At 39.6% G+C, this 72,089-nt stretch overlaps 1 protein-coding gene across 2 annotated transcripts; it reads right to left on the bottom strand.

Annotated features, from left to right (window-relative positions):
* Positions 1–2,854: 2,854 nt before the first annotated feature.
* On the bottom strand, positions 2,855–58,250 carry RAD50 (RAD50 double strand break repair protein). 2 transcript variants are annotated; one of them, XM_081316747.1, is made up of 26 exons: positions 58,126–58,250; positions 55,152–55,331; positions 53,419–53,502; positions 45,949–46,100; positions 45,139–45,324; positions 44,792–44,996; positions 44,111–44,239; positions 43,391–43,556; positions 37,834–38,027; positions 35,555–35,761; positions 33,474–33,656; positions 33,008–33,165; positions 30,972–31,147; positions 29,258–29,495; positions 28,607–28,796; positions 26,583–26,709; positions 24,814–25,007; positions 24,522–24,632; positions 22,876–22,968; positions 22,654–22,767; positions 20,057–20,184; positions 18,117–18,341; positions 9,072–9,157; positions 8,314–8,456; positions 4,399–4,532; positions 2,855–3,269 (listed from the first exon to the last, which is right to left on the bottom strand). In XM_081316747.1, exons 2-26 carry the CDS (start codon positions 55,278–55,280, stop codon positions 3,083–3,085), a joined length of 3,939 nt encoding a protein of 1,312 aa, XP_081172873.1. In that variant the 5' UTR covers positions 55,281–55,331; positions 58,126–58,250; the 3' UTR covers positions 2,855–3,082. The 2 variants fall into 2 exon arrangements, with proteins under 2 accessions (XP_081172873.1, XP_081172874.1); XM_081316748.1 differs by lacking the exon at positions 58,126–58,250 and adding an exon at positions 56,071–56,325.
* Positions 58,251–72,089: the final 13,839 nt, after the last annotated feature.

Consider the following 72,089-nt stretch of genomic DNA (forward strand, 5'->3'; position numbering starts at 1 on the left):
GTTTGAAGCATTTATTCTTATTTCTGGATGTCCTGAAAATTTCCAGCAACCAGGTTTTACATTGGTTGTTCTGGAGCATCACAACAAAATGCTGATTTTCCTGCCTTCCATGCTGTTGAAATAATTCATTTGACTAATAGCTCAGGATTTCAGAGAGCTATTAATTCAGAGAGAATTAATGGCAAAATCAAGCATGTTCTACTCAAGCCTTTTCACTAGGGCTACTGAGGAGGAATTATAGTATATCTTATATATTTTAAAGACACCTAAATTATCAATAGTTGTGTTACGATTGTCAAATTAAAATATGAAAAATTGCACCCAACTACAAAAGTAGCAACTTGGTATGCACAGTATCATTTTAATCAGTGACTGAAAAAAAAACTATCAGTGTGAATTCTTACTTTGAATATGAACCACAGGAGGTTTTGAAGCATAAGCAGTGTGTGTGGGCATTCAGTAAACTCATCATATCTCAAAATGCTTAGTAAGTAGAACCGCAAATTAATAAAACCCCCAATATTTAAATTAGGTTTTTTTTCCTGGTTGCTCAGTTTGATTTAAAACGGAATGCAATGCAATGCCACATAATATAATACAACTTCATCTCCTCCCTCAGATGTGAAGTGAAGCTCAACCACATTTTGGTCAGCATGTGGTTAGAAATCCTAACTTGGAAGTATCGTTTTCATGCATTTATCTAACTCATAGTAAAATACATGCTTTTAAATAGACGTGCACTGGAACTAAAGTATTCATATGATTTGGGGGGGGGAGATTATATGGAAATACTTTCTAATGATTTGAGGAGAATTAAAGTTAATTCCAACATGTGTGGGATTTATTTATTTTTATGGAGCCTTCAAGTCAATGTTGATTCTTGATGACTACCTGGACCTGTGCACACAGATTTCTTGGCAAGATTTCTAGAAAAGTGGTTTGCGATTGTATCCTTCCTAGAGCTAAGAGAGAGGGACTGGCCCCAGGTCACCCATCCCAGGCTTTATGATTCAGGTGGGAGTAGAATTCCTGGTCTCCCATTTCTAGCCTGGTGCCTTAATCTCTCCATCAAACCAGCTCTAATATAGTTCATAAAGAACATTACTTAATATTATATGCAAGTTGGTAAATTAATCTACTAGCAACACAGAAAAAGTGCATCACAATCAGTAATCACAGAACTAAAAGTGGCCTCCATAGTTTCTTAAGATTTAATTTCAACAGTTACTAAATAAACCTGGGTAGGATCATCAACTGACTATGGCAATGAAAGCTGGTTTGACCCATAAACCAAGGCTTATTTCAGTAATAAAAGAGAAGAAACTCCTGCTTTGACAACATGGCCTGTTTGGGGTTGATCCAATGGGGAGAGGTTAGGAAAACTGAAGTTTTCTCCTGCCTCAGTCCATAAGACCAATCAGCCTTGCCTGGGCCTTATGCAAAGTTTAACTCAATGGAAAGGAGGAGGCAGAAGAGTTAGATTGTAATCGTGATTTAACCAAGTGGAAGTCTACTGGTTAAAAGATCTATGCAAAGTGGAATCTGGTCAAGATGCAACTGCTACACCTTTAAAAAGAAAGCAGGTGGAGCTGTGACTGTTGCCACTACACTATGCCCCTGGAAGCTGTTTATCTCGCTGCCTGCTTGGTACTGAGGAAGCAGAGGGCAAGGAAATCTGTTCGGACTAGGGGAGGCACACTGAAACCCGTTGGCAATTGTGTCCTGAGGCTTCATAGAAAAGGGCTGCAGTTGCCATCCAACATAAGACCAAGCTGCCAACTTGAAACTTGTATGGATATACTGTAAGGTACTTTTCCTGCATATATGGAATTTACAGAATTTGTTGCTTTTATCTGTAAATGTTTTCCCAGGAAACTGTGTTATAGCAGTGGCCCCAAATGGTAATAATACCAGCATGAACACAGTCAGGCAAAGCAGATTATGGAGCTGGGTGTCAACATTTAGAGTGAGACTCTGAAGAGAGAGGGAAGATGGTGATGTAATCCCATAGCTCTAGTAGCAGCCTGCTTGGTGAAGTGCCTACATGTGTTTTCAATTTCCAAGATGTAAGGATTAGTTTCCAGACTGATAAGGTGTCAACATCGAATGCTATTGCTTGACAAGAGATGAAGAAGTAGCCGTTTCATATGTTAAACTTGTGTATTGCTTTAAGATGTGTATTGTTTTAGTTTAAGGTTAGGAGGGGGAATGAGTAGGATTGCACTTTTCAAGGCCATTTTTCTCCCTAAAGAAGATAAGGCTTTGGCTGGTCAATGACAAAATTAGAAAGGTGGAGAATTGTGTTTTAATATATTGTCCAAGGGCCAGAGATTTCAGATTCCAGCTTCTTTCGAGCAAGCATTTGCCGGTGTATTAGGCTAATAAAGGACTTTTAAGGTAAATAATGCCTCAGTCACTTGAAAAACCCATAGTCGATTCAGAAAACACACACACACACACACACACACACACACACAGAATGTGTTCCTACATTATCAGTGAAGACACCTGCCAGTTAACAGAAAATCAGGAGCATTTCACCCTTAATGGGGCATGTTAGTTGTAAAAGGGAAAAGAGTTCTCCATTCCTTTCCTCGGAATAAACCTTGCTAGAGAGTCTCTGAGAATCAAGGTTGAAAAAGGAATTAATTTTAATTTTAACTAGAGGTCAAGCAGCCTGACACAAAATGGCTTGTCCTTGTAGTGATGACTGCTACATCTTGAGCTTCTTATGTCTATCTCTTTCAATCCTTCAGGATATAGAATTGTGGTAACTTCCTTTAATTTCTGAATGGCGACCAGATGTTTTGTTCTGATGAACCTTTTCCCTCAAAACTATACAATGACAAGTCTTACCAACCACTATATTTCCGTGCACACTTTTATTCTTAATTACTTTCCTCTCCCCCAATATTTTAATACTGCAGCTGTTTGGTACTTCTCAATATTTATTTATCCCTACGTACACACAATACATAACATTTGTTTAGTTGGGGGGGAAACCTCTTTCAGCAGAATTTTTTTTTTATCCAAAGAAGAATCTTTATTTGGAAGAATCTTACAATACAATCATTTGGAAGCTCTAATGAACATAGGATCCTAATGTTGAGACACTGCATTTCACAATCTCAGAACACTGGTCAAGGTTCTTCTTAATTCTATAGAATTTCTCCACATATTCAGATCGACTCAACAGTTCCACAAAATCTTCATCGTGAGTTATCACAAGGAGTTGAAAGTTACGCTGCTGAGATCTACTTTTGATTATCCTTCAAAGGAAAAACAAATATTGTATATGTAACACAAAAGCTGATATAATCCAAATGCACACTTAACCCAATTCTTCTAATTAGGTGAGAGAAGCTCTGAGAAAATTGCACTTCAGATTGTTATGAGACCATCAGAGTAGGTCAAGGAAAACAAAGAGTGTTACTTGGAGGATGTCAGAGGTTGGCTTTTCCAGATCCCATGAGAAATTATGTCAGGCAAGTAAGAATGCAGAACAGGACCTGCCCAGTTCTGAGGAACAGTATTTACCAAAACACTATATGTGCTTTGTGTTAGCTAAAATATTTCTATTTATTAAAAGCTTTATACATAGCCCTTTATTTCTTTAGCCATAACATTATTTCTCTTGTTTTTATGTTACTAATTTTTAGGGCTGAATTCCAATTGTAAATATAAGAACCTGCTGGTTTTAAGAAACAAGAATATTAAATTCTACATCATGTTGATGTCTTTGGACCAATAAACGCCCTTTTTACGATCCTGTAATCCCTTAATTCAGGGTAGAGCTGATTTTCTACTAAATAAGCAGTGGGTGGCACGTAACCCATGAAGACTCCGTTTGCTGGGCAGAGGCTTACTTCAACATCATATTAGCCAAGATCAATTTTCCCAGTTGATCATCACCAGAAGCACTGTAGCTTTTGCCGCATCCTGAGTAGTTGTTCAGTTACGTGGAATGTGAATACTAGCTGAACATAGAAGAAACACATATTGGGGTAGAGGATAGCATCATAGCCTCCAATTTCAAACAAAAAAGTGGTAGATAAACATAGAACAGATTTGCCTGAAACTGAATCTATTGCTGCTAAAATTTCCATACAATTATCTGAATTACTAGTTGTTTATTATGCATGGAAAGTTTCCACAGGTTTTATCTTATGTCTGAGGAAGCATAAGATTGATGAAGACTGTTTATTATATGTATAGAGGCTGTCCTTGAGTTATGACTGTAACTGAGCCCAGACGTCATAACTTTGAAACTGGATTGTAAGTCCCATTTTCGGGGTTCAACATAACTAAGTGACTGGTTGAGTCAAGGACTCCCTGTAATTTTTAGTTCCAAGTAAGTAAATCTTCTTAAACCTCTTAATAAAATCTGAGGATACTTACTCCACCAAAGCATGTGCAAGAGATTCAATATTTTCTCGGTCAAGATTGGTGGTAGGCTCATCCAATGCAAGAATACCACAATTAAGACAGAAGGATTCAGCCAGAGCAAGACGAATAATGAGAGAGGCAAGAACCTACAATTAAAATAAATATCACCATTTGATAAATGGACTGGAATACAAATGTATTTAAAATGCATTACTATGATTAAGCACTCATTCAGTATGTGAGCAAAAATGGTATGGGGGCTTTTGCCCAGGTTCGCCTGGTGTGCCAGTTGTGACCCTACCTGGACCGAGATGCCCTACGCACAATCACTCATGCACTCGTGACCTCCCATTGAGACTACTGCAACGCTCTCTACATGGGGCTGCCCTTGAGGACCACCCGGAGGCTTCAGCTGGTGCAGAATGCGGCCGCGCGAGTTGTGATGGGGGCTTCCCGACACTCCCATGTAACACCTTTACTCCGCGAGCTGCATTGGCTCCCGGTTGCCCTCCGGGTGAGATTCAAGGTGCTGGTGATGACCTATAAAGCCCTAAATGGCTTGGGTCCGGGATATCTGAGGGAACACCTGCTGCCGTCATCAAGTTGCCTTCGTCCAGTGCGCTCCCACAGGGAGGGCCTTCTCAGGGTGCCGCCGGTAAAAGATTGCCGGCGGATAACACCCAGGGGGAGGGCCTTCTCTGTGGGTGCGCCTGCCCTTTGGAACCAGCTGCCCGTGGAGCTTAGGACTGCCGCCGACCTTTGTTCATTTTGCCGCGACCTGAAGACCTGGCTCTTTGAGCTTTCCGGCCCAGGCTGAGAGTTTTAATCGGGGGGGTTTATATTTTTTTCAGGGATTAAATTTAATCTTTTTAATCGTTTTTAATTTTTGTATCAATGTTTTAAGTACCCTGTAAACCGCCCTGAGTCCTTCGGGAAAGGGCGGTATATAAATTCAATAAAATAAAAAAATAAATAAATAAGATGCTACAGGTGCTGTTAAAGACCCCCCGTTTTCTTAAATAAATATCATTTCCAAGCTTTGAAAAAGTATTAGCATATTTGTAGCATACATTAATTTGATGCAAGTCATTAGCCATGATTAAACTTCTTAGCCCTCTGATAAAGGAAACCTCAGTTAATCTTGTCTTTCTAAGGCTGAAAGCATCCCTAATAACTTGTGTACCTTTACAGCACTGAGACAACAAAAAACATATCTTGACTGATCACTCTAGTTTTTCCACAGGCTGAACCTCCAATCTCTTGGGAGGAAATTATGGATTTACTAACTAGACCATTTGCCACGTGGAAAAAAGACGTAGTCTGTATATGAAAAGACCCTTTAGAGATAACTACCACTTGGGGTAATCTGGCAATAGTCACCAGCAATTCCTATGCAAGCACTTTATGTTTTAAATTTATAATGCTAAAACATCTACACACTTGAATTGGCTGAGTCACTTTCTCCTTCCAAGAACAGAAAAAGAGAGTTGGGTATTTTGTAATTATTATCCTTCCAATTTTCTTAGTAAATTCCCTTCTGTTTCAGTATTACTATGAAAATATTCATATAGTTCTGGAAGGTGTGATTATCAGCGTTTAAGCTTAAATGAGAGCAACAGCGTCTTCTACTTCAAATGGTTAAACTAGAGAAATCCGAGTAATATATTTGATTACAAATTAAAGAGAATCCAGCAATCATTACTATGGTTACTTTCCGAATTCAAGACTGAGTGAAAGTATATAAGAAGTTTCTAAAATTTTAACTTGTATTACAATAGGTAGCATCTAACTACAGTGGGTATATTATATCTTATTTTATGAACCAAAAAATAATTGAAAATGACTAGGTAAAATGCACCCAGAACAGCATCAAGTGCTTGCTGGGTCTTAAACAAGCCACATAAATCTACAATCATATCCTATGGTACACAAACATCACATCTTTTCCCCCCAGTAAAAAACCTGAGATCTTCCCATCTAACAGTCTTCCTCCCCTGCACTTTTTCTTAGCACAACCAACGCAACATACCCTTCACTATGGTTTGTCATTGAAAGCTTCAGTGATGACAGATCGTGGGTCACTGAGCTAATGAGGAGCTCTCACCCTCAAGAAAACATTTCCTCCCCCAAATTAAAATACAAAATAATTTTGCTTAAGTGCAATTGACAGGTTCCACGTATATTTAGATATGCAAAGAGGAAATTCCATTTAAAAAGAGATTGATCAGACTTTCTTCCCTACAACAGGGGTGGCAACACTTTGTGTTTATGAATCTTTGCATGATTTTTTTTTTTTGCTTTTTAAACCTTAAATGAGTCTTAGATACATCAAGCCTCACCTATTTTTATTTTTTTTTAAAGCCCACTCTTACAAGGATTGGTACACAATGAAGAAGACTTTCGTTGAAATCTTTCTGTGACAGAAACCACCATCACCTCTCATATTAAGGTGGGGTTACTAATAGCATTACATGCACCTGCTTTCCCTCACAAGTCCCAAGCTGGTTGGTGAAATCTGATCATCCAACTTGCATTTAAATAAGCTAAGAAGAGAGGAATGCAAACTGTGACTCAAAGCTGCTTTTTCAAAAGGCAAGTGGACTGATTTTTTTTCCCTTGAGGAAAAAGACATTTCACTTCTCATCCAAGAAGCTTCATCAGTTCTGGCTGGATTGTGGACTGGGGGGGGGAGGAGAAGAGAGGAATGGAAGGATTAGTCTGATCCTTATCACCCCCCAATCCAACCAGCTTCTTGGATGAGAAGCGAAACATCTATACCAGTGATGGCAAACCTTTTAGAGACTGAGTGCCCAAATTGCAACCCAAAACCCACTTATGTATCATCGGGTGCTGGGTGGGCGTGACCCATTGGGTGGGCGTGATCCATTGGGTGGGCCTGGCCCTTTGGGTGGGCGTGGCTGCAGTGGTAATGGCAGACTGGGTGGGACTAAAAAGTTCAATCAATTCCAACTTTGCGAGATCTTTTTTTTCTCCGCGAGAAGTTGAAATTGATTGATTGAACCTTTTTTTTTTGCACACAGCGGTGGAGGCCTAAAGCAAAAAGGTTTTAGAAAACCCAGCTGATGGCCTAGGACTGGGGCAATGGTGCGCATGCCCACAGAGAGGGCTCTGCATGCCACCTGTGGCACGCGTGCCATAGGTTCACCACCACGGATCTATACTATTTCAGACAAATGGTTGTCCAGTCTTTAAGAAGAGACTGGACAACCATTTGTCTGAAATGGTATAGGGTTTCCTGCCTAAGCAGGGGGTGGGACTAGAAGACCTGCAAGGTCCCTTCCAACTCTATCATCATCATCTTCTCCTCCTCCTCCTCCTCAAGGGAAAAAAACATAGTCCACCTGCCTTTTGAAAAAGCACCTTTGAGACAACCATGACCTGGATGACTGAGAATCTCCATAGACATTGCAAACTGTGCTGCTCCAAGTAGCCACTTTACTCTTTCCATTGCTCATGTGAAAAACCAGGCTAAAACATTATCCACAGTTTCTCACATCAGAATGTTTTGGAAGCAAACATGATTTGAAACTGGCAACTGAAACTATCCTAAAATAAATAATTCTCTGTATAGAAGAGAAAACTGTAGTTTGATGGAGACTTTGTTTGCACAAAATGACAATGTGAGTCTTATTCCAATTAAACACAGGCAGGATCATCTGAACGCAGTTCCTTAATCAGCTCCGTAGAGTTCATGGGGTTTAATATGTAATGTATGTTTCCCATAAATCTTCCCTTGGGGAAAAAATATGAATTCATTCTTTGTTCTTTCTCATTCCATCTTGCTTGGCCAATTGTAGGGTCACTATTTCTGAGTTCAGCTTTTCAACAAAATACTCTAGATCCTATTCTTAATATAAATGTCTACAAATCAATGAGTTGGCAGGAAAACAATAGGCTGCTACATACCTTTTGGCCAGCACTGCACCTGCCCCTCATATCTAGAGCAGTGTCTCCTTTTGTCATGACTACCCTATAATTGTAACTCCTCCTTTTGTCAGAAGCAGAGATATTCTCATCAGCATCAGACCGAATTTCTATATAGTCAATATCTTTAAGGGGGGAAAAAAACAATTTTATGCAGTTAGTGCCAAAGCAACTTTTTTTTTAACCTTAAAGCATTCTAAACATTATCTACAGAATGAATCCACTCTATTATCATATAGGCATAAGTCATTTGTCCACCATATTGTCACATTAGTTCAGATTTTTTTGTCAAAAGCTTTTCCAGATCTTGTTTGGGTACTGATACATTTTTATTTTGCCTCCGTTAGCCAAGGAGATGGATTTTCCTTATAAAGCACTGCTCATACTTTTTTTTAACAAATGCAAGGTATTAATTTTGAAAAGAAAAAGAAAAGAAATTTCAAAATGCAGAATTCTGGTAACTCAGCAATTGCAATATATATAAGTGTATAAAGAGGAAGAGGAAGATGATTATGTAACTAGACAAGTAATAGGAAATAATTCATCTAGATCTGTCAATTAAGATGACTCAACTGGAAATGTCATATTGCTTATTATGGAAGATTATATAACTTCTCAAGGATTGAATGTATAAATCTGTTTTTATCTTAAAGAAAGATGATCCCAGAATTTATCCCTAATACTCCCCACCCCTAATAAAATTTATTGCAAAGATATATACTGTACACATATATTTGTACCTTGGCCCCTGTATGTGCTTCGCCACAAATCACGAATTATCTTGTTAATTTCTTCCATTTTCATGCTATGAAATGACATTATTGCTCTAAGAGATAGAAAAGTAAACAGGTTTTTTAACATGTACCGGTAAGTTCCTTTGCTTTCACTATAATCTGATCATGCAATGTTGTGCTTTGATATTCAAGAATGATGCCAGTCCTATGTAAAAAGTTCTACTACAAGCATGATAAAAGATTATCTTGCCTGGAAACTACACAACTAAAATTCCATATATTGAACCTTGTACGATATCTTCAGGTATTCTCAGGAGATACTATAATAAATGTCACAACCATTTCTAAGTAATTGACAGCACAATCCAACAAAAAATGGGTTGCTGATATTCATGAATCCAACTATACTGTACCTAGACTGGTACTATAGTGTAAGCATTCATTGTTTAACATTGATCATAAATAAGGCCATAAGTAGAAACAAATTAAAAGCTTTCTGCGTTCGCTTAAAATAATATTTAAAATAACCTCTTGATTTTAAAATAACAAATTTTTATCAGAAAGTATTTAAAGCAGGGGTCTTCAAACTTGGCCCTTTTGTGACTTGTGGACTTCAACTTCCAGAATTCCTCAGCCAGCATGGCTGGCTGAGGAATTCTGGGAGTTGAAGTCCACAATCACAAAAGGACCAAGTTTGAAGACTCCTGATTTAAAGGATAGTATTTATTATAGTAATAGTAATGTGAGCTTCAAAATATTTTTATTTCTTACAGAAGCAGAAACACATATAATTATTAGGACATATTTGGATTATAAAAAGATTGTTGACCAAGTATGCCAAATAAACATGTAATTAATACAGCACAATTCATATACAGTATAATAAGACATTCAAATCTCTAGTTTAGGCCTATGCAACATTAACTTGGTGTCATTCCTCCCTTGCCAAATGCTGCCTAGCAAACCAAGATTTCTCATTTCACCACCTCAGGATATTCTGACTTTAAAATGGCTACTCTTGCACAAATATCCATACAAATATAAAATAGCTAAGCTATACAGGTAGTCCTCGACTTAAGACCACAATTGAGCCCCAAATGTTTGTTGCTAAGTGAAACATTTGTTAAGTGAATCCTGCCCCATTTTTCAACCTTTCTCGCTACAGTTGTTAAGAGAATCACTTCATTAACACAGTTGTTAATTTAGTAACAGGGTTGTTAAGTAAAATCTGGCTTCCCCAAGCATGGGAATAAATTCTCTGATGACACATTATAAACTAATACTATTATTTATAACTGAATCTCTATGATGTTAATTTTAGAGATTTAAAATTTCCAGAAATTTTGAACAGATGGAGAAAAAAAAGATTTTTCTTTCAAAAAAAATTGTTCCAAATGTTGTTTTGTTATATATATAATGTTTATTTTATTTTTAAAAAATAATAAAACTGGACAAATTTTGAAAGAAAAAAGGAAAGTAAATAAAAATAACAGAAAAGAAAAAGAAAAATTATAAACAAGCAGTTTCCAACCTTAACAGCAGTTATAAGTACATTAATATTTACTCTTTCTCTGTATTTAGACCCTAATTTCCTTCTTTCCATAATCTACCCTTTCTAACCATCAAAGGTATAAATCACAATTTCATTTTTTTCTTTTTAGCAAAGTCCATAAAGGGTTTCCAGTCACTAATAAATGCAGTTATTGTCCTTTCTTTAATCAAACAAATCAATTTTGTCATCTCTGCTTATTCTGTCATCTTCACCAGCCATTCCTCAACTGTGGAAATTTCAGGGTCTTTCCATTTTTACTTTGCATATAATAATCTCACAGCGCTTATATATTAAAAACAATATTCCATAGCTCTTTTCTACTTTTCTATTAAATAGCCCCAGCTGCTTTTGACTGAATATTAATGTTTCTTTGTATTCGTTCCCTGTATGTATTTGAAGTCAAAAGTTTCTGGCTATTTGCAGTCCACCAGGTATGATAAAAAAGACCCTTCATGGTTTCTATATTTTCAACAGAAATCTGAACTATTTTATACTGGATAAAATAAATTATTTTTCTGGAGTCATTTACCAATAATGCATCATTATAATAAAAATTCTCTTTTAACTTATAATGTAAATTTCAATCCTTTCAGTCACATATTTCCCATTGTTCTAAAATATATTAGGGCCAAAATTCTTAGCTCATTTTATTATACACTCTCGCTTGTTCTGTTTCAAATTTTAACAAAAGTTTATATATTTTAGCAATTACATGTTAATCATTTGTACATACTTCAATTTCAAATTATGTCCTGTACTGTTTAATTCAAAATGCCGTTATCTACTTTAAATCTTTCTCTTAACTGTGCATATGAAAACCATTGAAACTAAATGCCTCTGAAATCAACTGATCTCTTGATTTCATCTTATATTCTTCATGCTCTTGTAACAACTCTCAATAGCATAATCATCTCTCTTGCTGTTTCTTTTCTATAAAATGCTGAGACCCTTAAAGTATTTGGGGCACAATCTGAATTTATATCTCTTCTGTAGTCTCAATATGACATTTCTAATGTAGCGATCTTTAAAAGCAACATAAAGCTTATTGTACCAGAGAAAGTCATGCCATCCAAACTCAGGTTGTGCTCTTCTAGTGCTAGAATTCTCTTATTTCTCAGCAGCGCCCATTCCTTTATCCAAACTGAGCAACAGGATACAAAATACATTTTCAAATCAGGCACTCCTACTCTTCCTCATTCCTTTGCATCTTGGAGGTTCTTATATTTACATTTAACCCTTTGCTTTTTCCCCTGGCCCTAGAAATTCACATCTTTCTTCCATTGCTTAAAAGGTATCTCAGTTGTCAAAATACATTTTGCTTGAAACAAAAACAACATTCTAGGCGATACATTCATTTTTATCACTGAAATTTTCTCCCGCAATGACAACTGTAATTTTCCCCATCTTAGAATATCTTTCTTTGTATCATCCCATGTCTTAACTGAACTGTTCTGAAATAACATATAATTCACATTAGTCATAGTAATACCCCAGCATTTCACTTTTTTTCCTCAATCTTAAAACCAGTTTTTCAATCAATTCTTTTGGCTCTTCCATCCTCATGTTTTTTTCTTAACTTCACCCAAAAAAAACCCAAACAAATCCAAATTCTGGAAAGACTAAAATACCTTACATAATCTTTATTTCAAGCCATTTGTTGATTTTAGATTCAGATTTAGGTTGAGATACACTGTAGTACAACTAAGTTGTTTTACTCATAATATTATCATGTTTGACAACTAAATATGATAATAACTATGTAAAAGTATAATTCAGACAAAAATTACTACTTGGATTTACTCTGAAATAGTTTAAAAATCTTTTTTTGGCACTCCTGTCCATGTGTGCGCATATGTACGTGTGTGCATACACTTTTTATGCCTTGTGAGGCCTATAGAAAAGAAGATCCATGGACATTTGAGATAAAAAAAAATCAGAAACATAAAAGCCACATCCAAATTAGGCATGGAATTATTCTGCTGGTGCTTCTCTCCATTTATTAACTACAAGAAAATATTTCATTTGTAAACCATGTTTTAAAAATATTTCAATTTTAGAAGAAAAAAAATAGTGGGGGACATTTCCTGCCCTGAATTTTTAGTTGTTTTTTTTACCTGAGCCTTTAAATTTTGGGTTGTTGTTGTTGTTAGTTGCGAAGTCGTGTCCGACCCATCGCGACCCTATGGACAATGTTCCTCCAGGCTTTCCTGTCCTCTACCATCTTCTGGAGTCCATTTAAGCTCACGCCTACTGCTTCAGTGACTCCATCCAGCCACCTCATTCTCTGTCGTCCCCTTCTTCTATTGCCCTCAATCTTTCCCAGCATTAGGCTCTTCTCCAGTGAGTCCTTCCTCCTCATTAGGTGGCCAAAGTATTTGAGTTTTAGCTTCAGGATCTGGCCTTCTAAAGAGTAGTCAGGGTTGATCTCCTCTAGGACTGACCGGTTTGATCGCCTTGCAGTCCAAGGGACTCGCAGGAGTCTTCTCCAGCACCAGAGTTCAAAGGCCTCAATTCTTTTGCGCTCAGCCTTTCTTATGGTCCAACTTTCACTGCCATACATTGCAACTGGGAAGACCATAGCCTTGACTATACGCACTTTTGTTGACAGGGTGATGTCTCTGCTTTTTAGTGTGCTGTCTAGATTTGCCATGGCTTTCCTCCCGAGGAGCAAGCGTCTTTTAATTTCTTGACTACAGTCCCCATCTGCAGTTACTCTACATCTAATTACCTACCATTAATTATGGTAGTTATCTTTCTACTTATACTGTATAAATCTCATTTTTCTTAATTGTTTACACCTTTGCTGTCAAATCATATATTTATGGCCACTTTGTTCATCTGATTATATGGAACTACACTACGACACTACACTAACAAGAAGCTGAAATGTTAATAATGTAAATCTTATTCTTATATAGCTATTAATCCTTCTCCGTAAGAAAAGCTTTTGTATCATTCCATTATAGTTATGATTGGATGCTAACACTTTAGAAAGGCTTAAAGTTACCTCTATGCCATACTTTCGGAATGATAATAGCAAAGGCACAAATAGAAAATATATAATGGAAAATATAATTTGGTAGATGCTATAAGGAAGCCCAAAGGTGTTCCAGGAACTCTTGGTTTCATTGTTCTCATTAGTTATATTTAGTCATGCTTCCGTTCCAACACAGGATTTTATATAGCAGCTTTTTGCCTGATAATATCAAATTGACTCATAGTTATTTTTTTACTAGTGAACGAAATGGCATATTTTGGATGCATCAGATAAACATATAAAAAGAGAAGCATATTTACTTATCGTGTTTAATCTTATCGTGTTTTTTTTAAATACAACAATACAAAAGCTTTCCTTTTTTAGAGAATGAAAAGGAGAAGTTATTATTTTATTTTTTGATTTCATAAGTTGCTTCTTTTCACTTAGGCCAATGCTTCCCCAATGTAGGTAAATTACTCCAATTGGGTAACTGTGGTTTTATAAATTTATTACCCATCACAAGAGTGACATTTAAATTGACTTAAAAATTGCCATGTGTACTAAAATATATTTGAAAATCTCTTAACAGTGTTCCTGGTAAGATGAAAAATGATGAAATTACCAATGGTAATTTGTTGAAATGACATGAAAATCGTTCATTTTTTTATAGTACCCGTAGTCCTTGAATTACCACCATTTGTTTAGCAACCAAAGTTATGAGAGTGCTCAAGGAAGGAACTTACAAGTAGTGCTTGAAGTTTGACAAGACTTTCTGATAAGCAGTTTTGGATAACAAACGAAAAGGTTTGGGAATCATCGACTTCGGCTGACAAAAGCCACAATACAGGAAGTCCTCAACCTATGACCACAATTGAGCCTAAAATTTCTGTTGTTAAGCAAAACAGCTGTTAAGTGAGTTTTGGCCCATTTTATGACTTTTCTTGCCACAGTGGTTAAGCGAATCACCACAGATGTTAAATTAGTAACACAGTAGTTAAAGTGCATTTGGCTTCCCCATTGACTTTCCTTGTCAGAAGATCCCAAAAGGTGATCACATGACCCTGGGACACTGCAACCATCATAAATACATGCCAGTTGCCAAGCATCCAAATTTTGATCATGTGACCATGGGGATGCTGCAATGGTCATCAGTGTGAAAAACGGTCATAAGTCATTCTTCTCAGTGCCATTGTAACTTTGAATGGTCACTAAACAAAAGGTTGTAAGTCAAGGATTACCTGTACTAGATTTTAAAGTAGCTTTAATTTAAAGGTAGACTTCAACTTATTTTATATTACAAACTAATTCTCTCTCACAAGGCAACTATAAAACATCTCCACCCGTTCTTCTGACCAATTTCTTTTGCAGTTGGAGTTTATCTCCTTCCATATCATTGAGAGAACTTTTAGTTCTTGCAAAGGATAGAAAAACAAGGATAGAAGATTTCTCTGGGGTGATCTCAGAAATTCCCATGTGGAAACCTCTTGTTTTAAGGAAATGTGTGGTGTGGAATTTCTGACCCATGACTGTTTTAATGCCACAGTAATCAGAAACCACCTCAATGAAAGACTGCAGAAGCACCTGGTTATTGATCTGGCAGGTGGTCTTCTCCACACCTAATCATAGACATGGCAGTTCCTTATTTTTCAGGGTTCCAAACTGAAGGACAAAAGAATACAGCACTCTGACATATGATAGTATAATGGTCATGACTCCACACTCCCAAGTCTATTACTCTGCATGGATTAACAGATGTACGATGTAGAATTTGTAAGTTATAGGATGTTATATAGGCCATCTCGTTCAGACATGTCAAACTCGGAACTTTTTCCCCATTGCCAGCAAATGGGGTGGACGTGGTTTCCTCGTGATGCGTCCAGCCCGTGGGCCGGCAGTTTGACACCCCTGATCTAGTTCAACCCTCCATTCTGTGCAGAAATCTAAAAGTAAGTCATATAAATATAAGAAATGTAAGTCATCCAGTCCTGCTTGAAAGCCTTCAATAAGGGGGAATTCCACCACTGTTCCAGTCTGGGCAACAGTTTAACAACTCTTACTGTCATGGAATTCCTTCTAGGATTCAGCCTAAATCTCCTTTCTTTTAATTTCAATCCAAAGGTTCTTGTCCTGTTCTCATTTTTAACAGTCTTTTCAATATTTGTTTGCTATCCTATCTTCTTGCTCTTTTTTAAGTGAAACATATCAAGTGTTTTACTTTTCTACTAAGTTTTGATTTCCAGGCCCTTTTCATCAGCTCTTCTATGAACCCAATTCAGCTTCTGCACATCGATTTTAAAAGAGAGGTATTCAAAATGGTTCCCCAAAAGCAGTCTAATCGCTGGGTGACTTTGGGCCAGTCATTCTTTCTCAGTCCATCCCTCATTACAAGGAGTTGTTGTGGGGAAAATAGGTGGAGGGAGCAATATTTACAGGAAGTCCTCAACTTTTTGACCACAGCTGGGACTAGAATTTCTGTTTCTAAGCAAAGCAGTTGTTTGTTAAGTGAGTCACAACCATTTTATCACCTTTTTTGCCACAGTTGTTAAGTGAATCACATAGTCATTAAGCAAATACTGCTTTCACCATTGACTTTGCTTGTTGGAAGCCATCTAGGAAGGTTACAAAATGGTGACCACATGATTCTGGGCATTATTGTAAATACTAGTTGGTTGCAAAGTGCCCAAATTTTGATCATGTGACCATGAGGATACTGTGACGGTCTTAAGTGTGAAGACTGGCCATAAGTCACTTTTTTCAGTACCGTTGTAACTTTGAACATTGCTAATCGAACGATTGTAAGTTGAGGACTACTTCTATGCTACCTTGAATGGTACAAAGTAAAGGAGGAGTATAAATCTAACGGATGCATAAACAAACACATTTATTCAGAAATAAAATCTAGAATCTCCTCTTATTAGTATTGTGAGCTAGTATTAAAGGATAAAGTTGACCTGTAGCTGTCAGAAGTTTAGAATGTGGTAGCAACAGGCCCCTGAGGGAGAAGAGATAGTGAGTTGCTCACACTTCCTCCTTTTCTTATCCTTTTGACATTTGTGTTCAATCTGTTCTTAGTAGGTAGGAATACATCCTGCGTTATTAAGAATCTTGATATTGGTGTGGTAACAGCCACCATCACAGGACACTTAGCATGAAAAAAACACTTATTTGTGTACTGTCCTCAGTATGGTGGAAATATGGAATCAGCAAAGAGAGATTGGCAAAATACCCTGTATCGAAATAACCACAAAACTGGCTGTGGCGAGTGCTTCTTCCCAGAAATCTGCTTAATAAGTACCTGGGAATGAGGGTAATGTAGGGACGCGGTGGCTCAGTGGGTTGGGACGCTGAGTTTGTCGATCAGAAGGTCGGCAGTTTGGCGGGTCGAATCCCGAGTGCCGCGTAACAGAGTGAGCGCCTGTTACTCGTCCCAGCTTCTGCTAACCTAGCAGTTCTAAAGCACGTAAAAATGCAAGTAGAAAAATAGGGACCACTACAGTGGGAAGGTAACAGTGTTCCGTGCGCCTTTGGCGTCTAGTCATGCCAGCCACATGACCACGGAGATGTCCTCGGACAAGCGCTGGCTCTTCGGCTTTGAAACGGAGATGAGCACCGGCCCCTAGAGTTGGAAACGATTAGCACGCATGTGCGAGGGAACCTTTACCTTTACCTTAATGAGGGTGAGTCACTACCATATGTTGTTTTTCTGACTGTGAGTTTGCTTTTGAATGGACCACTTAGGTTAGGGGCACACAGGCCGACAAAGACCTATCACATCCCAATACACGAATCAGGAAGAGTCACAGAAGGAGGGCCTGGAAAAACAGTGGGATGGACCTCAATGCAGCAGGGTTTGGAGTGGAACTGAGGAAAAAGTTGATACGTTGCTGTCTGGTGGAACTTTTGCAAAAAACCTTAGCTTTCCATTATTACTGCAGAATTCCCCAACCTTTCTGACGCGAGGGGAGCCAAGGGCACCTGTGAAGCTCGCGCAAGTGGGGCCGCAAGCACCCATGACATTTGCGTGAGGCCCCGAGCACCCGCCTGGTAGTGGATGCAGCTCACAGGTTGGGGACCCCTGCTTTATTGCACAAGCACAGAACAAATTAATTTGAATGATAAACATTTTGTTATTCATTTTGTTTGTAGGCCTGCTTTATTTTAAATGTGGATGAGCAGTAATGAATAGATTATATTTGAGTTTAAATATAGATTATTCGCCCTAACCTACACCATGCATGAGAGAATACAGAGGTATTCAATTTTAGCAACCCAGGTATGCATGTCTAGTTGCCAGCTAATAACTTGCAACTTGGATTTCATCAGGTATTATATAAGAACTGTCCAAAAATCAGATCCTAGGTTTCCAAAATTTTGAGATATTTTTTTGCAGCCCGTATGTTCATATTCATCCCATCCACCCAAACAAGCTCTTGTACATATATTAATGATTTATTAAAGAACAGCCAAATATTATTTGGGTTAGTTTGAAATAGAAATATTTTGGGCATATGACATTACTCACTGATCCAGTGCTCTATAGTAAATATCAAGATCCTTGTTTGCCAGTTCTGTGGTCCTCATAACTATCATCATTTCTCTATATTTCTCTTCAGCATCTTTAAACTGTTGTTCTTTCAGCTCTCTCTTATATCTCAGGATCTCCTCCTCAAATCCATGCTGCCGACCAACTGCCAAACTATGGCTTCTTTTCAAATCCTCTATCTTTTCCTCTAAATGTTTTTGATTTCTAAGTAAAAAAAAAGATAAACATACAATTTTATTATTAGTTTTACACGGCACAGAAAATTATGAGCAAAATGTATTGGCAACTTGATTACGAAAAAAGAGTACATGAGAAATTAGGTCAATATGGAAGTAATCTTCAACAGAAAGAAGCAAGAATCTCCATTTTAAAGGAAGTATAATACAATGGAAAACAAACTATGAAAGTATAAAACAGGATTAAGAAATGGCATTTTTACAGTCATGTGTATTAATAATGTAAAGGCATTACGATAACCTGCCTGAAACATGAAAAACATCTAATTAATGGTTGTGAAGTGCATTCAAATCTCTGAAACCAAATATTGGTTTATAAAACAGATACAAAGAAAGTCACCAGCTTCATTGCTGAGCTGATTTCCAACCAGATTCAAGTATGGATGATAATAATGAATGCTTACTTTTTCATATCCTAAGGAAAATGTGGTTTCCTATAATATCTAAAAGCCATACTTACCATTAATCTTGATCTGTGTTTTAATCACTATTTCATTCCCCAGTTTAAAGACAAAATAGTAGCATACACGTAGTCCTCGACATACAACTGTAATGGAGTTTGCTAATTATAGTCACAATTTGTGATGGCCATTAGGCGAAATAACCCTCAACCTCACTTAATATCCCTCAACCCTGCTCTCCCTGAAGCAGTCATTAAATGGTGCCTCAGGGATAGGGGGAGACCCTGGGAGGTTCGCCACCCAACCAGGTCTCAAAAGGAGACAGACAAGCAGCAAAAAGGCTTTGCAAAGCCAAAATCAACTCAGCAGGGTGGAAGAGTCCAGTTACATTAGGGCCTGAGCGTTCCAATGCTGAATAGGCTTCCAAACAAGCCTACATGCATGGCTGTGAGAAGCTCTGATGCCCTGAAACACCAGGGTGGAACCTTAGTGATCTATCTTCAGGTAGCTACGCTTGTGGGCTAGGCCTCTGGCCCGATCAGCTGACTGTCAGGAGACTGCAGGCCTCTCCTAGCTCTTACCAGGCTTTAGGGAAGCAAGCCCCCTTCTTTTAGGAACGTTAATATATGGCCGTTCAATCTCTGCTGAAACATTATTTCTGAGGCAGCAGTTCACAATTGAAACAGCTTATAAATCCTTTACTTGTAACCTGAACCTGTTGGCTTGAGCCATGCCCTGTCACGCAACAGAAAATAATTTTGCTACATTACATTTCAAGGATTACAATAGCTGTCATTCATGAGTTTAACTACTCCATGCATCTGATGAAATGAACTGTAGCTGACGAAAACTTATGCCTTTTCATAAAAATAGTCAGAAAAGGTGCCACCAGACTCTTCCTAATTAACAGTTGCCTTATAACTGTAAACTTACAGCTATGGGCGTGAAGTGGCAATTACAGCTGATCTATGCCTAGTCGTGGTAACAAATCAATAGAGATGTCAACATTAAAGACGGTGCACCTTGTGATACCAGATGTTGAGCATAAAGAATACACTGAAGCACTATTTAGGGTTATCAGAAGCAACGGTCTATTGCTCATGCTACAATTGTTAAGAGGAGAGAATCATCTAATCAAAACAGTAGGTTTACAAGACAGTCTTCTATCACTAGGTAGACACTACAAAAATCCTTGTGACCACAAAAGAAAAAAGAATGCAAATACATGAGGTCTGATGCCTTTGATTTAAGAAATGATTTTTCTTTATAAAGAAAGATATACCTTTTCAGTTGTGGTACCTGCATTTCCCCCATTTCCTTCAAAAGCTGTTTTATGTTATCTTCAACTTCTTTTAGATCTTCATTTCTTTTTCTTAAAGTAAGATTATCTTCTAACCACCGCTCCTGAATCTAAATGCAAATAAAATTGAATAATGAATTATTCTACGCTATTTTATCCCATTACAATCAGAACATATGGATTTTGTTAACAAGGAGCTGTTATCAGCTATTCTTCAAGATTTCAACATCACGATCCCTAAAAATGACATATGAATTTTAATTTCATGAATTTCACGACTTGCCCAAGGAAAGTGGGACACATTTTGCATGAACAAACCCAGTTAGCTTTAAAAAAAGGTGTGCCCGCGCACAGTTTGAGAACCAAAGATATTCAATGTTCAAAAATACTCTTATACTTTAACTTTAAACTTTTAGATGCATATGTTATTTTAGAGAGCTAGTTTGGTGAACAGGTGATCCATACTTAATGATCGGTTGCTTAACAACTAGTTTGAAATTACGATGGTCTTGGTTTATGTCCTGTAAAGCAGGGGTCCCCAGCCCCCAGTCCATGGACTGGTACCAGGCTGCGGCATGCCAGAAACTGGTCCGTGCAAACAAGCAAACCCGCATCTGCGGGATGCAGGCAGCACATGAAACCACATCCCCTCCGTTTCCTCTCTCCATGGAACCAGTTCCTGGTGCTCAAAAGATTGGGGACCTCTGCTGTAAAGGACTTCTGATTGTCACAAAATTTCGCGCCCCTCCCTTGGTCACATGATTGCAATCTGGCTGTTCACACCTATGACCAGTTGCCAAGTGCCCCATATTCATGTGATTACAACTTGCAATGTTCTCTGCCACCCTCCCCAGAAAGGCAATGGAGAAGCCAGGAGAGAAGGCTACAAACTGTTACCATCTGCCAAGAGGATTCCCTTTCATCTCTGGGGTCTGGATGAAAGAGGTCCCTGCCACAGCTAAAATTCAAGCATGCATGGAGCCCCAAATCCCTCTTTCACCATCCCTGCAGAGAGCCCCACAGAGGCATGGAGCAAAGGACACCCAGTTCTGGGTCCGCCTGAACCTGGGGAACTGAAATTCAAGCATGCACGGAGCCTCAAATCCCTCCCTCCCTGCCTCTGAAGAGCTCTCCCAGCTCTATGCCTGCTTGAGCCTTACAAACCAAAATCCAATCATGCACAGAGGCCAAATTCCCCCACAGTCACACGGGCATTTTGCTCAAGTATTGCTTTGCTCAATAACCTAGACTCCAGTGCCAACTGTAGTAGTTAACTGAAGATTTCCTGTAATGGTTAAGGTATCAGGTGGGAGTCTATGAACTCTAATCCCACTTTAGGCTAGTTCATGTAGTAATCAAAAGTCAGCACTGACTCGAAGGCAATAAGTTATTTTAACTAACATCAGAACCAGCCATTATTTTCAGATGATATCTCATTGTGCAAAAAGAATCATGTCTAGAATAGAAAATTATATATGTAGAATCAAATTGTGCATTAAATCAGCTAAAATGACTTCCACCGCAGAATAAGTCCTTCAATTTTCCACAGAGACTTTGAGGCATATAAGGTAGCAGACAGATAAGCAAGTCCCACTGTACAAGGAGATGTTGGCCTAAGTTTTCATTCGAGTATATTTATTCAAACAGTATAAATCATTTTAAAATTTTATAATATTGTACTTAGGTTTACAAAAGCAATAGATTTCATTAATGACCCTGACCTTTCAAGTGAAAGAGATTTTTTTTATTTCAGAAGAAAGATTTCAAGGGACTATAACTGAATCTTTATGAAATTAGTTTTGGGAAACTCACAACTAATTCATCAGATGAAAAAAGTGCTAGGATTATATAATTTGTGTGGAGAATAAAGCAAGTTCCAAAGGAGAGAACTGATGTCCTAATGATTGCTGTTCAATAAACGGAACATAGCATTTATTTTCTGAAATAACATAATAGCATACGTTCTTACAAATTGAGAAAACATTTGTATTTATATCAGTTTTCTATCTTCACTCATTGTTTCCTGAAGCTGCTTTGTTTTGAAGCAGCATTCATTGCTAATGTTTCCCTCAAAATTTGTAGAGAAATTCAAATGCTCGTCTAATATTTTTGGACAGTCTATGTTATCTATCACATTAATATCTATTGCCCTCTCATACTAACCACCAGAATATTTTGATTGCCAATTTATTTCAGGATAACATACACGGAAATGCAAGCACAAAATATAAGCCAACAGTTTTTGATAGAGCAGGATTGGTATTATTCATACTCTTTCTGCTTTGGGTTATTGTATTTGGCTACTTGAGATTACTAGTAAATTGCACTCCCGTGCTAGAAGCTACCAGAGGATTTTATTGCAATCACTGCACAATTACTTTATAAAGTCTCAAGTTAAATCACTGTCATTTGTTTTATTAGGTCGAATAATAACAGCAAATATGATGCAAGTAGAATCTAAGATATCACAGTGTTTCTTGTCTATTAAGATTTCAGATTAGACTATGACAGAAAATTGGAGGACATATTATACACAACCTATATTTTTATTACTAGATTAATGGAGAAGATAAAGGTACCTTTTGAGTATCGATATCTTGCCTAATTGTTCCCATTTCTTTATTTATCTTCTCTGTCTTTTTCTCACAGTCTACTAGCTGAACTGTGACTTTCTCCAGTTCAGATTCCTTTTGCTGGAAAAGAAAAAAGAAGCAAACATTTTAGTGTTCAAAGTTTCATGTAAAATCTTCCGAAGAAACTTTCTGAAAATTATTATTATTGATTAGCTTTTTGCTAATTACCTGCTTGTATTCTTCTTTCCCTTCTTGGATATAATTCTCAATCTCTTTCATATGGTTATGGATATTTTTAACTTTTTCTTTAATGTCATTAATCTGTTAAACGCATAAGAAGCATGCTTGATTGTAAGAAATATATTAATCAACAGCCAATATTATTCAAGTAATATATATTTCAAAACACTCTAGGTTCTAACTGCACCTTACCTTAATTGGACCAGAATATTTCAAAGAGAAGCAATATGGAATCTGTAACATGTTGCCCAGATTGAAAGAAACAAAATGTTTGTCATCTTTAAAATGAGCAGGGCTGCAGCCATCTTTTTGCTTCTCATTCCTAGTTGCCACATAGCACGGAGGGAAGGGGGGGTTTGCCAGGTGTTGCGCTAGACCAGGGGTAGGCAACCTCGGCTCTTTTATGACTCATGGACTTCAACTCCCAGAATTCCTGCTGACTCAGGAATTCTGGGAGTTGAAGTCCATGAGTCATAAAAGAGCCGAGGTTGCCTACCCCTGTGCTAGACAAAACAGACTTTCTCTCTTCAGCTTTCTCTCATGGGAACCAAGGTCATTGGCTGCTCCCGAGATTGCAGGCTGGGTGTTTAATGAAAAGCCTGCCAACAAGCTGAATGGGGAAATGTAGCTGCTTGCGTAGCTTTGGGGGTGGGATTTCTTAACTTTGTATTGGGGAATTGTTATGCATCTCTTCTGACTTGGTTTCACTTTTGAAGTACTCATAGGTAAAGGTAAAGGTTCCCCCGCACATATGTGCTAGTCGTTTCCGACTCTAGGGGCCGGTGCTCATCTCCGTTTCAAAGCCGAACAGCCAGCGCTTGTCCGAGGACGTCTCCGTGGTCATGTGGCCGGCATGACTAGACGCCAAAGGCACACAGAACGCTGTTACCTTCCCACCGTGGTGGTCCCTATTTTTCTACTTGCATTTTTACGTGCTTTCGAACTGCTAGGTTGGCAGAAGCTGGGACGAGTAACAGGCGCTCACTCTGCTACGCGGCACTCGGGATTCGACCCGCCAAACTGCCGACCTTCCGATCGACAAGCTCAGCGTCCTAACCCACTGAGCCACCGCGTCCCTTGCAATATGGTGGAGCCCAAATCCTTCATAACCCAGTTTGAAACTAATCTCTGAACACCTTCACTTTTGATAGCTTCAAGCAGCTAAGTACAGAACCAAATAATTCTGTACAGCGTTATAATGGGATCAGTCTTCCTCTTTTGAAGGTAACATGCATTTTAAGCCTCTTATTATTTGTGATGCTGCAAGAACAAGATAGCAATTTTGCAACCATGTGTTTTCACAATAGGTCTAACCAAGACTGTAGTTATCAATATAAAGTCTTTATGTATGAAGAATGGAGAGAATGTAATAGCTTACTTCGCACCAGAGGCTGTGTTTGGAGTAGACTGCTTCTATAAAGGAAACTTAAGACATGCATTTAAAAAATTGTGAAAATGATGAGAAAGAGATCTGAGTTTTAATTTAACTGTAGGATATATTGTTGGGACTGACCTGAGTGGCTGTCATGCTCAAAAACAATGAGACAAAAAATAACCAAACCCCAAAAATAGCCAATAACCAAAAATAAATTTCCTACAAGAATATATAAACCAACTCAGGGCCAGCAACCAACCTTCTCTTGTGTTATTTTGTAACTTTTATTCTTTTTGTCCAACAACTCTTCTTTTTCTTGCTGTAGTTTTTCCAAAGTTGTTTCCAAAGGAAATAACTGTTCCTTTGCTTCCTGAAAAGAAAAAAAGCACACAACTATTGTCTTTTTTGTTTTAGAAATTTGCTTTTTACCTTTACAGACACATGTAACAACCTTATGATTATTTGACCAAATATATAAAGTTGAACAAAACTGAAACAAGGGAGGAATAGCGATGATAGTCCCGATATTCATTAGTTTTTTGTTTTTTTACCTTGATCTCTCTGTTTAAAGATTGCACTTCGGTTGTTAATTCTACAGTCTGTTCTTCAAGCTGCTGCCGACGCTGCATGCAACTGGAAATCTGAAGTTTCTCAGCTTTGAGTTCATTTACTGTGCATTTTAAATGCTGGACTTGATTTTGTTGGTCTTGCTTAAGTGTCTGCTTCAGTTCAATTTTGCTTGTAACTGCAAGCAAAATGAAAGGGAGTCACTTTTTAATAAACTAGGAAAGAATACAATTAATTGGATGAAATTTAGTCTAAAGTCAGGATGGCAAAGATATGCACTGGAGTATATTGAGCACCTGGTCTGCGACTCCTTAAAGCAGCAACTTCTTTCCCAGGATGACATGGTTGCCGTGTTAAGATTTTGTTTGAATCTGAACCCGAACGATCAAGTAGAGCGCTTCAAAGGGGGACCAAACATATCTAGGTACTTAAAGCAGAAAAGATGTGTCTGCTATTAGGAGTTGCAGACAGTTGCAATGCTTTACTCTGGCACTCCCCAAGTCATGTTTTGGATATTAAATCCAAAGTGTTGCACAATCATACTTAAAGGCTTTGCTTGCTTTTAATATAGCACTACGGGTGGTTCTTGCTTGCCATGACTGGGACCAGCAATTCCATTATTAAGTGATGCACTTGTTAAGCAAGACATCACAAGACCACAACACTTAGGGACTCACTTTCATTGTAGTTGTTAAATGAATCCCCTGTGGCTGTTAAGCATGGCATCATATAACCACAACTTCTGATTTTACTCCTAGCTTCTCCATTGACTCTGCTTGTTGGAAGTTGGCTGTGAAGTGCACAAATGGTAATCAGATCACGTGCCGCAGGGCGCTGCAATGTTATTAAATGCCCACTGATCGCGAAATGCCTGAATCTCAATCAGAGGGACATTGTGACAGTCGTAAGTCCGAGGACCAGTCATAAAGTTATTTTTCAATCCTGTTGTAAGTTTGAATGGTCATTAAACAGGGCAGTTGTTAAGCAAGGACTACCAGTACTGTATTTCTATTGTTAGCTCTCACAGGAAACTTCAGTTATAAAGACTACAGGCTGGTAAAATCTGATTTAACAACTATCATATTTATTCTGATGATATTGTGTGGGATTGTTTGGACAAAGAGATACCTTAAGATTAAATTTAAGTTGTAGTTATTGCAATTAATTGAGACAAGAGGAATTTTAATTACCTACATTCATTATAACATATATATCAAAAATGATTTAACATCCTGATTCAAATTTTTTTTATAGCTGTGCATAAAATTCTTCTTGTAAATTTTAAAAATTAGAAAAAAAAATCCTGGAAATAAAAAAATAGAGACCTGTAAGAGAGTTTCCAATATTTGAGTTAAGAAAAATGTGTTATTACTTTTTATTAGTAAAAGGATAAATTTTAATTTTAGCTGTGCACTTGTAACTATAAGCAGTTTTTTTTCTTAGATTTATATCCTATCTTTTGTTGGGGAGCACAAGATGACACAAATACCACTCCCTCCTCACATTTTTAATTTAATGCAGCCACTCTTAAAACGAACAATTGTTTCTTTTGAATATTGCAAACCATGAGATGGGCAGAATTTAATTTAATTAATAAATAAATACATAAATAAATAAATAGCTTCTTTGGGGGAAAATGATTCCATGTTTCCATTAATTTTGAAAATGTGATTTTAAAGATTTTTGCATAGAAGGACAGTTAAGAAACACGGTTTTAGTTATGAAAATACGATTGCTCCTTGTATGTCATCACCTGTATCCCACTGATGTTTTTTTTCCTGTTTCTCTTGGCTCACTTGTAAAAGAGTCCGGCCCAAATCCACTCCCTGAAGCCTAGCAGCCTGCTGAGCAATTTTTCTTTCAACATCCTTTAGATCAATCTGGGGAAAAAACAAAAAACCAGAAAGAAAACACTGTGAATCTTGATGCGCTTAACGTAGGTCGTCCTCAATGTGCAACTATTGGTTCAGCGATCGTTTGAAACTATGATGTTGCTCAGTGAATATTAGCTTTGACTGGTTGTTAAGAGTTCTGGCCGTCCCACCCTCCCACCCCCACCCCGTGGTCACACGATCCTAATCTGGGTACCTGGCAACCAGCTTGCCCTTACAACCATTCACAGCCCAACCCCCTCGATCACTTCCAGAAATTCAATGGGGAAGCCGGCAGGGGAGGATTGAAAGTCCTGGGCAAAGTCTCCCCCACCTGTGCATCCTATCCCACCCCCTCTGCACTTTTCTGCTCCACTTGCGCACCCTTCCCAGAGTTATACCATACCTTCTTGTCACCCTCATACCACTCCCCCATATCCCTGAATCTCGCTGTGACTACTCATACACCCTTGCACACCCACACTGAGCCTCGCTGTGCTTCTCACACTCTCATTGTGCCTCTCACACCTCCTGCACCTCCCCAACTTTCACCATGCCTCCCTAACCCATCATGCCCTCCCCCACCAGGCAGCAGTCACTTAACTGCCTGTGGGCCTGCTTAGGAGCCGTTTGGGGTTTGCAAGTTCCTGTTGTGATTCAGGGTCAGCCTGTGGGTTCGGCAGTTGGGTCAGACGACTCAGAGGAGGAGGAGGGGGGTGTTGAAGAGCTTGCTGATGAGAGCCCTCAGCCAGGCCCCTCCCACCTGGTCACGACGGAGACCCAGCTGTGTGAGCCTGACAGCGTGGAGGAAGATGACCCACAGCTGGCCCTGTTCAAGGACGCCCGACGCAGGAGGCAGTCAATCAGGAGTAAACAGAGGAAGGCAATGGGGCACCTCGGAAGGAGGCAGAGAGAAGCCACGCCCTAAACTGTATAAAAGGGGAATGCGTGGGAGGGCTGGTTTGCTGAAGGCAACCGCTTGAAAAGCTCCTGTTTCTTGGTTCGTGTCTTGTTTGTTTTTGTATCAATAAATTTGGCAGGCTTAATTCCAGCCTCTTGCCTTCTTGTAAAAGGGGTTGTCCCTGCCTTTTCTGCAGGGCCGGTAGCAGGCTGGTACAGAACAGTTCCTATTGACTTCTCCACTGACTGAGTTGGGGGAAGTTGGCAGGAAATTGCCTCAGCTAATGACTATTAGGGGACGCGGTGGCTCAGTGGGTTAGGACGCTGAGCTTGTCAATCAGAAGGTCGGCAGTTTGGCAGGTCGAATCCCGAGTGCCGCGTAACAGAGTGAGCGCCTATTACTCGTCCCAGCTTCTGCCAACCTAGCAGTTCGAAAGCACGTAAAAATGCAAGTAGAAAAATAGGGACCACTACGGTGGGAAGGTAACAGCGTTCCGTGCGCCTTTGGCATCTAGTCATGCCGGCCACATGACCACGGAGACGTCCTCGGACAAGCGCTGGCTCTTCGGCTTTGAAACGGAGATAAGCACCAGCCCCTAGAGTTGGAAACGACAGCACGCATGTGTGGGGGAACCTTTACCTTTACCTTTAATGACTATAGGATTCAGTTAATGACAGCAACCAGGACTGCAGCGACTGCTCTCACTAAGCAAAGAGATTGCACTTTATGACTGCATCACTTAGCAAGGTAAATTCTGCATCTTAAGTCAAGGACTGGCTTTTAATATATTTGAGGCTCCAGAATATCTATTGCAGATAAACATGGCACATTTATACAGATGTCCCCTGCAACCTCAATTCAAGGATTCCTTCCTCTTATGTGACCAATTGGGGGGGGGGAAAGCTAAATGAACAGACATTCTTTTCCAACAGACTTTGCCGCTTCACGTGTGAAGTATGATAAAGGAAGGTTTTTGTGTGCAAATCTGGTAAGAAGTATCCTTACCTGATCCCTTTCCATAAGTATAATATCCTGCAGGCATGCTTTTGCACTTTCTTCCTCTGTTACGACAGTACCCAAGAGGGTTTCCTGTTCTTCTATATCAGCTTTAAGGCTTTGAATCTCTCTATTAAGAATCTGTAGCTTGTTTCTCAACTCAGGTATTTCTTTTTCATGGAGTTCAGATACTGTTTGCCTTTGTAAGAAACAGAAAATAAAAATGCTTGACGTTTTCTTCTCCATTAATAGCCATAAAGTCAACTTAGTACAACTATACTTGGATTCTAACTTGAATGCTACAATTAGGTTTATTTGGGTTGTGAAGTCCTAAATCTTTCTTTCCCTTAAGTGGAATTCCTCATGGCATATTCTTCTGGAGAAAAAGGGATGAGAAGGAGGAATGTGTCTACTGTTTTCTCCTGAGCCAACTCTGGCCTCCAAATATTTAGGGATCCTTCACAACCACATGGCCACCGAAGCTGTTGAGAAGGGCAACTCATTATCTAAGCCACTGTATTATTTTATGATGGAAGTGATAGAGAATGTTAGTGCCTCATAAGCCAGGAAACGCCTTTAACACGCACATATCAAAACACTGCCTTTCCTGAAAACTTCATTCACTTCTCACAACACAGAACACTGTGATTCCTGCCTCACCTGATAGGCTTTAGAGAAATCATATCATCACGTTTCTTCTCTCTTTTCTTCAGTTCAGATTCTGTTGCCTTCAGTTTGTCTGGAGCAAGGCGCAGTTTGGCTTGAAGATCATTTATGACATCTTGCAGTTCTGCCTCTTTTTCAAAGACCCTCTGACACACCGGGCAACATGACTGGCTTTCGTCTGTTAGTTGTGTGATGAACTGTGAATAAACTGCTGTGGCTCCTGCAAGCATAGCTGTATTGAAAAACAAATGATTTTATAAGACAGAGGGAAGACTGATTTTTTTTATCAATTATCATTTTTCAAATTCATTTTGGCAAAGAGGATTAGCCTTTCTTATTAATGGATGATTGAAGTCAAGAACTTATAACTACTTACCAAAAAACCTCCAAAGCAATTTATTATCAAAGCAAAGATGAACAACAAAGTAAATCAATAAAAACAAAGGCTGAAAGCCAGAATATTTCTTAAATCCAGGGAGGGCCTCCTCAGGGTCCCGCCGGTCAGGGAGTGCCGGCGGGCGATCCCCAGGGGGAGAGCATTCTCGGTGGGCGCGCCTGCCCTATGGAATCAACTGCCTGTGGAACTCCAGATCGCCCCCGACCTTCGCTCGTTTCGCCGGGACCTAAAAACCTGGCTATTTGAGTTAGCCAGCCTGGACTGAGGGATTTTAAGGTTTTAAATTTTAAATTTTAAACTCTTTTGGGGCTATTAATTTTATTTTATTTTAATTTGTACATTGCACTGTTTTAATTTTGCCCTGTAAACCGCCCTGAGTCCCTCGGGAAAAGGGCGGTATATAAATCTAAACAAATAAATAAAATAAAAAAATTGCATCAAGAGTTGCAATTTCTTTTCAATTGAACATTTCAGATAGCCTTTGGTTAGCAAGGGTAACTGGAATCAGAATTTCCATCATTAAGAAATGCAGTTGTAAAGCGCAATGTCACATGACTTATTGATGGCAATCCAGGCACTCTGAGCATTGTGGGCTATTAAGTACCTCCTTGCAACCTTTTCTTGGCTTCCCACAAGGCAAAATAATAGGAAAGAAGCTAAAGTTAATAATAACTAACTTTCTACTGTAACCCACATCGGTTTTCTCGCAGAAGATTTAAGCCCAATTATACAATTAAAACTGGAAAAGTTAAATCCCCTCCCTACCTTTATGAGAGCTTACATTTAAGGAATGACAATCTGAATGCCTGTCCACCTGACAAAAATTAGTTACTAGTAAATCTATTTAAAATAACAGGCAGTAAGTAACACAATGATCCGTTTAAAACAATACTGGAATCTCCATGCTAAGTTTCTATCAAGATTTTCATACCATAATTTAACAAGATTATTGGATGACTTGCACACGGTGTTGGATCTTTGCTCAACTTCAGTGTTCAGTATAAACTTCCTAAACTAAGGAGGGAAACATCATGCTTTTGCCTATTTTTTTTTCTATTCTGATATCCAGCTCTACTATGAATGAAGCTCCTGATATTGTTTTAAAGCAATATCAAACTTGGCCCTTTTATGACTTGTGGATTTCAACCCCCAGAACTCCTCAGGGAGTTGAAGTCCACAACTCATAAAAGGGCAAAATTTGAAGACCCCTGTTTTAAAGCTTACAAGTTACTGGTATAAACAAGTATATAAGGGGAAAAATGAATTTTGTTTTGTATCCTATGGGAGTAGGAAGGAGTTATATAGACTTGCCTCGCTGCTTGGATGCTTTTTCAATATCATGCTGCAGTTTATTAAGATCACTTTCAAAATCTTGACTTCCACAGACATCAAAAAGCTTTTCTTCATATGTGGACAGCTGTTCCTCCTTTTTCCTTAGTTCAGTGGTAATGTGACTTTTGTTTTGTTCTGCTGAAATAAGTTCTTTGCTGAAACATAAGTATTATAATCAGAACTGAGGGTTTTTTAATATATATATATATATATATATATATATATATATATATATATATATATATATATATATATATATATATATATATATATATATATATATATATATATATATATATATATATATATATATATATATATATATATATATATATATGGTTGAAGTGATTTGATTTTCTAGTTCTATTTAAAAGGAAGCTTTTAAAAATGTTCCCTGGGTGGGCATCTGACTACCAAATGATGTTCATCAATTCAAAGCAATTCTATCTATCTTTTTGTTATTTAAGATTGCTCTGGCAGATATGCATGGCTTTCACGCTCTGTAGGACTGTATTATAGGCTTGTGTATTTGTTTCTCTAATTCAGCATATCAGTAACTTCCTTCATTTCCAGGATTACCTCACCCATAATTTTCCATTTTGTATGAACCAAGAAATGCAGTTAGCTTGTAAATTGAGTTATCTTAGTTTGGGGTTTAACCCTAATCATAATTTGCCCAATAAGACTGTCATCAAAAACTAACCAAAAGGATCATACTTTTTTTTTAAAAAAAAACAAGCTTTTTTACACTTTTACTTCAATGAGTTTATAACCTGAAAGGAATAGATGCTTTTGTTTAAAAGAAAATACTCAGAAGAAATTATTCAAACTATTTGCAGGTCAAATAGCATAGGAGGTAAACATTTAAAACTATTGGACAAAGAACAACCCTCTCAACCACATATGTACATGTAAAAGTTTACTTGATAAACCCAATGGGCACAACCACTCAGTAACCCAAATAGTGAATCATAGGGTTTGCCACATTTTACAGGTCTACTACAGCTGCCAAACCACATCTCCAAGTCTGATTCTTCTACTTCCCTCTACCCTGAATCTGTCTCGTCTATTTCCTTCATCAAAGTTCTGTTATAAAGTTTAAACAACCACATGCCAGGCTCTTAAGAACTGCTTTCACCCAAAACAATTTCTTTAACTCTCAGATCTACTAAAGATCACTTACCTATTTTCCCCCTCCCCACCTCTCTGTTGGGCTTTGTGGCAAAGCACGGACTATGGAGTTTTTGTTAAGATTTTTCTAATGTTACCCATATGCTGGCCATTTCTAGTTTAATTTAATTAAATACATTCTCTCTGATGGTCCCCTGATAATGAATGCTCTTACTCAAGCCATTTAGTTTGGTCTCATTACTGCTTAAGTTTCTTTTTTTTTAATAAGTTTATTAAAGGTTTACAAAAATAAAAAAACTAATACAAACTAAAAGAAAAACAAAAAACTGTAAAGTAAAGAAAAGAAAAACAGAGAAGAAAAAAAACATAGGTAGTCCTCAACTTACAACCACAATTGGGTCTGGAATTTCGGCCGCTAAGCAATGCTGTCATAATGTGTAATGTCACATGACCACATAGATTAGCAACAATGATACAGGCAGGCACCGGATTGTTTCCATAACTCCAGATGCATAGATAATTAGGTGGGAAGTGGAGAGAGTCTCAGACAGAGAGTGTGTGTGTGTGGGGGGGGTTTACCACAGGAGGATGGGGGAAGCCCTGAGAGGCTTGCATAGTCTTGTGGGTGAGACATTATACTTTGTAATCAGGTAATTGTTACTTCTGTATTCAGACTTGGTTTCACTTTTGATTGTACCAATACTATGTAACTAATAAACATGTTCTTTAAGGAATTTTCAAGCCTTGGGAGTTCTGCTTTATTCGTCTCTGTCTGTCCGGACCACAACACTGTATTCTGTACTAATGATCAAAAAGTGAAAGACAGATCTAACTAATGTTAATCCCCACACTTCAGTACAGTATCAAATAGAATTAATACTCACTTGAGCTTGGCAAGTTTGTCTCTTGTCTGATTAATTTCTTTAACTTTTGAGTGAAGCCAATCTTCAAGCTGATTTTTGCTTGGAAAAAATCCTAATAAGCAGATTAATTCTTCACTGTGTCTGAATTTAATTTTTCTGATTTGTTCTTCTTTGTCAGCCTTAAAAAAAGAAACAACAATACGATCGCTTAAAAGCAAGAAAGCATTTCCTTGGTCTGTAAATACTGAACTAGCTAAGACTTAATAGCAAAATATATATAGAAAGCTTTAAAGATTTTCAATATTTGTTTGTCATTACAAAATAAACATTGTTTGCTACTTCATAGATGTGGGAAATAATGTTAATCTGAGTACTCCAAATGATGGCTCAGGCATTACATTTGAACTAGCTGTTGCTTTCATGCAAACGAGACATTATCTGTGCTAAATATTTCAAGCATATACGAGTATCCAATAAAATATACTACTTTATCTTTTTTCAGCATATCCATTTGGGTTATAATTGTAGTATTCAGGTTCAGTTGTTCCATCTCTTTATCCAGTTTCCGAAGAGTACTGTCCAAATTTTCCTTTTCTCTTTGCAGTTCTTTAATTTCCATTTCTAGGGTTTCAACGTTGCAATTTTTCTCAGCTTCAGCTAATTCATGTTTCTAAAGAGAAATAAAAAAAGCAGATTTTTTTCCCCTCCTCCATTTAGGTATGCATATTCTAATGCAGGGCTTTTGAACCAGTGGTACACGTACCACTTGTGGTACTTTGCCACATGGCAGGTGGTACATGATTGCTAGCCAAGTGTAGCAGGGAGGGGAATGAGCCTAAGTGAGCCAAGCCTGAGGGAGAGGGAGGGGCAGCTGCAGGACTGTCTGGGCTCGGCAGAAGCACCAGGAACCGGCAAGGCTCCAGCTGATTGGCTCCAGCTGATTGGTGCTTCCAGAAGCAGTTCGGAGTTGGAGGTGAACAGAAAAAAAAGGCGTGGGGGAGAAGAGAGGCTATAAAAGAACGTGGTTTGGGTAGGGGAAGGGGAAAAAAGACAACTGGAAAGGTTTAATCCCTTTAAAGAAATGTAATTAGTTTTACCCCCTTTAATTGAGTCTGTCTGTGGCTTTTAGAAAGTTTTCTTTGAAGATAAACTGGCTTAATAAAAAGCTAAAGCTTTTCTCAATTACCAGAGCCTTTCTGTTTAGGATTACAACATTGTGACGTGACACACCTGAGGCAGCTTAAAGAGGAAAAAAAACGGAGTTTGTATTTCTTTATTTTCTTGCTTTGCACTTGATTCCTGTGTCTTTAAGGGTACAGGGAAGGGATTTTTTGGGGGTGTGTGCATTCTTACTACGCTGTGGAAGAGCTCAGCTACCTCTGGGGTCTACAAATGTAGCAACTTTAAGACCTGTGGACTTCAACTCCCAGAATTCCTCATCCAGCCATGATGGCTGAGGAATTCTGGGAGTTGAAGTCCACAAGTCTTAAAATTGCCAAGTTTGAAGACCCCTGAGCTGGCTGGTAGTGGTGCATATTAATAAACATGGATAAATTCATCATACAACTTGTCAGTGCAAAGGGAAAGTGATTCAGCAAAGGAACAGCCACCAAAGAAATTAAAACTGGTACTTTTTTTTCTTTTTTTCTACAGTTTGTAATATTTTATTAGATTATAGAATAAAATACAAAAGCAAATAGTAGGACATAGTGGGGAGGAAAAAGGGGGGAAAATGAGGGGGAGGAGGGAAAAAGAACATACTTCCTGTTGCAATAGAAGGAAGCATTAACATTAAACCTCAACTTTTTACTTTTCCATAATATTATAAACTAGCCATTTCTATAACAACAAATGAATCTAATCAGTAAAATCCAACCCCCCCCCCTTTTTTTTTTTAGTCATCAAGTTTTTGACACCTTGCTAAGCACTGGTGGTACTCAAATATTGTCATGTTCTAAAAATGGTACAATCTGTGAAAAGGTTGAAAAGCCCTGCTCTAATGAACAGATTAGAACTGTATTCACTGAATTAATGCTAATCCTAGCAATATATACTGGATTGTAGCCAATGAATAAAACATCTCTCAGTCATTATTACCACAATAGCACTCTCCTATGGAAAAAGCATCTGAATATAGAAATAGGTCAGTTCAGAGAAAGGGCTACATTAAGTGTGCCCTTATGAACCAGTGGTACACGTACCACTTGTTATTTTTTTTCACACACGCAGGTGAAAAAAGGTGATGTGCTCAAACTCTTGACTATACCAAAGTAGCCTCTTGTGTTCTGTTCTGATATCCGACATTTAATAAGGTGATAAATAAGAAGATATTTTGGTGGCACCTTCTTCACATATCAACATCAAAGGGAGCCTCAATGTATGGCCTGCTTGGAATTGGGCTGCATGGGGGAGCTGTGAGTTTAATATCTTCCTACTTGGTAAGAATAAATGAGGGAAAACTAGTTTTAGAATGCGGATTTAGAGAGTATTTAGAACAAACCATGGATGCGAAGAGCTATGTTTATCCTTTAGTTTTATCACATATATAGTTTCTTAACCAAGGCTTACTGCTTTTGTAAGTTCTTGATCCAGTTCTAGGAGTCGACTTGAGGATCCTTCAAGCTGATGTAATTCCTGTTTTAGATTCTTTACTTCAACTTGTTTCTTATTCTGAATATCTGACTTTAGGACAATGGTTTTTTCAAGTCCAGTTTTTTTATCCCTTATTTTATCAATTTGTTTCTGCTTCATTGTTTCCTTCTCGCCAAATTCTTTCTGATTAAAAGATAAAATCACAGTTTATTTAAGCAAAGGTTGTAATCTAAACAATATTACAAAATTAGGCCCACGCAAGTGGGTTCCTCTGCAATTAAATGGCATCAAATTAAGTAATATTATACATTATGTACAAATGCTCATATAATTCCCATTTTCCATGTTCTGAAAATAATTCTGTCACTACTGACTCTATGAACAATTATTTAGGGCTAAGTTAAAAAAAAACCTAATCCAAACATAGTAAAATTAAGAAATGCCCCACAATTAATGCTGTTTAATGTTAATATTTTACTATACTGAACCTAACTAAATTTGTGATAACTTATATACATATATGGCCCAAGCTAACCTACCGGTACTATTTATTTATTAATCTACTTTAATGTATATACATTTACTGTTTAAAACAATGTTTTATGTTAAAAAGCCAATAAAAGCCACCAATAAGGACTGAGATAGAATCCCTCTTATACATGCCGTTTGTCTGAAATAAGTGCTTTGCTTTTGGAGCATGGCATGTCGCAAATTAACCCCAGGTTTCTCACCACCTAACTTTGTTGCACTGGCAGATTAACATATCAGGAAAGGGAAATTTGTAATTAATGTGCATATAATACATTTCTCTTTACAGGTAGTCCTCGAATTACGACCACAATTGAGCCCCAAATTTCCATTGCTCAGGGAGACGTTTGTTGTGAATTTTGCTCCATTTTATGACCTTTCTTGACACATTTAAGTGAATCACTGCAGTTGTTAAGTTAGTAACATGGTTGTTAAAGTGAATCTGGGTTCCCCATTGACTTTGCTTGTCAGAAGGTTACAAAAGGTGGTGGTGCTGGTAATGATGATTATAATGATGATGGAAGGGCCCTTGGAGGTCATCTAGTCCAACCCCCTGCTCAGGCAGGAAACCCTATACCATTTCAGACAAATGGCTGTCCAGTCTCTTCTTAAAAACTTCAGTTTTGGGGCATTCACAGCTTCTGGAGGCAGGTTGTTCCACAGGTTAATTGTTCTAACTGTCAGGAAGTTTCTCCTTAGTTCTAGGTTGCTTCTCTCCTTGACTAGTTTCCATCTGTTGCTTCTTGTCCTGCCTTCAGGTGCTTTGGAGAACAGCTTGACTCCCTCTTCTTTGTGGCAGCCCCTGAGATATTGGAGCACTGCTATCATGTCCCCCCATCGCCCTTCTCTTCATTAGACTAGACATACCCAATTCCATGATCACATGACCCTAATACGGCAACTTGGTTCCTTGGTGGAACAGTGGGCTAATGCCTCCTTAAGTAACACCAGCTGCCTGCAATTAGTGCAGGTTCGCATCCCACCAGGCTCAAGGTTGACTCAGCCTTCCATCCTTCCGAGGTAGGTAAAATGAGGACCCAGATTGTTGGGGGCAATTAAGCTGACTTTGTAATAATGCCGTTTGGGGGTGTGTGTGAAAGCCCTAACAAGCAGGCATATACATAGAATGAAGGCTACTGCTAAGCCGCCCTGAGTCTTCGGAGAAGGGCGGGATATAAATGTAATAAAAAAAACTGTCATAAAAACAAGTTAGTTGCCAAGAGTCTGAATTTTGATCACTTGATCATGAGGATGCTGCAATGGTTATAAGTATGAAAAACGGTCATAAGTCACTTTTTTCAATGCCGTTGTAACTTGAAAAGTTTGCTAAATGAATGTTGTAAGTTGAGGACTACCTGTAGTTATTCAAAAATGGTGCCTGTGATATTTTGCTACCACAGAAATATATTGAAGTGAAGAAAAAAACAACAACCAGAAAAAGCAAAACCCAAGACTTTGTTCTTACTGGTTATTTTTTCTTACGTCTGCCAAATATAATGCCATCCCTACTTCCTACTATCTAGTTCACTTTTCTCCAGTTATAACCAAAAAGAAAACGGTATACACTATCACTGACTGATGTGAATTTTCCTACAACTTACTATTTAAGTGTACTTTAAAGAAATATGTTTTTATTTACATCCTAATCTCACTGCAACTTGGAATACAGAGATTTTCCTATTTTAGACCAACTGAGCCTTTAAAAATGTACAAATTCAAATATTTACCATTAAATTATTAGCAGTTTCTATATCTTTGTCCTGTCTCTCTTTTACCAGCCTCTGAAAACTATTGATTTGTCTTTCATTCAAAGGTGCTCTTTCAAATCCTTCCAATTCCAACTGAGCTGCCAAAGACTGAATTAACGAATCTCGGGTTCTAATATGCTGCTGGTAACGATCTGCTTGTAACTGAAGACGACCTTCGCAGAAAAAACAGAGAGTTTAAACATATATGTATTCAAGGTTTTACAGGACTGTTGATCAGATTAAAGAAACGGTAAACTGTTATCTACATATAAATAGAAAAAAAAACACTACTTGTGTAATCATCAAGTAAAATTAATTCTGTGGTGGAAAAAACCAACAATTGGAAAGTCCAAATTGTACCGTGTTTCCCCGAAAGTAAGGTCTACCCCGAAAATAAACTCTAGCTTGATTTTTGGGGGGTGGGCCTAATATAAACCCTACTCCAAAAATAAGCCCTAGTTTCGGGGTGAGGCATACACCTAAAAAATCAAGCTAGGACGGGAGTGGGGTGTATGGAGCTGCCCCCACACACCCCGCACCCAGGCCTCTCCTCGCCGGCCTACTTCTTCTGCGGCGTCCTCTGCAGCCAGGCCTGTATTTCTCAGTCACAGGCCTTTCCAGAAAGCCACTGTAGCCAAGAACGAAGCGATGGATTCAATCCATCGCTCGATTCTGCAAGACCTCTGCAGCCGAGGATCAAGCTATGGATTCAATCCATAGCTCAGTACTCAAGAGAAGTAGAGAAAGAGGCGGGTCGCACCCAGGAAGAGGGGGTACCCCTGAGAGTGAATAAGGCTGTGCTAGTATAGCAAAGGCGAGCCATAGGCGAGCTGTGCTAGTATAGCAAAGGCGAGCCATAATTGTTCATAAGGTCCAGCAATAGGCGATTCCATGTTTGATCAGGAGGATTTAAAGTCAGAAAGTGGGCAGATATCCAGACCGTCAAACCAGCTCCACTGCCACTCAAGCTGGTTAAATCTCCGGAGCAGGTCAGCCAACGTCCTCTCACGACGGTTATAGGCCTGATCCGGTAAGCGGCTTGGAATATACGCCCAGGGTAAGGCATACCCCCATAGGTCTCTCACCTCTAGGGGGGTAGCCGATGGAAAGTGGTCTTACGGAAGTGGTGGTCTTACGGAAAGGCCTGACTACAAAATGCTGGCTGGAATGCAGCTACAGAATGAAGCTGCTCCTTCGGCCGCAGAAGAAGTGGACCTGCTGGGTGATGCTGGCGATGCCAGAGGTAAGACATCCCCCCAAAATAAGTCCTGGTGCTTCTTTTGGAAGCAAGGAAAAAATAATAATCAGACCCGGTCTTATTTTTGGGGAAACACGGTAGTTAATTAATTTCAAAGCTATCATATTACAGTGAATTACTGGTTTGTTGTACCTAGATGAAGAGTAAGAGACACAGGACAAGAGAGATCTTAAACAACAACATAGTTCAAGGTGTGTGTATATACACAAGCAGAAGGTCCCAAATAAAGAAAATATAGCTTTATAACTGATAAGGAAACAGGACAGTCAAGAAAGAAGACACAAAGATCTTTCATAATGTAACCATGAGCACATTCCTTAAAATTCAACGTAACAGCTTTAATATATTAGCTATGATTGTTATTCGTAACAGACTGACACTGTGTTTATAACTAGAAATTTATATACTGTAGCATATTATATATATAATTAATTTCCCTTAATTCTTTGTTAGCAATTTAAAATTTACACAAATATGAGCTGTCACCGGTGTGACTACTGCCTGTCGATGGCCTTCAGGATAGGCTGACACAGGAGATAAAGATTTGTCCCATGTTTGGGGCCTAGCAAGGTAATCCAATAGTTAACAAGCATTTGTCATATATATATACATGGGAAGGCTTTTTGAGGAGGGGTCTCACCACCGCTTCTTTCAAGGCTGCGGGGAAACTGCCCTCTTTCAATGAAGCAGTAATCACTGCATGGATCCAGCCTCGTGTCCCATCCCGAGCCGCATAAACCAGCCAGGAGGGGCACGGGTCCAATAAGGACATAGTGGAGCTCAGCTTCCTCATGATCCTGTCTACCTCGTCCAGAGTCACAGGATCGAACTCTTCCCAGATAACATCAAGACTGTCCATGTTCTCATCGTCAGATTCTGCCCAGTCGGAATCCAGACCGGTCCGGATCCGAGCGATTTTGTCCAGCAGATGTTGGCTAAATTCCTCGGCACGACCCTGTAAGGGATCCTCCTTCACCTCTTGATTAAGGAGGGAGCGGGTCACCCTAAACAGGGCGGTCGGGCGATTATCTGCGGACGCGATAAGGGTAGCAAAGTAATTAGACCTTGCCCTCCTCAACGCCGTGAGATAAGACCTCGTAAAGGACCTTAGTCGCGATCGGTCGGATTCGGATCGGCTGGATCTCCAACAGCTCTCTAGGCCCCGTCTCCGACGTTTCATCTCCCGGAGCTCCGTAGAAAACCATGGAGCCCACTGGGATCTGCACCGGGTCAGGGGCCGCATGGGTACAACTCGGTCGAGTGCTTCTGTGGTTGCCTTTTCCCAGGCTTCCACCATGGCATCGGCCGAGCTATGAGCAAAGGAGGCAGGTGGGGGTCCAAGCGCTGTTTGGAACCGCCCAAGGTCCATTAGCCGTCTGGGGCGGTACCATTTCGTTGGTTCAGTAACCCCACGACGGGGAGTGGCAAAGCGGAAGGTCAGCCGCAGGAGATGATGATCTGTCCATGACAGGGGCGTAACAATTGGGGAACCCCCACCCAGATCATCTAACCACTGTCCAGATAGGAAAATCAAATCAAGCGTGTGACCTCCTACATGAGTCGGGCCCTGGATTACCTGCGTCAGGTCCATGGCCGTCATGGAAGCCATGAACTCCCGAGCCAACTCAGATGATCCCCCCAGGGATGGTAGGTTGAAGTCACCCAAGATCATAATTTTGGGGAACTCAACCACCAGTCCCAAGAGGATGACAAGAAGCTCGGGAAGAGCTGCCGCTACGCGACTAGGTGAAAGGTACACTAGCAGCAAGCCCAACTGAGCCTTAGGGCCACATCTTAGGAGGAGAGACTCACACCCGGCTATTTGGACAACAGTGGCCTCCCGCGGATATAGGTTCCCCCTCACCGCTACTGCCACTCCCCCGCCTCTTCCCTGAGCCCGAGGCCTGTGTAGCACCCGGAAACCTGGTGGGCAAAAATCCACCAAAGGGACACCACCCTCTGGTCCTAACCAGGTCTCCGTAATGCAAGCCAGATCTGCATATTCTCCCTCAACCAAATCTCGGATGAGAGGAGCTTTATTGACTACGGATCTGGCGTTAAGATATACAAGCCTGAGCTCAGGTGGTTGTTTATCTTCGCTCCCGGAACCACGGGCCGAAACCAAAGGGTCGGAGCGCATCACCGCTTGAAGATAGCGGGGACGCACTCCCGGATGTTGATGCGGCCCTCTGTTCGTACACCTACTGCCATTCCCTACCGTCGTGGGAATAGGTAATCCCACACCCCGCTTCGGGGCCCCGGGGGTAGCTAGTCCAAGCTCCATCTCAGCGTGATCAATCTCAGGCCTGGCCTGAATAGCGGTTGGTGGACACCCCCCAGTATCCAACCGAACCTGTAATCCCTCCCCTCTCCCTAACCCCACAAAAAATTTAGCTAAAAAATAAACCAGGGATCTCTTATTGGATTTATATTGGAGGTCCCTGTCCCTGCCCAACCATCTCTCGGGGTCCCAATGATTGGGTCCGTCATCAAGAGAAGTAGAGAAAGAGGCGGGTCGCACCCAGGAAGAGGGGGTACCCCTGAGAGTGAATAAGGCTGTGCTAGTATAGCAAAGGCGAGCCATAATTGTTCATAAGGTCCAGCAATAGGCGATTCCATGTTTGATCAGGAGGATTTAAAGTCAGAAAGTGGGCAGATATCCAGACCGTCAAACCAGCTCCACTGCCACTCAAGCTGGTTAAATCTCCGGAGCAGGTCAGCCAACGTCCTCTCACGACGGTTATAGGCCTGATCCGGTAAGCGGCTTGGAATATACGCCCAGGGTAAGGCATACCCCCATAGGTCTCTCACCTCTAGGGGGGTAGCCGATGGAAAGTCTAAGCCTCTCACAGTGACTTTATACCCGGGTCTTTCTGAGTCCTTTGGGGGAATGGCAGACAGAGGGATTGAGCAGCTATTGGTCAAAGGCAGAGCAGTCAGTTGAATAATAAAATGGAAAGGTCTTCTGGCTGCACATATTGTTTTCCGTATCAGGAGAGGGTTGGGTGATAAGTGTAACCAAAATCGGCTGGGATGGACTGAATCCAAAAGATGTAACAGAAGAAATGACAGAGATTTGACCAATTATTTGACAAGATAAGAGATGGTATTGAAAGTGGATTTATAACTGACAGACCAGGAGAATGACTTAGAAAAGGACATTCCACTGGATTTACAAAAGAAATTGGCTGAGGCTTTCAAATTTTAAAGGCAAACAAAAATGACAAACCAAGAAAGTAATTTGAATATTTTTTTCCTACTGGATTTACAAAGAAGGCTTGTTAAAGAAGAACTACAGTATATGAGATGGGAGGGAAAAAATGAAAGAAATAAAATCCTACAACAATATTTGAATGAACTAAAGATTAAGACTTAAAAGTAAAAAGGATTATAAAGTTGGCTTATTTGATCAAGGTTGAAACAAGGTAGATTGTTACTTCTGGCAATCTTTTATGAACTTTCTGATGATACCAGGACTGAAAAGATGATGTTTCATGGATTTGTTCACAGATAAAGAGATGGGATGAAGAGATAAATGTTTGTAACCTTACAGGAGGTGAAGAATCACAAAATTTATGCTTGTTGTGATCAAGGTTGGAAGTCACTTCTTTATATACTACTTTTTATTATACATTTTTCTTTCTTCTTTTTCTTGCATTTTTACTTTCTTCTATGCTTTTTAAGTTTAGTTTTTATTAAATTTTACTACTATAATCAATGTTTATTTATTTATTAAACAAATGTATACAGTCACCCAACACATGGTGACTACGTGTGGGTTACAAAAAAATCCAAAGCATAAACTGATATAGTGCCACCTCTCACCCACTCCAAAAAGTATAATCATACCAATCATTTAATTTTATATGTATCAGCCTCCAACTTAGGGGTCTTCTGGAAAAGTAACAAGTTGGGGGCCAACCTTATGTCTGAGGGGATTATATTCATTCCAAAGAGAGAGAGAAAGCGATCACTTTTTCTTTTTCAGACCCTTTTTCTTGGTCCCCCCCCCCCGATTTCCCTAATAGATAGGACCCACAACATGTTCTGCCCTCCCACCCTGGTGGGTCAAGTAGATTTAACTGGGGAGAGGCAGTCCTTCAAATAACCTGGTGCCAAGCCATGTAGGGCTTTAAAGCCAGCATCTTGAATAGCACCTGGAAGCAGATCAGTAACCAATGCAGCTCCTGCTAAAATCTTTATAAGTTATATATAAAATAAAAAATACTCGTATCAATTTCACTACTATCATGCACTAAAAGGTTAACAAAAATGTACCTTGTTCAACTAGTAATTCTGATTTTTCTTTATTAAATCTTTGGCATTCTTTGTTTACTGCCTCCAGTTCTCGCTGACACTCCACAAACCGCTTCTCCTTTTCTCTCACGGTTTTCTGATGGTTTTGATACATCCTTCTAAGTTGCTCATCGCTTCCTTGGAAAACCTAACATTGCAATGTAGGAGAGAAAAAAACTTTTAGAAATAATGTATCTTTTTCAGAGTGGGAGTCTTGCAAAGGCCAAAGACGATATGATGTAAAGAAGTAGATGATTATGACTCCCTTTACTAAACTAAAAACCTAACCCACAAGGCCGCATTGTTGCCACGAAGACTGACAAATACCGCGGTGGGCTGGGAAAACCTTTTTCCTAATCTAGCTCTCATCTCAGTTCTGAATGTTGCTGTACCGCTTACCTGTGGATTTGCTCACTAAAAACATTGCAATAGTAATAGCATATGCAAGAGGGATGACTGATCATAAACAGAACAGCTGCTGGGAACAAAAACCTAACCTTTACCATTGGGTCAGCATAGCGTTCACATGCAGTAGCACCAATGATGGTACCTAGTTTGGGTAATGAAATGTCTGAAAGAAGACAACCAAGCTCAGGGAGCACCAAGGACCTCTCATTTCAACCCTGAGCTACAAATGTTCTTCATTGGTAAATGCAGTTTATGTATTCTACTTCATGCAAACATAAAACAATACAAGCAAACCTTCTCCATTTTTTCTTGCAGGTCTTGATTATCCCTTTCCATCTGCTTTCTCCGACTTTCCAGAGCTTTGCTTTCATTATCAAGTCTCATCACTTTTACAAGATTCTGTTCTATTTCCATCAAAGAGTTCTGAGAAAGGAATAAATATTTAATGTAAAGAAGCTGCATAACAATTAGGAGGGATGATAAAACAACCTTGTAAATAAAGCCCGTGAAGGAATTAGCCATTTGGGCTCTCAAGAAGGAAGCAAGCAAAGCTCTCTCCCATCTTCAACCACCACATTTTTAAGGTGGGCATGGAGCTCAGGCTGCCATCTATACGAATAATAATAATAATAATAATAATAATAATAATAATAATAATAATAATAATAATAATAGGAAGTAGTAGTAGTAGTAGTAGTTGGAAGGGACCTTGGAGGTCATCTGAGGCAGGAAAATCTATACCATTTTGGAGAAATGGCTGACTAGTCCCAACTTTCAAATATCCAATTTTGTGTTTTTTAAAAAAATATATTCAACTTAATGTTCTCTTCATGCTTTTTCATGTTTCATTAATTAAGCACACCTTTAAATTAGGGTGACAATTTGGAATCAGCGACCAAGCTGAAATAAAAAGTTTCAAGTTGCCAGCTCTGAGGACACATCCATTTAATCAATGTATTACAGATAGTAAATCACCTTCAGAGGCTCTAGTTGGTTTTCAATATGTCTGACATTTTCTTTGGAGGCAGCTAACTGAGTTTCCCTGCCAGTTAGCTGATTCTGGATCTCCTGTGCCTTTTCTTTATTCTGCTTCAAGTACTTCAGCTCCACCTGACATTCTTTCACCCGCTGCCCTTGCTTCAGGCGCACCTGACGAAGCGTTTCCAAAGCCTTAATATACCTTTTGGAAAGGAAAATGTAGGGTGATTTTTAACTAAAATTGTATCTATAACTTCCATAGACAACCTTTTATTAATTCAATATTAAAGGTTATTTGACTCATTTTAATCTTTCTTACTCAAGAAGGCACAAGTATAGATTACCTTGTCGCTGAAAAGATCTCATCGAATTTCTGTTTCAGGGCCTTTCCTTCACTTAGAGGCCAGTTGGATTCTTCTTGATGGCAGAAAATGACATTATTAATTACAGACTTAGAAACTCCAAGGGCAGCAATCATCTCTCGGTCGATTTCCGCGCACTTGGAGCTCAGACTGACTTTCTCCCCATGCCTGTATGAACATAGGCACAAAAACACAGCAAGTGAATGCTAAATATTATACACACAATTTTCTTATTTTTTTGTGTGGGTTTTTTTTTGGTCACTTCAAATCAGTGTTGACTGCTATGATTGCCTGGACAAATCCTTGCAGATTTCTTGGTAAGATATTTGACGGTGGCTTAGCGTTACCTTTTTTTCTACGGCTGACAAAGAACAACTAGCTAAAGTCATCCCATTGGCTTCGTGCCTAAGGCAGGACTAGAACTCACGGTCCCTTGTTTTATTCCATATATTTCATGACTATTTGATTTTTTATATTCTTACGTTTATTGTTTTCCAATATATCATATATAAGGACACTACAGCTCTTTTCAATATCAGAGAAGAAAAACATACATTGTTATATTATTTGCTCAGTTAAATCAATGTAATGGAAAAGAACAGGAAGCATCAAGTAAAATAAACATATTTAGAAAAGATTCCAATCGCAACTTGGTACAAGATTACAATTCTTTTGGTGGCATGTAAAAATAGAAGGTACATCTATACTTTATTATGAGACATACAATTACACTTATGCACTGATATAATCCCAAGATCACATCCAATTTAAAAAATACGATAATTCACTCACTTTATTCTTGTAATTATTCCTTCAAGAGTTTTAAATTCTGTCTTCTTTCCTTTCTGAGAACATACCATGGACCGCTGAACAGCAACAAGCTCTCCATTAACATCATGAAATTGAAGTCTTATCTGAGCTCTGACATCTGTTTCATTGGCAACCTGTGGAAAATGCATTTAAGAATTGGTTCAGCTTGCTTACAGGTCCAGGAAGACCAATGGTTTCTTCCCGTAAATCACCTCTTTAACCATGTTTATTTATAATAAAAGTGGAGGCAGAGATTTAAAAGTTGTTTTCTGGATATTGGACATTGACGATGGACTGAATTTCCTCTATTTCCTCTCCAGAGTTGAGGGGCTCTTTTTGAACAGATTTGAGACACACAAGGAGAAGCACGAGGACAAGAAACCTTAGCCGATACTTTATTGCATGAGAAAATCATTGTCAGCTGCATGCAAGCAAATCTGAGGATGAAAACAAATCTTATAGAAAAAAACATCCCAAAGAAGGCTAATGAATTTTTAAAAATCCTAAGGAAGTTGTCATGAGAACAGAATTGTAAAGGTATGTGCGCTGATGAAATTTCCATCTGTCAATTACAAAAGGACACATTGCCTGGATCTGCACATATAGTATGCCAAACACCAACTAAGAACTGGCAGCTGTGATTTCACATTTCTGTGTCTATGGTAATATTTTGTATTTTTCCAACGGATTTATAATGCAATTTTTCTGGTGAAAAACATTTTAATCCATTGTTTACATTTATGCTTAAATATGCTCTTCAAATAGGGACAGTGCAACTCAAGGCACAACATAGAAAATAACAATTGTCATTTTTCTTGAAATAGGGTGTAGTTATCCCAGACTCCAAAAGACCCTTTTGATTTCTATATTAAAAGTTATACAGTTTTGCATTCTTGAGTTGTAGTGATAAATCTCTTTACACTTGTATGTAACAAGACTTGTTTTTTATAATTGTCCTTGCTTCAAGATAAAACCTCTGCCTTTCCCCAATTATAATTATGAAGTCTGCATTCCTGTGATAAACCTTTGTCCCCTGCTTCATTTATAACAAAACTTGTCTTTTATAATTGTCCATGTTTCAAGTTATGTTTCAAGTTATGTTTCAAGTCATGCCTTTCAAGTCATGCCTTTCAAGTCATGCCTTTCAAGTTAAGATATGCCTTCTTGACTGATGACAACCCTTGTATTCTCTGTTAGCATTTGTAATATGATAAGCTATGCTTTATTGTTTCCTGTAATGACCTTTGCTCTCTTCATTAGCAGTTGTATGCAATGAGTTATGTTTTTCCTTTGACCTTCCATGAGTGTGTTTCCCCCCTCCCAAATGAAACAGCATAATAAAAGGAGGGTGTGTGGAGCTGTTCGGGGGCAGACCATCCACCCCGGGCACTCTGTGCTCTCTCACCTTGAGCAAACTTGTATTGGTGCCTCAGTTTGTCCTAGGACTCTGCCTCTGAACCATCGCAGTTCCCAAGTGTGACCGTTGGAACGTCCGGCACACTGGGTCGGTGGCAAAGGGCAAGATCCTTCCATATTCAAGGTGTTCACCCTTGCGAGGGTCCCTCTAAATTCTCACCCCTGTTACGGGGCTCTAAGAGTTGAGGTCAGAACCCTGACCGGTCGCTCATCGCAACAACTGGGGGCTCGTCCGTTGGATCGCGGCTTCAACTCCACAGTACGACTCCTGTCCAGGGGTGTACTGCCTGCACTCCTGTTCTCACGCACCTCGGAGAAGGCTTTTACTCGTGAGTAACCGGCTCCCCACTTTTCAAAGTTTCGTCAGGTCATAGGGACAAACTTTTTAATATAGTGCAGAAGGCTAATTTTGTTCAAAAACACAATGGCACCATGGTCCATCTTGTAGGAAAGAGACTTTTAACAAAACTTTTACAATATATTAACAAAAATTGTCCGGCTTATCCGGAATCAGGCACTTTGTCTGTTATAACCTGGGAAAAGCTAGGTAAATATCTTCACAATCATCCCAGGGCGCCTGCTGACATTTTGTCTGCATGGCAAGCAGTGATGGCAGCATTAAAACTCTTGCCATCTCCTTTAGATCTGACATCTTCTACCTCTAAACCTCTTGATCACTCTTCTGATCTTCTGCCTTCATCCGTGCCGCCCCCACCCTATGAAAAATCAGAGAAACTTCCTCCTATTGCTGTGCATGTCCCCCCCTCTGCTCTGCCTCCGGAGAATCTTCCTTCTACTCTTTGCCCTGCTGTGCCTGTCTCTCCCTCTGACAAAGAGGAAAAAGCCTCTGAGCTTGTTGCCATTAACCCCCCCCCCTCCCCCCTTCCCTCCTCCTCCTTCTCCAAATCTCTCTCCTCACTCAAGAGGCACCTTTTGTTCACTTTATGCTTGCAGCTCATGGCACCGGGACATTTCTTTTCCTCTTAATGCTTCTAACCTCTCTGAACTTTTCACTGATTCTCTTTTTCATTAAGCCTTTTCAGTTTGTCATCTTGTTATCTTGTTAATTTTTTGCCGCCACCAGCAGCCGGAGGTTAACCAATCCACCCTTGCATCATGAATTGATCAACTATGTGTAAGGATTTTTAATAAGTATAGGTAAGCTAACATGGTTTTGACTCTATCACAATATCTTGTTTGGGAATCTGAATATAAATAAAAAAGAAATAGAGAAAAATTCTTGCTGGATTACCTCAAGGAGTAAATAGGGATCAATTATTTGGCACGGGACAATTCATTACTAATGACCAACAGGCTCAAAGCCCAAGGGAGGCTTTTAATTTGAAGGGGCTTTAGCAGCTTTCCACAAGATATCCTCACGGAAAAGCTAAAATGTCTTTTGCAAAAGTTTATCAAGATCCCAATCAGGCTTATTCAGACTTTGTGGATAGATTGCAGGAAGAAAATACAAGGCAAATAGACAATGAATATGCCCAAAATGAACTCCTGTTAAAATTGGCTTATGTGGGGCTTGAAAGAGCCTCTTGGGGCGAGCTGTTCTCAGTAAAGTCCAGGGGCGCGCCTGTTGATTTCAACTGCCTGGACCTGTCTGAGATCTAGCTAGCTCTTTGGATCATTGTTTTGGCCTAAAAACCCCAAATTGATATGTGTGTTTTGTTCTGTTTTAAATAAATGTTGTTTTATATGTGTGTTTTGTTCTGTTTTAAATAAATGTTGTTTTAATAGTATGTGTGTATATATGTCTGTCTGTGTTGTTCTGTGTTATTTCCAAGACTTGGAAGAGGGTCAAAATCCTCTCTGATAACACCAAACAAAAAGGCCTTATTTAACAATGTATGGTTTGTCTGGAGAAAGTATGAAATGGAATTTTTGTATGTGAAATTGTTTATGCAAGCAGTCAGAATGGAAGTGAATGAGTTAAATTGCTGATATGTAAATGTGAGTGTGTGTGAAAGGAACAGTAAACTACAGATTTTATTGTTGTAAAAGCCATGGATGATGTGTGAGAGTAAATGCATGTAAAGGAGAGCAAACTATTTTTATTTTTTATTTTTTTTTGGTGGTGAGATTTTTGTAAAGTTTCTTTTACTCCCCCCCAACCCTGCTGTGTTACTTTAAGAGTGAGAAAGGGAGAGACAGCCAGAAGGAGGGGGGGGGTGGCTGGTCCTTTTAACCATTTTTTTTCTCTGCTTAGAATTCCAGTCTGAGAAAGGGGGGTGGATGTGAAACTTGATGCCCACTCTTGCAGTTTCAGCTTGCAATTTTTTTTACTCGAAAGAGGAGAGATTCTTTGTTGGAGAAGTTTTTGGAATTCTTTGAGTTTTAGTTAAACATCACCCAAAAGAAATTTTTGAATTCTTTGAGTTTTAGTTAAACATCACCCAAAAGAAATTACTCTGATCTTTTTGTGGAGTTGTTTTTTGTTTTTTGTTTTTTTGTTTTTGATGTTTTTGTGTCTGTGTGCAGGACACATTGATAGAAGGTGATATCTGGGAGAATTTCCCTCCCTTAATCAGCACTAGCCTGTGGATTTTATGCCTTACAACAGGCTCTGAGATTGTTAATACAGGAAAGGAGGAACATATACACTGACTCCAAATATGATCATGGAATATTCAATACTTTTGGAGAAGAGAAATGTAGAGGATTGATTAATAGCTAAGAGAAACAGTTGGCTCATGCAAAAGTTGATAGAAGCTGCAGAAGTTAGGCCAGAATGGCAGAAGGGCAGTGAATGAATAGATAATAGAAGGGAGAAACAGAAAAGTGGTTTTTAAGTTGGTTTGCACAGATCTGTGAATTGCATGCATGAATTGTATGCTTTAACACAAGCCTTAGAATGCTGAAGGAACAAGAATGTACTATAGAAATAAACATGGGCAGTAGAAGAAAGTGAGAGGTGGATGTTGCATGATGGGAGTCGGATGTTCCTTTTGCTGCTATTATTTTAAACACGCCTGGACTATTTACTGCTGCTATTGTTCAACGTGCTAACCAATTGAAAATTTTGGAGTGGATTCATTTATCCCACACGCCCAAAGTTTCTATTTTAACCAGAGAAGCATAATTAGCTCAATTGATTTTTAAAATCTGTCACCGAACGAAAGCCTTGATTGGGCTGGAGATAGACACTCTTTTTGTGCCTATGTCTTTGCAAATTTGGGAATCATTTTTTCAAACCTCAAGTGAATTGCAATTTTCCTTAGCTGATTGGCATGGCAAGGTTTCTTGCCACCCACCACCCGATTAACCAAGCAAACAACACCCCAGCGGTCAGCTCAAAAAGCTGAACTGGCTGCTTCAATTTTGGCTTGTCAACTTTTTTCCTTTCAACCTTTGAATCTTATTGTGGATAGCTTTTATGTTTATCACACAATTCAAGTGATTTATGGATCTTATTTATCCCCCTCCATTCAACCAGATTTGTTACAACTTTTTTTAACCTTGCAAAATTTGCTTTTTGAACACCAACATCCTGTTTTTGTTGCTCACATTCGTAGTCATCAGCCTTTTCCAGGTTTTTTTTTTGCAAGAGGGAAACAATTTTGCAGATCAGGCTGCCTCCGGACCTTCAGCCTGTTCCTTGCAACCCCTCACCCCCTGGGAAAGTCATTCATATTTTCATCAAAATTCCAAAGCTTTGCAAAAGCAGTTTGGCTCATCATGGCTACCCCCCAAAGGAGAGAAGCCACTAAACATGTCATTAATCATTGTATTCGGACCTTTGCAGTGCTGGGATGTCCAAAAGAACTCAAAACAGATAATGGCCCTGCCTACAGCAGTCAAGCCATGGCACAATTTTGTCATCATTGGCAAATCACACACAAATTTGGAATTCCATATAATAGCCAAGGCCAAGCCTTGGTGGAAAGGGCTAACCAAACCTTGAAACATGCTTTAGATCGTTATAAAAATCAGAACAGGGGAAAACGAAACCCCAACCTCCCAGCAGTGCAAAAGACTCTTAACCTTTGCCTCTACACTCTGAACTTTTCAAACTTCACTGGCCATCCCTTAACCACAGCTGCAAAGCAGCATTTTTCTTCTTCTTCTTCTTCTTCAGATCTCCCTAAGACACAGGTTTGGTATCGTCAACTTCCAGACCTAACTTGGAAAGGCCCTGCAGACCTTCTCACTTGGGGAAGAGGCTACACAGCTGCTCAACTGCCAGACAAAGTGCTGTGGATCCCAGGTCGCCACGTTCACCCGTATCATGCCTCCACAAACACAACTGCAGAACCCATTAAAGATGACAGCATGGTTTGTGACTTTTTTCAGCTTTAACACCACTGACTGATGCCACTAAAACACAATTCCATCTGAAAGCTAACCCCAGACGTAAAAGTCTTGCCGCCTCTCACACCTTTGACATTGGTTCCAGTCAAAAATGACTCCTTTCACACTGTTTTTGCCCATCGCATGGACCTAGAAGGAACAACCTGTTGTTAACGAGTCTACCATCATCATCTATGTGAACTCTGTAGCTCATGTTCCTGTCCAAACTTGAAATGGTTTCAACTTTCAGGAATTACTTAGCTCCTGGTTTCCCAAATTACCTGGTTTACAAGCTATTGTAGCTTTTATTAGTATGATTGTATTAGGATGTATTATTTTACCTTGTGTTTTGCCTATTTTTATCAGAAGTATTACTAACAGTATTTCTTTGACTGTGCTTGACTCCATGGCAGAATTAAACAAACGATTGAAAGACAGAGAAGGGGAACGCTCCCAGCATTATACTTGGTATCAAGAAATGTTTAATTTCTCTCCCTGGCTGACCACCCTTTTCTCAGTCATAGCTGGTCCTTTAATTTTATTATTACTTGCATGTGCAATTGGACCATGTGTTATGGGTAAACTTTTAGATTTTCTACAACGAAGGCTGAGCAGCATTAGCAATGACATTCTGTTGATGAAACACACTGTTGACAGTGAATGCAAACACCCTCTTTTAGAATTTGCCTCTGATGCACCCTCACACCAACACTCTTTGAAAGGAACACTGGCGCAGGCACAGGAGGTATCGAAGGATTTCTCTTTTTCCCGCGTAAGTATCCTAGAAGAGAAAGTTTTGGACATTGAGGGGCCTTCTCAGTAATTGGCTTTAAAAAACAGAAAAGGAGGAGTTGTAGTTATCCCAGACTCCAAAAGACCCTTTTGATTTCTATATTAAAAGTTATACAGTTTTGCATTCTTGAGTTGTAGTGATAAATCTCTTTACACTTGTATGTAACAAGACTTGTTTTTTATAATTGTCCTTGCTTCAAGATAAAACCTCTGCCTTTCCCCAATTATAATTATGAAGTCTGCATTCCTGTGATAAACCTTTGTCCCCTGCTTCATTTATAACAAAACTTGTCTTTTATAATTGTCCATGTTTCAAGTTATGTTTCAAGTTATATTTCAAGTCATGCCTTTCGAGTCATGCCTTTCAAGTCATGCCTTTCAAGTTAAGATATGCCTTCTTGACTGATGACAACCCTTGTATTCTCTGTTAGCATTTGTAATATGATAAGCTATGCTTTATTGTTTCCTGTAATGACCTTTGCTCTCTTCATTAGCAGTTGTATGCAATGAGTTATGTTTTTCCTTTGACCTTCCATGAGTGTGTTTCCCCCCTCCCAAATGAAACAGCATAATAAAAGGAGGGTGTGTGGAGCTGTTCGGGGGCAGACCATCCACCCCGGGCACTCTGTGCTCTCTCACCTTGAGCAAACTTGTATTGGTGCCTCAGTTTGTCCTAGGACTCTGCCTCTGAACCATCGCAGTTCCCAAGTGTGACCGTTGGAACGTCCGACACACTGGGTCGGTGGCAAAGGGCAAGATCCTTCCATATTCAAGGTGTTCACCCTTGCGAGGGTCCCTCTAAATTCTCACCCCTGTTACGGGGCTCTAAGAGTTGAGGCCAGAACCCTGATCAACCGCTCAACGCAACATAGGGAACTACAAGTTCCTCATCAACTTAATCTATACTGCGGTTTACTAGACAAACAAACTAGCAACCAAATTACTTACTTTTGGATCATGGACAAATGAATTTCCTTTGCTGCCAGGTGGGAAGTCCCCAGTGCAAATATATTTGAGGCATTCTATGATGGTCTAATGAAATGGAAACAAGCATCAGAAATATATTTAATAGCCACTAAATGACTATGTCTAGATAATAATAATAATTAATAATTAATAATTAATAATAATAATAATAATAATAATAATAATAATAATAATAATAATAATAATAATAATAATAATAATAATAATAATAATAATAATTAATTTTTATACCGCCCTTCTCCCGAAGGACTCAGGGCGGTGTACAGGGCAATACAATAAAATACAATATATAAAAATTAAAAGAAATATTAAATACAATAGCCCAATTCAATAGATTAATACAAAACGTTAAAATACCCCTAAACCCATCAGACCAGGCCGGCTTGTTCAAATAAATATGTTTTTAGGTCACGTCGGAAGGAGCGAAGGTCGGGAGCCGTCCGGAGCTCCACCGGTAAACGGTTCCAAAGGTCTGGCGCGCCCACAGAGAACGCTCTCCCCCTGGGGGCCGCCAGTCGACACTCTTTGACCGACGGCACCCTAAGGAGGCCCTCTCTGTGGGAGCGCACTAGACGAAGGGAAGTTGATGCCGGCAGCAGATGCTCCCGTAAGATGAGCAGATTAAAAAAATAGACTACTTCATGTATTATTTTCTACAACCTTCCCATATGTCTAAGAAATGATATAAATGATTTACTCATATAATGATGCTGATGCTATCAGAACTATACAGAGCTTTGCTGATCACTTCTATTAGCAAGAATTTCCACCAACAGATTTGTACAGAATTGCAAGATGTTATGCATTTGACACAAGCTGACTTCTTGTGTATATTGTTAAACAAATGAGATAGCAAAATGTTTATAGTTAGTTCTTTCAAAACATCCTCCTGTATAGAAAGAGGTGTCTTGCTATTTTCCACAGTCATGTTCTTAAATGTAAAATACACTAAATAAGAAACATACATCAACACCTTGGAACAGTTAGAAATCCATGGACACATTCAAAATTTCCGCTAAATATAGAGCAGGTAGATAAATTGGAATGAATGTACAAATTACTTCAAAAATGTATGTGTGCTGTGCAGTCATGTTTTTTAAAAAATTTAGTGTTATAGTTAACCTGCTCATAAACACTTTGCGTGTGATGAGAGTTTATCTGTTGCACAATTAAAATATAAGTAAAAAGTTAATTGGTGTTACCTTAAAAAAAGCAGCCACAAATTTAGGAGAATGAAGGGAGGAAAAAAAGATATGGTCAAGAGACAAGACAGGATAGGAAGAATAAAGAGAAAAGAAAAAAGAAGTAACCAGTGGGATGGAGAGAAAAGAAAGGGCAGGATCTTGGTACTTGTGCAAATTAAACAATCAATCTGTAAATGAGCACACAGAAGTTTTGATGATATATCTCTTTAAAAGAAAATATATATTCTATACAATTTGTTCTTTCAATGTCATTGTTAAAAAAATATATTTGTAAGGAGCTAATCTTCAAGGTAAATGAAAAACAGAATACCACTCTTCTTCATAAGACATAATTCCCAATTTTTGTTATTTATTTATTATTCTTTTGGGATATTTGTAGTTAAGATTTTTAAATGTATTTATTCTCAGAATTAAGCCACTTCTGAGCATTGGGATGGGTGGTAAGAAAGTATAGTTTATTTAAAAAAATTAAACCCACTTGAATCTTACCGTTTTTCCAGCACCATTTGGACCCACCAAAATAGTTAGAGGATTAAAGAAACTGATAACTTGTTTATCTTTATCCTCCACACCAAAGCTCCTCACACCAAGAATGCTCATTTTATCAACCTTGGACATGTTTGAAAAATATTCTTCTTTCCTCTAGCAGTAAACTGTATTCAAAATACCCTGCAGAGTAATAGTTAAATAGAATAAAAAGTAACAGTTTCAGTAATCTTTCTTCTAGATAAGGGAAACAATATTCCATATGTAATTTGCTTAAATTTGCATCTAAGCAAATTTCTAAATGTAGAACTAAAAGAATAAAACATCATTTTGTCAAATAAACAATTTTGTCAAAACTTTCATTTGATTTAATCCACAATTCAAAAGGTAGACTAGCACCATCTATTCCAGACTTTATTGAACCATAAACTAGATGACACTCAAGTTCTCACCTCAATATTACTATAGTATGTAAAGAAAGGCAGAAAGTTGTGAGGACTTTGGGTATAGATAAGAGCATTTGTTTTTAATAAAAAGCTTGATTAAAAATAAACACAAACTGTGGATTTTCAAAAGGCCAATTGAATAAGCTAAGAAAAATAATAAGGAAGTTGCATGAGAATAGACTCATAAAGGTAAAGGTGGGGTAACCAGCTGGGAATTCTTAAAAAGAAAATTAAGGATAGTGTAAGCTCAAATAATACCAATGAGGAAAAAAACAAGACAATATCTAAAGGAGCTAACATCATTTGAATAAATAGCTTGTGAAAAAGCTGTCAGTAATGAAAGATGGTTATTGGAAATGGATGGAAAAATTAACACCAAGGAAATTACAGAACGTACATAGCTGCAGTACTATCTCCCTGACATGGCTTGGTAATATTTGTTGCTGTTACTGTCATTTGTAACTATAATTGCTCACCTAAAGTTGCTTTGGTAACTGAAGCTGTCTCAATCTAAATGCTTATGCAGTTCTTTTAATTCTGTTCCAAACAGCTTCTGCATCCTCTTTCTTACACGCACTTTCATTCCTTCTGTTGAGATTACTTAGGATTCAAGATTTCTTCATACTGGATTTTTGCTTCCTTTTTCTGTACTCAATCTACTTTCATTCTAGTTTCTTTCACTTCTTCCCTTTTCCTCCATGTCCATCTTTTCCAACATCCATGCTTAATACAGTACTTGAAAAATAGTCTGTCTCATATTTGGAATCTCTCAGTCCTTGTATTCTTTGAAAATTCTCTCAATTATTTCTCAAAAACCACATCATACACTTTTAAATAAATTTGAGCATATAGATGCACAAAAACTTGCTTAAACCACATATTAAGATCAAGTGGTTCTTTTTCAAAGAGCTACAGAATAATCTTCATACTTATTTGTTTTTTTTGACCTCTACCCTAAAATTTACTTTGAAAAGATCTTCAGAGGTGGAAAGGAATAAGAAGGCATTCAGAAATACACAATCTTGTTAAACCCCAAAATGTGAACTCCCATGTTGTTAAAAATGGAATCATAGAGGGAGTATATGTTTAACAGAAGCATCTTTGGATGCTTCTTATTTCGTGACCTACAATTCTGGGATATACTCGAAACTGCTGTTAAGACAATTGAAAACCACTTCTTTATAAGCTTTTTAAAAATCTTTCTTTCCTCTTTCTTACATCTTTTTTTACATATTACTTTACTTTCTTTTCAAAATTTGTACTTTCTTTTTAAAAATTGTATGAAAAGGTAAAGGTTCCCCCGCACATGCGTGCTAGTCGTTTCTGACTCTCTCATCTCTGTTTCAAAGCCGAAGAGCCAGCGCTTGTCCGAGGACATCTCCGTGGTCATGTGGCCGGCATGACTAGACGCCAAAGGCGCACAGAACGCTGTTACCTTCCCACCATAGTGGTCCCTATTTTTCTACTTGCATTTTTACGTGCTTTCAAACTGCTAGGTTGGCAGAAGCTGGGACGAGTAACAGGCGCTCACTCTGTTACACAGGACTCGGGATTCGACCCACCAAACTGCCAACCTTCTGATCGACAAGCTCAGCGTCCTAACCCACTGAGCCTCGCGTCCCTTTATATATACACATACACACATATATATGCATGCATACATACCGTTACACACACACACACACACACACACGAGAGACATAGACAGTGCATTCCATGCGTACATTTATTTTTTTAAACATATTAGGAGCAGCGTTAGAAGCCTCAGTGCTGCTACTTCAAAGAGAAGTCTTTTGCAGAAAGATTTGGCTGATGAAAGGCATCGCCACCTCTCTAGCAATTGATTCCACTGAGAAGATCTGAGATCTCCCTACATCCGTTGTTTCTGTTAAAAAACACAATGCCTCGGGCCCGGGGGGGGGGGAGGAGAACATAGGCCGATGGAAAGGGCAAAAAGACAATGCAGCCCATCCTGGCACAAAAACCCAACGCCACAGCGGGTTCTCCTTCTTGATTCAGCAATTCCTTTAGGGCAGGGGTAGGCAACCTCGGCTCTTTTATGACTCATGGACTTCAACTCCCAGAATTCCTGAGTCAGCTCTGCTGACTCAGGAATTCTGGGAGTTGAAGTCCATGAGTCATAAAAGAGCCGAGGTTGCCTACCCCTGCTTTAGGGCAAGAATCCCGCCACCCCGCCACCCCACATCCCCCAGTGGGATTCAGAAGCCACGGGGCAGAGGCCAGGGCTTCGAGGAAGGGGATAACCCAGTCCCGGAATTCCGAAGGAGGATGAGCATCCCGCGCGCGCGAGACTCCCGCTTTCTGCGACGGTGAACTTCCCAGATCCGCAGCGAAACGGCGCGAGAAGGGGGGCGCGGGGGAACCCTACCTTTCTTGGGGCGGGGAAGGGGCGCAGCTCTGCGGAGGGAGGAGGAGGAGGAGGAGGAGACTCGGATTTGGGGGGAGGGAGGGGGAAAGGCAGTTCCGGCCGCTCGACGATTTAACATAGAATCGCGCAAGAGAGAACCTACCGCCTTGATTGACACGCCTGGCTCACAAATGGCATGGGGCGGGGGGGGGGCGTGCCTGACGGAGCAAGGGCTCTCGAGCGCGAGCAAGTTACGTCTACCGCCCGGGCCGCGAACCCGACATTAGTTTCCCGCCACCGCCGAAGAAACGTCCCCCCCGTCTGACGTCAGCAACCTGCGAGCATAGAGATAGTCAAAGTTAGAGTGGCCTCAGCAAACGCGGAGGAGGAGGAGGAGAAGGAGGAAAGGACCTGGTAGAGCAAGCTTGAGCTCTTTTAGAAATCATGTCTAGGAACATGGTTGCCAGAGATTCCATGAGTGGCATTTCTAAGTTCCTCGTTCCTGCCTGTGACAGCTTGCCGCTTAGGAACGAGGAAATAGCTCCAGGCTTATACTACTAATAATCTCATAATAATAATAATAATAATAAATAATAATAACATAATAATAATAATAATAATATAATAATAATAATAATAATAATTAATAATAATAATTAATAATAATAATAATAATAATAATAATAATAATAATAATAAAGTTGGAAGGGACCTTGGAGGTCATCTAGTCCAACCCCCTGCTCAGGCAGGAAACCTTATACCATTTCAGGCAAATGGCTGTCCAGTCTCTTCTTAAAAACCTCCAGTGTTGGAGCATTCACCACCTCTGGAGGCAGGTTGTTCCACTGGTTAATTGTTCTAACTGTCAGGAAGTTTCTCCTTAGTTCTAGGTTGCTTCTCTCCTTGACTAATGATGCTTTTAGAACCAAAACTCCCGGCTGCCACAAGGAAGAGGGGGGCAATTTATTTACCAAAGCAGCTGAAGGCAGGACAAGAAACAATGGATGGAAACTAACCAAGGAGAGAAGCAACCTAGAACTAAGGAGAAATTTCCTGACTGTTAGAACAATTAACCAATGGAACAGTTTGCCTTCAGAAGTTATAGAGCTTCATCACTGGAAGCTTTCAAGAAGAGACTGGACTGCTCTTTGTCAGAAATGGTGTAGGGCTTCCTGCTTGGGCAGGAGGTTGGACTAGATGACCTCCAAGTTCCCTTCCAACTCTGTTACTGTTACTTAGAGAATTGTGGTTCGTGAGATCAGGGAGGTGGACTAGGACATTCAACAGCCCCTAACTGACTTTGAAGACCTCAGAAATTAAACAGGCCGAATCTGGTTAGTCCATGGATGAGGAAAATCGTAATTGTGCAGGCTGGACTGGTAATTTAAAAAGCATATTGGGGGGGGGGGGAAAGTTGTGGTAAACCAGTGGGATATATGGGATCAATAAATTCCAGATATGTCTGTACAAGAGCAAAGTTTGGCATGAGGGATTATTTTGCTGTATTTTGTTTTCTAAACAAAAGTTAATTGCAGAGCATAAGATTTCAACATATATCCTTGGATTTAGGTCAGGGAATTAAGGAGATAATTTTTCTGTGGGTGATTGAAATTCCAAGCCATTTTCTCCAATTTGCCTCAGGCATTTCTTCCCCAGTCTGAAATCTGGGAGAGAGCCATTCATTTCATGCAACTGGCTGGAACTTTTGACATTCTGCGGTATAAAGTCTAATGCTCCTGCTCCTAAAAAAAAAATCCACCCAGCTCAGGGATTGGATACTATCAGAGGCTTGGACTTGCTCATCCGCAAGGCATCTTCCACATCAATCACAGGAATAAAATCTGCATTGGCAATGGCAGGACAAATTTTAATAGCAAAATTTTCCTTTTCTGAAAAATTCTACAATTATTAAGTAAGCATACTGGTGAAGTTATTACTATTTTGGGGAGCACAGGCATAACTATTAATTGTAACATAGACATACAGTTCAAAATCCATTGCACTGACCATGACAAATGCCCTCCTCAATTGTTCAGAATTCTTTTGGGGGGCAGGAGACAGCCTTTCCACCCTGTCTGGCTCTCAGTTTTTCAAGGTTCAAAAGGAACTGCAGGACACTATTACTAAAGTTGCTTTGGATAGCAAGATGAGCAGCATATAAATTTAGTAAATAAATAGAATAAAAAGAATAAATAAATTACTGTATGGGAGTGGAACTCTATGTAACCCGAGTCCTCAATTTATGAGGTACTGTAGATGTCTAGCCAAATGTAGTTAGGATTTTTCCCCCAGACCATTTCCACAACCAGAAGGATGAAGGCAGAAGAAACAGTGCTGTCCCCATTTTTTGTCCATGCATACAGTTCCTGAATAGCTTAAAGAGGCTAAGAACAAACTGGAATTCAAAATGCCAATTCTGACAACCTTCCCTGTGTACATGGAAATGGTACAGTTTTTGTCTGCTTGGTTTTATATCTCTTCTGATAAACTAGAAATAAATATGTAATCTTCTTCTTGTGCCATATCCGTTATCGGACGTTGGCAATCATGTTGGCGATCCTATTTTTATCAGCAGCTGCATGAAAAAGTACTGCTGAGTTTTGTCCAAACCAGTCCCTTAGATTTTGAAGCCATGATCTTCTTCTTCTGCCTGGACCTCGCTTGCCTTCAATCTTTCCCTGGAGGATTAAATGGAGTATGCCGTATTTTTCTGGGTGTCACATCACATTTCCGAGATATTCTAATTTTAGTTTTTTAATTGTTTTGATGATTTCCCATGGCTTTCCCAGGCAGGTTATCACCTCATTTCTGATCTTGTCAACCCAGTTTATACATAACAGCTGCCTGTAAATCCACATTTCAAATGCTTCTAGTCTCTTCAGGTGGCCTTCTGTCAGAGACTAACTCTCTACTCCATAGAACAGGATAGAAAAAATACAGACTATAACAGGGGTAAGCAACCTGGCTCTTTTATGACTCGTGGTCTTCAACTCCCAGAATTCATGAGCCAGTGCTGGCTCAGGAATTCTGGGAGTTGAGGTCCACGAGTCATAAAAGAGCCAAGGTTGCCTACCCTTGGACTATAATGTCTCTTTGAGTGTACCAGCTAATATTAATTAGCAGGAAATTTCAGCATCATTGCTTTTTAGGTTATTTGACACTAGACACTATTTGACACAATATTTCAACAGCTAGATTAAAAACAACAAAAACAATCAAATAAAAAATTGTTCAGCTTTTCCTTGGTGTATTGGTTTTACTCTTTAAACAATTAGGAAGTTGCAGTTTCCATTCTGAGTTCTGAATATCAAAACTGACAATATCATTTAAATAATATCAGACAACAGCAGAGGGCAGTAATTTAGAAATGCCAATGATATGTTGGAACCAGCAGATGGCTGTCCAGTATTAAAAAAACAAAAATTGCCAACCATTGCAACCCAGAAAAGAACATTACGTCTCCATATTATTTCCTCGTTCACCCAAGTTTCTTCTCACATACATAACATAAGAATAGCCACAGAGTAGGTAAGGATTAGGTACTTAGTGCAATTTTGCCTGATTTGGGGAGTTTTAATAACAACAAGAAAAAAGGCTGGTCACCCAGCACATAGGCTGTTCTGAGGCATAAACAATGTAAATGGGTTAGGAATGAACACAAAACATACATTTTTGAGCAGGACCACTAGGAAGAAAAAAAGACCTTGCTGGCATCCAATTATAGGACATTGTTGCCAGGAACAGTATTATAATTCAAACAAACATTGAATATATGTTTCAGGCACTCTCTAATTATAATGTTATTCTCTGTTTTATTGATGTGATTTGTAAGTGATCCAGAGTGGCCATCACACTTTAGAGAAACAGCTTTGAATAAGCAAATCTAATTCAATCTGATCTGTACTTTATAATTAGAATAGGAAATGACAGTTTACGCAACTGAATCCACAAGTGAATCCTGTTCAATGTGGGTTTCGGGTGTGGATTATATATATGTGCTCAGTAGGAGGCAGCACCTGTTCAATCTTGTCTGAGTTCAGAGGCTACACATAAAGCTGAATCAGATCAATGTTCAGAAGGTAAAGCTAGAGAAAATATTCTGTGGCCAAGCCACAGTTAAAGGAAAACATTCTTCCACTTCACCCTATGAAACGGGCTAAATGGCCTGTTTGAACAATGCCTATCTGTGGCATTTGGACTCTGAAAACTACAATACCAGAGAAATTTCAACAAAATTGTTTTCCTCACTTGAATCTCACCAAAGATTCTGGGCCAAATTTAACAAATTTAGCAAATTCAGGATAAAAGGCAAAGAAAGTAAAGTGATCTTTAAAGTTGAACTTGCCTCGTAGTCACTGCCATATCCATGATTTTCTGGACACAGGCCAGAAGTAATTTGGCTCTGCTCACCGCCATTTCTGTGTCCTAGTTGCAAATAACCCAGGGCCCAATAGTGGGCCACAGCCCAGAAGTTGGAAACCCCTGCTTTAGAGATCTTCCATCCAAAGTGATTCTGCTTAGCTTCTGATCTCAGACAAGGTCATCCAGATGCTATTACCTGCTGAGATATTATGCATCTGTAGGTCAGCAGCAGGAACAAAAAAAGCCAATTTGGTATACAGATAATCCTTGACATGTGATAGTAATGAGGCCTGCCCATATAGTCATATGTTGTGACAGCCATAAAACAAGTCAGTCTCCTGACTGACCCAATTTTACAACTTTTTTGTGATGGTTGTTAGGTGAATGCAGCAGTCACTAAGTGAATGCTGCAGTCATTAAATGAATACTGAGGTCATTAAATGAATCAATGGTTTGCTATGGGTGCAGTCTTGCTGAAAACTGGAGGTGCTGGTTTTCAGAAAAAAAACATAAAACATGGTCACATAACTGCAGAATGCTGCAAGCCACTGTAGATGCAGACATGTTGCTCGTGCCCCCAAAGTTCAGTCCCATGACTTGAGGGGGCCCAACCATTTGAACTTTGAATCCAGGTCATAAGTCCCCCTTTTCGGGTCAGTCACAACTTTGAATGGTTGCCAAGTGACTCAACTGTAATTAAGGAAGACTATAAGTTCCAATCCCAGCATCAACATGAAGCCACCAATATGGGTGACTTTGGGCCAATCACTCTCCCAAAAATTCTGTCAAACTGAGGTGTATATGAGCAACAAAATTTAAAATAAGCAAGAAGTGGTGTATGGATTGAAAATCCCAGTAAGCATTTGCCCCCTCTACCCATTCCTCCTCAATCATGGATGGCATGTGCTCCAGGCCCCCCCCGCCAAAAAAAAACCTGGGAAGCCACTCCATGATAAAATGGGTTGCATCTTACAACTTTCCAAAACACACTTATTTCTAAAGGTGTCACAAAACTGTCCTTTTTGCTGCATTGGATTCCCATGTTGCCCATTTGGGACTAACTTTATATACAGTCTGAAATAACAGTCTGTGATAACTGAAACAGGATCGTTTCTTTCGATAGCCCAGTAAAAATACTGACTAGTGTACAATATCTGTGAAAATGGCAAACTTCACCACAGAAATCATGCAATTATTATGCAGACTGGGAAATGCTCTACATTAGAAATTCTGTTCTGGAACTATATAAGAACTGTCTTATATTGTATGATAGCATCCAAAGGAATCTGTTAGCACGTTTTCTGACTAAGACAGTTTATTGAAAGATCTAAGCTTTTCTGAGCTTCAGCTACATGAGATGCATAGAATGACCAGATTGATATAGGATTTAATTGGTGACGAGATGGGGGAGAAAAGGTGAGGGGAAACGGAATGCAGACCCAGGTTCTACAATAACAGCTTTTTTTTAAATCATTCAGTTGTGGCCGATTCTAGGAGTCTGCCTCCACAAGTTCCTGAAGTTTTGCTGGCAAGGTTTTTGAGAAGTAATTTGCCATTGCATCCTTCCTAGGGCTGAGATTTAGATTTAGATTTTATTTTTTTTTATTTTTTTTTAATCCCATTTATATCCCGCCCTTCTCCGAAGACTCAGGGCGGCTTACAATCTAAGCACAAATCAATGTGCTTAGCAATAGCCTTCATTCTATGTATATGCCTGCTTATTAGATTTATATACCCAAAGTCACCTAGTTAGCTTTGTGCCCAAGGTGGCAGTCAAACTCAGTCTCCATGTTTCTAGCCTGATGCCTTAAACCACTAAACCAAATTTGAAAAAGAATACAAATAATAATCAACCACTGATGTATTACAGGGCTTTTCAACCTTTTCACCCGTTGTACCACTTTTAGGGTATGGCAACATCCAAGTACCAGTTGCCTAGCAAGGTGTCAAAAACTTGATGACACCACCCCACCCACCAAAAAAGGAAAAAAATAATGAAGTACAGGTAGTCCTCAACTTACAACATTTTGCTTAGTGACTGTTCGAAGTTACAATGGCACTAAAAAAAGTGCCCCCCAAGCCACAGCTGAGCAAGACACCTGCCTGTCCGCCCGGCAGCGTTCTTCCTCCTGTACGAGGTTTTCATTGTTGTGAGCATTTCTGTTGAGGATTGGCACCAGTAGTGGGGTTGAGGGGGTGTTTGGTTTTTATTCCCCCATCTGCTGGATGGTTGCAGTAGGTTTTGGTCACTTCACATGACCCTGGAACACTGTGACCGTCATAAATATGAATCAGTTGCCAAGCATCTAAATGTAAATCATAAGACCCTGGAGATGCTGCAACATTCCAGCTGATTGGTGCTTCTTCTGGGCTCAGCAGAAGCGCCAGGATTAGTGCTGAGCTCCAACTGGAGCCTGGCACTGCTCCTGGTGCTTCCACTGAGCTCTGACAGCCCTGAAGAAGCACTGATCCTGGTGCTTCTGCTGAGCCCTGACAGCCCTGCAGCTCCAGCTGTCTCTCGCTCAGGCTTGTGCAGTGCTGTCACCAGTTCAGCTCATTCCCCTCCCCCACTACCACTTCTCTAGGATGGTTGTGTACCACCTGCCAGGTGCCAATGTACCACAGGTGGTACCTGTAACCTCTGGTTGAAAAGCCCTGATGTATTATATCAGTTACGTTTAATTTACTCATTAACCTTACATAATCTCATTCTGCATAACTGTCTTCCTCTGCCTTCCCACCTAGTTTGTTTCAAATCCTATACCAACCTAATCACTTTACCTGTGGGTAGATTGATATAGGATTTAATTTACTTTACCTAGCTACTTTATCTGATGAAATGAATTTCAGTTCACATACACACATACTTGGAAGAGAAATTTTAAAGTACCAACACACAATCTATGGCTGGTTTCCTCAAGTCTTGAAATAGACTCTCCTATTATCATTCCACGTAAAAAAGTACACTTTACACAATATTTATTTATTTATTTATTTATTTATTTATTTATTTATTTAGATTTATATACCGCCCTTTCCCGAAGGACTCAGGGCGGTTTACAGGGCATTTAAAAGAAAATCAATACAAACGTTAAAACAAATTAAAAAAGATTAAATAAAACCCTGAGAAAAATAAAAAAAACCCAGTTAAAATTAAAATTAAAAAATTCTCAGCCTGGGCCAGAGAGCTCGAAGAGCCAGGTCTTCAGGTCCCGGCGGAATGAACGGAGGTCGGGGGCAGTCCTAAGCTCTGCAGGCAGCTGGTTCCACAGGGCAGGCGCACCCACTAGCTATATACCTAGCTAGAGCACGGGAGTCAAGCCCGCGATGTCACGTGACGTGTCGCGACATATCACAACTTTTTTCCCATTGCTGGCAATGGGGTGGGTGTAGTTTTGGCGTGACGGATCCGGCCTACAGGCCGGCAGTTTGACACCCCTGGCCTAGAGGATCATATCTCCCTACAGAAGTCAGCCTGGCTTCAACAGTTGAGATGGGGAAAGCAGCTGATTGTTCTCACTTCAGGGAGGTTGGGAGGCTGAGGCTCAGAAGTGCTGTTTTTCAGTGGTGGCACTGACCCTGTGGAACAGCCTCCCACTTGAGGTTAGATATACTTGTTTCTAGGCCATTTTCTGGAAGTGGTTGAAGTAGTTAAAAGACTCTTACAGAGGGCAGTTGGGATCATGAGCTCTTGGTTTGGCATTGCCCTGAATGTTTCATAGACTTTTGTCCTTTTATGTATTTCTTCTTTATAATATTGTAGGCGGCAGAGTTTCAACTAAGTAAGAAAAGAGCAGGCTGTTATCTGAAAATAGTCCTTACCATAAAAATAAGATAAAAAAGTAAAGTCCCTTGGAGTCCTGCTTGATCCCTGGTTACCTCATGGGCATGTCCATACAATGCAGCAATATAATCACAGCTTGGTACTTTTACCTTCAAAAATGTTTTTCAACTTCAAAAAGTTGTTGGAAGTAGTTCTGGAGCCTCTGTTTCAGAAATTACTGGGTCAGGCTGATCTTTGTGGCTATTATTTTCAACAATGACCAGGAAAAATAGCAACATGCTTATGTAAGAGTGGTGTTTCCTGCTCTTGTTTTGCAACCTCTGGGGTTTTCCCAAGAATTCATCTTCATCTCAAAAGCCTAGCAGAATGAAATGCAGGCAACACAGCCCAAGGTGGTAATCACTGCAGCACCATAACGTAAATCATTAATAGTAAGTAGTAAAAATGTGACTGATTGATTAACTTGTGAAACTAAAAGGAGATATAATTTACTATAGGAATCAAAATTAACTGTTATCAATTGTAAAGATTCATAGCTGCCTCTAGATGGCACTTGGCTTCAGTTCAACTGATTTTGAGACATTGAAGGTTTTTGACTGCACACATCTTTTTTTTTATTTTTATCTTCCTTTTTATCTCAGCATGCTAATTTTTTCATTCCATTTTTGTTCGAATTTTAGCCAAGACAGAAAAATGAACAAACAACACGGGATAGTAGGTGTTTTTCAGAAAGGATTTGTCCCAAGCTGATGGATTTTCCCCTTGATTTTGGAACTTCCAGCTGCTTTCTGTCACACCCCATGGATCCATGCCCAGCACTGACTCACCGCAAGCATAAATAGGCAGTGCAGTTAGACCTGTAGCTATTGGCAAGAGGGAGCTCTGGAGCACTGACCTTATCCATAAGCCCCAGCCACTGTTTTTTTATGGCATTGCTCATGATACTACTTCATATCATTCCCAGCCTTTAGGTAAAGCCACGTGAAAATGTCTAGCTGTGCCAGCTTTAAAGTACCAAGCTCATCCCAACCCAATTCTTGATGTTGATGCAATGTGGCACCTTCATCTATGCTAGGTGTCTCCATGCTGGCTGGGGAATTCTGGGAGTTGAATTCCCCAAGTCATAAAATTGCCAAGTGTGGAGACTCCCTGATCTATGCTGTAGTTAGATGAAGTGACACTTCCATTTCTTCTACTGGAATTTCTGCCTGAGCAGGGGGAGACTAGATGACCTCCAAGGTCCCTTCCAACCTATTATTATTATTATTATTATTATTATTATTATTATTATTATTATTATTATTATTATTATTATTATTATTATTAATCCACCTTACTGATGGTCATCTTCATCTACACCTTTCCAGCATTAAAGATATTATTATTATTATTATTATTATTATTATTATTATTATTATTATTATTATTATTATTATTATTAAAGATATTATTATTAATAATAATAATAATAATAATAATAATAATAATAATAATAATAATAATAATAATAATAATAATAATATCTTTAATGCTGGAAAGGTGTAGATGAAGATGACCATCAGTAAGGTGGATGGACTAAAGTGGAATGGAATTGAAACTGGAATGGCAATGGCAATGGGTGTACCATTGGGATCTTCATCTTTGCAATAGTTAAGGGATCTGCCCAGCTTCTCCTTGGTCACTTTGGTTCTTACCTCCAGCCATTGGGAAGTGGCCCTTATGGTTTTTCTGGCTTGAACTACAGAGGAGGTCAAACACCTGGCTGCCACAAAGGCATCTGTGACTTTTCAAGCTCCTCCAGCACTCCGGAGACAGAGTTAGCTACACACATTCACGTGCATGTGATTTAATGCTCTTTTGAAAGAATTCTAGGTATCTGTGAAGCAAAGAAGATTGACTTAAACTTGGCATGAAGATGAGGTCTGCTAGCTGTGTGCTTCTAGTTTGTCAGCAATGAGTGCATTTGATATTTCCTGCTGTATCTACCAACAAGGAGCTTTTCTTAATCAATTTTTTTATTCTCCTTATGGCATTGTTGCGTATGCTATGGAGACAGGTGGTTGCCTACTCCTACACTATTTTTGCCTGCTCCATGGATTATCGATGTTGTCAGAAGCAGCTACTTCCTATCGGTGTGGCTTATGGTTGCAAACAAAATTGGATACTTTTGGTATTTTTAACACTCTCAATCAGCACTGCCATTCCTTGCAACATTGGATAGGTGATAAGACTTTCCTCTGCTGTCCCTGGCAAAAGGCTTTCTATATTTTTTATTTTTATTTTACTATTTTTATTATTTCTGAGGATTCATGTCTAAACTGTTACCTTAGCTAGCCAACCATCTCACAACTAGTACATTGCAATTCCAGTTGCTATTTTCTGTAATGCAATATAGTTTCTAATGATGTCTAGGATGAAATGGGTTAGGGCGGTGTTTGTCAACCTTGGCAACTTTAAGATGTGTGGACTTGACGTACACAAATTTTATAGATGCCAAAGTCGAGAAACTGGTTTAGGGGGAAAATGCTGCTACTTTACTTAATTCCTTCTTTGCAGAACAACCTGCCATAATGATCAGTGTTACTATTTAGCCGTAGGCCTATCATAACTGCAACTTCTTCCTGGCCACCCAGTGGCCACTTCCAGGCACTGGTGTCCACAAGATCAGAACTGGAACTGGACTGCTTGGTCTCATGCTACCATTCTCCTGCAACATCAGTCGAGGGGAAAAAAACTTACTGGTTATTGATGGCTTCATCCCAGCACTCCTTTTTTGCCCCCAATTAGTCCCTATCATGTCCAAACCAGGCAGCTCAATTAGAAAAGCTACGCAACCTGCAGAGGTTGCAAACACTTGAGGAAATCTCACTAGGGTCACCCCAAGCCCATCCCTTATTTATTTATTTATTTATTTATTTCGATTTATATACCGCCCTTTTCCCGAGGGACTCAGGGCGGTTTACAGGGCAGATTAAAACAATACAATATATACAAGTTAAAATAAAAATTAAATTAGATAGCCCCCAAAAATAAAACCTTAAAAACCTTAAAAACCCTGAGTCCAGGCCGGCAAGCTCGAATAGCCAAGTCTTAGGTCAGGGGTCCCCAATCCCTGGTCCATGGACCAATACCGGTCCACGGCATGCCAGCAACCGGTCCACACAAACAAGCAAAGCTCTATCATGGGATGCAGGCAGCGCACAAAACCATGTACCCTCGCTCCACGGAAAAAACCCTCTTGAAGGAACTGGTCCCTGGTGCCCAAAAGGTTGGGGAACCTCTGCCTTAGGGCCCGCCATCTTTTAGTTAGTAAAGGAACTTGGTAGGTTGCTATTCCAAGCACCTGCCTCCCTGCCCAACCAGTGAAGCTTCTTGGGAAGGAAACCGAGACCCAAGAAAACCACAGGTCCTTCTTTAACTGGTGACTGGAGGTTGTTAAGAAACCGGACAGCCATTCGTCCGGATCTCCTGCTTGAGCAGAGGGTTGGACTAGAAGACTTCCAACATCCCTTCCAGCTCTATTATTCTGCGTTCTCCATTCGCATCCCACCAGGCTCAAGGTTGACTCAGCCTTCCATCCTTCCGAGGTAGGTAAAATGAGGACCCAGATTGTTGGGGGTAATTAAGCTGACTTTGTAATAGGTAAAATGAGGACCCAGATTGTTGGGGGCAATTAAGCTGACTTTGTAATAATGCCGCTTGGGGTGTGTGTGAAAGCCCTAATAAGCAGGCATATACATAGAATGAAGGCTACTGCTAAGTTTGTAAAGCCGCCCTGAGTCTTCGGAGAAGGGCGGGATATAAATGGAATAAAAATAAAAATAAAATAAAAAAAAATGAATTACTGCTCTCTTTCCCCACCCCACCCCTGCCTTTTAAGACCGGTGGAGAATACCGTCAGATCGCCGCCTCGAACAACCCTTCATCCACCGCAGCGTTTCCCCCTCACACTTAAAAGTCCTCCCTCCCACCCAAGGAATCCCAAGTTCTTTTAATAATTCTCTTCTCAGGAAATTCCCTCTCTTCCTTTTTTTTTGTTGTTGTTGTTGCTGTGCGCTTTTCTCTCTGTGTGGCGCTACTGTCCTCTAGTGACCCGCCGACGTTATTGGCGATTCCGGGAAAATCCTCGATTTCATTGAGACCACGCTCCTTTTGCAAGAAAACGAAACTTAAGTGGCCGGGAGAATTCGCCTTTCAGAAGAATGGAAGATAGCGCCGCCCCCGCGCTCTTCCCCTCCCTCCCTTGTGATTCCCTGGGTTTGCCTTCCTCCGAAGCACGAGCAGGCCCGCCGATCGTGACTGCTGGTTGGAGTTTCTGTAAATCAGCCGAGTTGCAAGTATCGGAGTGGGGCGGGGCTGCGAACGCGGAAGTCCGAAAGTAGCCCGCTTTCTCCACTTAGCGATGTGCCCGTCTGTATCCAGAGCCCTTCCGGAGATCGGGGTTGGGGGGTTGGGGGGGGGTGGCGGGAAGGGAACCGGGGAGACAGTGCTCCGGCAGCCTGTGAACGGTTGTGGGCCTGCTGTTTACTTTGAGCCGGAAATGAGGCTCTATTTACAGGACCCGTTTGCTGAAGGAAAGAAGGAGGAAGGGAAGGGAATGAAAGAGAGGCCGGAGAGCGAGATGATCATGATGATGACAAGGAGGAGGAGGAGGAGGATGGTGGTGGCATCCATTCAGTCATGTCTCCGACTCTGTGGAGCCAGGTCTCTTCACATCTTCCAAGTTTGCACTGCTTCTTTGAGTTTCTCTCTGCTCTGGCTGGTGTCAGCTTTGACCATATCCAGCCATTGTGTTCTTTGGCCTGGTTTCCTTTTACTGCTAACTCTTCCCAACATAATTTACGTTCTCCAGTGAAATCCCCCCCCCCATGACATGGCCAAAATAAGTGAGAAGCAGCTCTTGTTATTTTTCCTTCCAGTGACCAGAGAGACCAAGGGAGATAAAGGACTGGATTGATTTATATTTTCCTAACCCCTTGAATCAGATGCCCAAGGTGCCTCCAAAACACACTTTTTAAAATGAAATGGCCCTGCCTCATTCATGTCCTTTTAACACTGCTTCTGCCCAAGTTGGGGTTGCGTTCATTTATCCTTCCATCCATCCTTCCCTCCAGCTTTTCAGGTAATTTCCTAATTGTTAAGAAGAGAAGGATTGACTGGTGGCTGGTACCATGGATTGGCTTGTGCAGACACCATTTCTCTGGTTGGATCCCATGCTGGTTACAAGAATGCTTGGGACCTCACTGGGTTGTCGAGATCAACAAACAAATTCAGCGCAAGCCAATATTTTTAACTTCCAGAAAACATCACAATCCAACTCACAGGGTGGTTGTTGTGAGGAAAATAGGAGGAGGAAGGAGAATTAGGTATGTTCACTACCTTGAGTTAACTACAAAAATAATAAAGGCGGGAAATAAATAAAACTGGTTCTCAGCCTCAATAAGTTTAAAATGTATGTTCCCTTATTCCACAGCATAATTTCCTTCCCCATATTGTGCTTTTCAACTCCCCCCTTCTATTGATTATGCTTTTTTGGTGCCATAATTGCTACTATGGCATGAATAGAACTGTCTTTTGCCATTTGTGCCTTATGCAAATATGGTAGATTTGCCCATAACAAATTATCATTGTAGTATATAGCCATCCATCCAAATACTATGGTTTGGCAATGCCACAGGATCACACACACACACACACACACACCATCCCCTCCATTCTCTTCTGCCAATTAGTACCTCTATTCCTCCTTGCAATTAAAGCATCATAGCAAAAATCTCTTCAGAATTGGAACATGAATTGAAGGGGAATCCCAAATAGATTTACGGGCTATACACACACACAACACACACACACACTTTTTGGTTTACTGTTATAAAAACTCTGATGCTTGTAAGAAACTTTTGTTTTTCATTTTTTTTTAAAAAAAAGAATCTACTAGAGCAGGGGTAGGCAACCTCCGCTCTTTTATGACTCATGGACTT

Source organism: Vipera berus (assembly GCF_964194415.1).
Source record: "Vipera berus genome assembly, chromosome: 2".
Lineage (NCBI taxonomy): Eukaryota > Metazoa > Chordata > Lepidosauria > Squamata > Viperidae > Vipera > Vipera berus.

Excerpts from the sequence above, each read along its gene's own strand:
- RAD50 (XM_081316747.1), bottom strand. The coding sequence starts at position 55,280 with ATGTCCAAGGTTGATAAAATGAGCATTCTTGGTGTGAGGAGCTTTGGT. Across the intron at positions 53,503-55,151 it reads CAAATGGTGCTGGAAAAACG|ACCATCATAGAATGCCTCAA; the intron begins GTAAGATTCAAG and ends CCATTTCATTAG. Across the intron at positions 44,997-45,138 it reads GAGATCTTTTCAGCGACAAG|GTATATTAAGGCTTTGGAAA; the intron begins GTAATCTATACT and ends CCTTTCCAAAAG.